Below are 65,876 nucleotides of genomic sequence, written 5' to 3' on the forward strand. Positions count from 1 at the left end.
TGGCTGCCTGATGGGGAATGAGTTGTCCCCCAGCAGTGCCAGCACAGAGCTGCTTGGCTTCCCCAGCAGCTGTAGCTCCGAGTGAGGAGAGCCCAAGCCCCAGTGCAGTCTGAGCATGCCAGGCTCTGGGCAGCAGGAGGCAGAGGAGCTGTGTGCAGAGGTGCAGAGCTGTGTCCTCTCCCCTAGGCTTCCCTCACAGCCTGTCCTGTCGCCTCACCAACGCCTCCCCGCTGCCCCTGGCCTTCGCCCTCCGCCTGCCCGGGGATGGCACAGCAGAGCCCAGCGTGCCCAGCGCTGCCCAGCTGCTGGACAACTCTCTCCCCTCCTGGAGGAGGGCAGCCACGGGGCTCCTCAGGCCCTGTGAGTTCACCATCAGCCCTTGCAGAGGCACCATCTGTGCCAAGAGCTTCGTGGACATCCAGGTAGGGAGCGGTGGGGCCAGAGGGGCTTCGGCAGCTGGGGCTGAGGCTTCCCTGCTCTGGGAGAGGGCTTCAGTGCTGCTGGCTGGGAGGGTGAGGCCAGGCAGAGCCCTGCAGCAGGGCTGGCCTCTGGGACCTTCCTGAAGGAGCAGCCTTTGGATTCTGCAGGCAGAAGCTGCAGCTCCTGCCCCACACTTGGATTCCCTGCAGTCATCTCAGTGGCACTGCAAAAGCTCTGGCAGCTGAGCAGCTTCTGCTGGGCCAAGCTTCTGCAGCAGCTTCCCACTGCACAGCTGGAGTGCTTCTGCTGGAGCCAGCAGCTCTGCCCTGCACTTCTGCTGCTCAGTGAAGAGCAGAGCCTGGGCCCTTAGCTGCCAGGCAGTGCTGAGCACAAGATGGCTCTGCTGGTGCCTGCATTCCTCTCACACAGGGCCTGGCAGCTGCCAAGGACATTTCTCCAAGCAGCTCTTGCCAGCAGCCTTGTGGTGCTGCCAGAGCCTGTGCTCTGCACATGGAGCAGCAGACCTAGGGCAAAGCCCTCCCTTTGCTTCCCAGGGCATGGCAATGGCAGGAGAGCAGCTGTGGGAAGTGTTTGGTGCTTTGCTCTCCCCCCAGGTCACCCTGTGCTCCAACACCCTGGGCACCTACAAGCTGGCACTGGTGGTGGATGTGGATGGTGTGGGCCAGGAGCTGCTCTCACTGCCCCTCACAGCCAGGTACCAGCACTTTCCTTGCAGCCCTTTGGCTCTCCTGGTGCACCCAGCCCCTGCCATGGGGTCTGCTGGCTCCAGCTGCACAGGAGAAGGCTGGCTCCAGGAGCTGCTTCTGGCCAGCCAGAGATGGGAAGAGCAGGCTTTGACAGCAGCCACCTTGAGGAGCATCTGCCCAGAATGGACAGGCCTGGCCCTGAGCCCTTGCCTAAAGGGCACAGCAGTCCTGTGAATGATTGGCACTGCCCCTCCCCTGGCACAGCCTGGAGCCATTTCTCTTGTCCTCTCCCTTCTTCCTTGGGAGCAGAGCCCAAGCCCCAGCTGGCTCCAGCCTCCTTTCAGGGACTTGTGGAGAGCCAGGAGGGCTCTGCTCTGCCTCCTCCTCTCTGGGCCAAACCCCCCCAGCTCCCTCAGCTGCTCCTCCCCAGCCCTGTCCTCCAGCCCCTTCCCCAGCTCTGTTGCCCTTCTCTGGCCCCACTGCAGCCCCTCAGTGCCCTTCTTGGGCTGAGGAGCCCAGAGCTGCTGCCAGGATGTGAGGTGTGGCCTCAGCAGTGCTGAGCCCAGGGGGCCAATCCCTGCCCCGCTCCTGCTGGCCACAGCACCGCAGGTCCAGGCCAGGCTGCTGGGGGCACTTTGCAGCCTCTCTGCCCCAGGCAGCTGTGTTCTGCTCCCTGCCAGGCCGTCTCAGGAGTCAGGAAGCCTCTCCTCTGCCAGTGTCTCCATTGCCTCTGGCCCTCTCTCTGCCCAGGTGTGTGGCTCCTGCTCTGCGAGTGCCCAAGCCCGTGGTGACCTTCGGCCGCTGCTACCTGCAGCTCCCTGCCCAGCAGCTGCTGACCCTGGTGAACGACAGCGACCTGCCAGGCTGCTATGCACTGCTGCCTCAGGTTGGCATCACCCCCACCTCCTGCCCCCAGGGCTCAGCCAGGCTGTGCTGGGGAGAAAAGGCCTTTGGGAGAGAGAGACCTTGATGCTTTCCAGTGCGCTGAGAACAGGACCCAACCCGAATGGGACCTTAGGGAGCAGGGCAATGGGAACCCTCCTGAAGGGCAACCTTGGGCAGCCCTTTGGGAAGCACTTTGTGCTCTGGGCTCTGGGGTGCTGTCATGCAGGAGAGCTCAGAGGGTGGGAAAAAGCTGCTCTGCCAGCCCAAACGTGGCTGCTGGGGAGTACAGCAGCTTTGGGAGCCCCTGAGGATGCTGAGACTGTCCAAGGCTCCCTGCTTGTTTTGTGCCTTCCTGCCAGGCCGGGCTGTGGGGGGCTCTGAGCTGCCTGGGGCCCTGCCAGGCCGGGCTGTGGGGGGCTCTGAGCTGCCTGGGGCCCTGCCAGGCCGGGCTGTGGGGGGCTCTGAGCTGCCTGGGGCCCTGCCAGGCCGGGCTGTGGGGGGCTCTGAGCTGCCTGCTCTAGGTGCAGATGTCCCTGCTCAGTGCAGGGGCTTGGAGTGGAGGAGCTTGAAAGGTCCCTTCCAGCCCATGCCATGCTGTGCTCCTCCCCCTTCCAGGAGCAGCAGGAGGAGGCTGCTGTGCTGTACTCCAGCCCTGTGCCCTGTGGCATCATTCAGCCTCACAGCTCCGTGGAGATGCCCCTGACCCTGGTGGCCCAGGCGCTAGGGAGCCAGGACACTCCTGCCTCTGTGGCTGTCTTTGGCTGTGCAGGACACCCCCTGGTGAGTCTGCTCTGTGCCCCAGGGCTTGCTGGGGCCTGAAGGGTAGAGGGCTGCTGGCAGGGCCGAGGGAACTTGTGCCAGAGGGATCCCTGGCAGCGGGTGGCGGCGAGAGGAGAGGCAGGGTGGTGCCCTCTGGGCTGGTGACCAGCGTGTGCCACAGCAGGGCACTGGGGACAGGGCAGATGGGCTCATGAGCCAGCAGCCTCCCTGGCTCTCCTCCTCTGCTGTGAGGAGAGCAGCAGCAGCTGCTGCTCCCGTGGGGCTCCTGGGGAGGAGCACCCAGGGACAGCCCAGAGTGCTGCTGAGGCAAAGGCTGCCTTGGGAATGAGCTGAGAAGGCTCTGCAGCAAAGGGATGGCTTGGGGCAAGCCTGAGCAGCAGCAGGGCTGGAAGCAGGCACAGGGCACAGGCAGGAGAGCTGCTGCTGGCACAGCAGGCTGGGCAGGCTGGTTTCTTTCCCCCTGACAACAGCAGCTTGTGGCTTTCAGCTGGGCTCCCTCCAGAGCCCACCCTTGCTGCAGGCCTCCTGGGTCAGGCTTCCAACACTGCCAACTGCCAGCAGGCAGAGCTCTCTCCTGTCCAGGAGCAGCCTCAGAGCTGTCTAACCCTTGCCAGCTTTCCCTAGAGTGTGGTTTTTTTTCTCTCTCTCCCCCCTCCCTGCTTGCTGGAGCAGGAAATCCACCTGGTGAGCATTGGGCAGGGCCCAGTTGTCTCTGTGCAGCCCCAAGAGATCAACTTTGGCAGCATCCCAGTTCTGCAGGACGTCTCCCGCAGTCTGCAGCTCTGCAATCAGAGCCCCATCCCTGCAGCCTTCCAGGCAGAGGTGGTGAGTATCTGGAGAGGCTTCCAAGGGAAATGGCTGCTCTGTGGCCACCTGGGGCTTGGTTTGCATCTGCAGCTTTCCCAGCTGGCTGCCTGAGAGAGCAAGCAAGATGTGCCATCCCCAGGTGGCCAGAGGAGCCTGGCTCTGGGGGCAGGTTCAGCTGGGGCAGCCCTCAGGAGAACAGAGCTTGAGGAGATCTTGGAGCAGCAGTGAGCCTGGAGCCTGCTTCCAAGCTCTCCCTTTCCTTTGTGGAAGCTCCCTGGCTGTGGGAGTCATGGTTTTGGAGCTCTGGGATCACAGAATGCCTTGGGTTGGAAAAGACCTTTCAGATCCTCCAGGCCAAGCCTGAACCCAGCACTGCCAGCTCAGCACTGAACCGTGGCCCTCAGCACCACAGCTCCAAGGCTTTGAAATGCCTCCAGGGATGGGGACTCCACCCCTGCCTTGGGCAGCCTGGGCCAGGCCCTGAGAGCCCTCCAGAGGAAGAAATTGTTCCTCAAGCCCAACCTAAAGCTCCTCTGATGCAACTTGAGGCCATTTCCTCTTGTCCTATTGCCTGGGAGGAGATGCTGAACCCCCCCTGGCTCCAGCCTCCTCTCAGGGAGGTGCAGGGAGCCAGAAGGTCTCCCCTCAGCCTCCTTCTCTCCAGGCTGAACAAGCCTGGGTCTCAGCTTTGAACTGAGGATGGGGTTTTGAGCAACCTGCTCGACTTGGAGATGTCCCTGCCCAGGGCAGGGGCTTGGAACTAGAAGATCCTGCAGGTGCCTTCCACCCCAAACCATTCTGTGATTCTCTGATCTTCTCCCTGGGACTGGCTGGAGAAAAGTCAACTTCTTGCAGCCCCTCAGTACTTCAAGAGGCCTCTGAGCAAAAGGCCTCCAAGGAGACTGGAGGAGGAACCAACCTTCTCTTGAGGCCGGGTGTCCTTTGGGCTGGGGAAGTTTAGACTCGAGGGGAGGAGAAAGCTTCACTGAGAGAGTCATTGCTCATGGGAATGTGCTGCCCAGGGAGGTGGTGGAGTCCCCATGCCTGGAGGTGTTCAGGAGGGGATTGGAGGTGGCACTTGGTGCCATGCTCTAGTCATGAGGTCTGTGGTGACAGGTTGGACTGGATGATCCCTGAGGTCTCTTCCAGCCTTGGTGATACTGTGCCAGGGGGGGCACTGAGGAGAGTCTGTGAGAGGAGCGTGGCACAGGGGGGTGTAAGCTCCTGCAGAGGTGCTGTTTGCAGCCCCCCTGGCTCAGCTGCAGGCAGGTGAAGCCTTTCTGCTCTGTTCCCCTCAGCTCCTCGCCCCGAGGGCCCCGGTTTCCAGCCTCAGCTGGGCTCTGCCTTGTCTTGCAGGCTGGCAGAGGCTGCTGCTGGAGGGTCGAGCCCAGCCGAGGAGTGATCCCCGCCGAGGGCCAGGTGTCTGTGTCTGTCACAGCCCAGCTGGACGACACAGGGCAGTTCCAGGCCGAGGTGCAGCTGCTGGTGGAGCACAGCCGTGGCTACGGCATCCCCGTGCGGGCCCTCGGCGTCGGCAGCACCATCGTCCTGGACAGGCCCTTGGCTCCGCAGCTCAGCCTGGGCACTCGCTTCAGGTAGGTGTCCCTCAGCTCCTGCTGCTGCCAGGGGCTCAGCCAGGGCAGCTCTCTGCAGTGCCCAAGGGATGCTGCCCTGCCCGCAGCAGCTGAGAGGATGTGCTGGGGAGGGCTGGGAGCCTTCCTCAGGGGCAGGACCGTGAAGAATGCTATTGATGACTTGGCTCAGCCAAAAGGCCCCCAGGGAAGGCCAGCACAACTTTGGTACAGCTTGTCCAGGCTCCTGGGCCCGGCTGGGAAGGATCCCCATCCCAGGCACCTTCAGGAGCAGCTGAACGATTTGGGCAGAGGAAGGGAAAAGACAACTCTAAACCTGAGCTCCCCTCCAGAGCCAGAGCCCAGGAGCTGCAGTTTCTGCTTCGGGCACAAGATGGACTGCCTTGAGCTGCTGCCTGCAGCAAAGGCAGAGCAAAGGGGGGGCGGGGGGGAGCCCCAAACTCCGGAGGCTTTGCCTGAGCTCCAGAGGCAGGTTCCTCACACAGCAATGTTCAGGTGGGGAACTTCTGCTCAGGGCAAGAGGCTGTGCCGGGAGCTGCAGGCAGGCAATGTCCTGAGCCCAAGCCGCGCTCTGGGTGCAATGGCAGAGGCAAAGCGAAAGCAGGAGCTAAGCTTCCCCCTTGTCCGCAGCGAGAGGGAAAGTGGAGCCGCTGGGCAGCGGCGGAGGGGAGGCTCCAGCAGCACTCCCCCAGCCGGCCGGCACCGGGCAGAAGCAAGGGGGGAAAGGGAAGGGTTTCCCACCCCCCCTCTCTGGAACTGCCGCTGGAAACAAAGCGGAGCAGCGGCAGAGCAGCGAGCTGAGACGGAGCCCAGGAGCTCCTGAGCAGCAGCAGCAGCAGCAGCAGCAGCACAGCGGGGAGCGGCCAGGGCCCTGCCCAGCAGCTCTGCTGCTGCCTTGGTGCCGCCGGCGAGGCCGGAGCCAGCTCCGTGCGGAGCCTCTGTCCTCTCCCTGCCGCTGCCGCTCCGGGCCTGCGGCAAGGAGGAAGGGCTCTGGGGCAGCCGGGGCTGGGCTCGGCTGTGCCCCGTCGGGACAGCTCTGCAGGAAGCTCTTCCTGGCTGGCTGCAAACAGGGCAGCTGCTGGGAGGGGAGAAGCTCGGGGCCAGGCAAGGGCTGGCTCCTGCTGAAGCTTTGAGCCGGCTCAGCCTTTCCGAGGGGGTTGCACTGCCAGCTGTGTGGTCAGACGGCAGCGGCACCAGCCGGGGGAGCGCTGGGCAGCAGCAGCTCTGCTCACCTTGTCCATCTCTGCTCCTCTTGCAGCCTGGCTCCCTGCTGCTACAGCTTCCAGGTCACCAACCGAGGCCGCCGCTCCCAGCGCCTCTACTGGAGCCTAGGAGGCTGCTCCCTGCCTGCCCAGCGCGGACAGCTCCCTGCCCTCAGCAGCACCAAGGCCAGAGCTCCCCCCCAGAGCCTCGCAGCTGCCTGCCCTGTGTTTCAGCTTCGGCCCAAGGTTATGGAGCTGAGGCCAGGCCAGACGATGGAGGTGATGCTGGAAGCCTTCTCCAGCACTCCCCAGGTGAGGTTCCTCCCGAGGGCTGAGCCTTCCCCATCAGATCACCTTCCCTGGGACTTGTCCTGCAGTCACAGCATCAACCAGCCTGGCAGAGACCCCCAGGATCACCCAGTCCAACCTATCACCCAGCCCTGTCCAATCCACCAGAGCCTGGCACTGAGTGCCTCCTCCAGGCTTTTCCTGGAGACCTCCAGGGGCGGTGACTCCACCACCTCCCCGGGCAGCACATTCCAGAGGCCAATTCTCTCTCTGGGAAGAACTTCTTCCTACCAGCCAGCCTGACCCTCCCCTGGCACAGCTTGAGACTAGCTCCAGTTCCATCCCAGCAGCTCCTCCAGCTTTCTGCAGCGCTGTGCACAGCCAGGGCAGAGTCCTTTGGGGCAGGGCTTGTCCCAGGCAGCACAGACCTGCCCAGAGCTTTGTGTGGCTGTTGGCTGCAGCAGGATGGCCTCTGGAGCTCAGCAGAACTGGGCTGCAGCAGAGGCTGTGGAGGGCAGGGGCAAAGAGGGAGCAGGGAGTGTCACTTGAGGGCAGTGGCAGGGCCGTGGCTGGCAGCTGCAGGCTGTCTCCTGGCCCCCTGCTGGCAGCCCCCCTGTGCCCTGTGGCTTCTCCCTGCAGGCGGTGAGGGAGCAGCTGCTGTGCCAGGCCGCGGTGGGCGGCGAGGCCAGGAGGAGACAGATCCTGCAGGTGGAGCTCAGCTGCCAGTTCGTTGCTCCTGCCCTGCAGATGTCCTCCACAGCAATCTCTTTCCACGTGGAGAAGGTGAGCCTCTGGCTGGCATCCTGGCACTGAAGCCCTGGCTGCTGGCTGGAAGCTGTGGGCTGCCTGTGCTGGGCTTGCAAGCAGGAGGGGAAAGAGCTGCTCCCAGTCCCCAGGGCTTTGGCTGAAGACTGCAGCAGGACCAAGCTTTGGCCATTAGCACTGAGGTCCTTCCTGGCTCCCCTGGGGCTGGGAACAGCCTCAGCAGCTCGACTCTGCCCTCCTTGGTGTAGCACCACTGAGAAGAGTCTGGCCCCACCCCCTGGTCCCGTTGGCTCCTGCTGAGCATTGCTCAGATGCCCTCTGGGGCTGCTCTTCTCCAGGCTCAGCAGCCCCAGGCCTCTCAGCCTTTGCTCCTCAGGCAGATGCCCCTCAGCATCTTGTAGCAGGGGCAGCAGGTGCCTGGAGGGTGCTGGCTGGCTGTGCCTGGTCAAAGCCAACCTTAGGCTGCTGCAGGCTCTCCCCTGCCTCCTGCCCAGCAGCCCTGCTTTGAGGAGGCTCCTGGAGCTGGAAAGGTTGCAAGGGGTGCAAGCTAGGTGACTGGAACTCCTCTTGTGCTGCTGTCCCCAAGAGAGGACACACCACTGGAGTCAGATGCTCTGGGCTCACACTCTGGGCTTGATCTTTTGGCAGCAGCTGCCTCCTCTCGGGGTCCCCTTCCCTGCCTGGCCCATGAGGCTGTGCCCCTGGCCCCTGGGCAGTGCTGTGGTTTGCAGCCAGCAGCAGCTGTGCTGTGCTTAGAGAAAGCCCTTCCAGAAGGGCAGAAACAAACCCAAAGAGTCCAGAGGAGCTGTGCTGAGCTGTGGGGGCTGAAGGGTTGGAAAGGCATCAGAAGGGGAAGGAGGTGCCTGGGCACTTGAGGTTGGTTGATGCTTCTCTCCTGTGGCTGCAGCAAGCAGGGGATGTCCTAACTCCCCTGGCCCAGCCTCTTGCTCTGAAGAACATCTGCCCCCTGCCACTCAGCATGGTCCTGGCCTTAGGGCAGCCCTTCTCCATCTGCGACGTGGAGCAGCAGCCCCTGCCTGCAGATGCTCAGGTGAGCAGCCCTGGGCCTTGCTGCTGCTGGAGTGGGAAGAGGGAGGGCTGTGCTGCTGTGCTGCTCTTGGGAGGGCCTCCAGGAGAGACTTGGCTGCTGTGGAGTCAGCAGAGGGCTGGCCTGAGCTAAATCAGGTTGGAAATGAGCTGCTGGAGGGAAGAAGATACCCTCTGAATGGGGAAGAGAGCCATGGGATGCTTTGGGTGGGAAGAGACCTTTCAGCTCAAGAACTCCTCACTGCCAGCTCACCACTAAAGCATGGCCCTCAGCACCAGATCCCCAGGACTCTGCCATGGGATGGGGACTCCACCACTGCCCTGGGCAGCCTGGGCCGGGCCTTTAGAATTAGAATAGAATAAACCAAACCAGGTTGGAAGAGACCTTCAAGATCATCGTGTCCAACCCATCAACCAATCCAACCCACCCAAACAGCTAACCCATGGCACCAAGCACCCTGTCAAGTCTCCTTCTGAACACCTTCAATGACGGCGACTCCACCACCTCCCTGAGCAGCCCATTCCAATGGGCAATCACTCTTTCTGTATAGAACTTCTTCCTAACATCCAACCTGAACCTCCCCTGGCGCAGCCTGTGACTGTGTCCTCTTGTTCTGGTACTGGGTGCCTGGGAGAAGAGACCATCATCAGCCTGTCTACAACCTCCCTTCAGGTAGTTGCAGAGAGCAATAAGGTCACCCCTGAGTCTCCTCTTCTCCAGGCTAAGCAGCCCCAGCTCCCTCAGCCTCTCCTCATAGGGCTGTGTTCCAAACCCCTCACCAACTTTGTTGCTCTTCTCTGGACTCGTTCCAGCAAGTCAACCTCCTTCCTAAACTGAGGGGCCCAGAACTGGACACAGTACTCGAGGTGTGGCCTAACCAGTGCAGTGTACAGGGGCAGAATGACCTCCCTGCTCCTGCTGGCCACAGTGTTCTTGATGCAGGCCAGGATGCCATTGGCCCTCTTGGCTGCCTGGGCACACTGCAGGCTCATGTTAAGCCTACCATCAACCAGCACCCCCAGGTCTTTCTCTGCCTGGCTGCTCTCTAGCCACTCTGACCCCAGCCTGTAGTACTGCATGGGGTTGTTGTGGCCAATGTGCAGAACCCGGCACTTGGATGTGTTCAATCTCATGCCGTTGGATTCTGCCCATCTGTCCAGCCTGTCGAGGTCCCTCTGCAGAGCCTCTCTACCCTCCAGCAGATCAACTCTTGCCCCCAGCTTGGTGTTGTCAGCAAATTTACTGATCATGGACTCAATGCCCTCATCCAGATCATCAATAAAGATGTTAAAGAGCACAGGGCCCAGCACTGATCCTTGGGGCACACCACTGGCTGCCAGGTGGATGTGGCACCATTCACCACCACTCTCTGGGCTTGGCCCTCCAGCCAGTTCCTAACCCATTGCAGTGTGCTCCCGTCCAAGCCATGGGCTGACAGCTTGGCCAGCAGTTTGCTATGGGGGACGGTGTCAAAGGCCTTGCTGAGGTCCAGGTAGACTACATCAACAGGCCTCCCCACATCCACCAGGCGGGTCACCTGATCATAGAAGGAGATCAGGTTGGTCAGGCAGGACCTGCCCTTCCTAAATCCATGCTGGCTAGGCCTGATCCCTTGGCCATCCTGTAAGTGTTGTGTTATTGAACTCAGGATGACCTGTTCCATGATCTTGCCTGGCACTGAGGTCAGGCTGACAGGCCTGTAATTCCCTGGCTCATCCAACCGGCCCTTCTTATGGATGGGCACCACGTTGGCAGCTTCCAGTCCTCTGGGACCTCGCCAGTGAGCCAGGACTGCTGGAAAATTATGGAGAGTGGCTTGGCCAGCTCATCTGCCAGCTCTCTCAGCACCCTAGGATGAATCCCATCTGGTCCCATGGACTTGTGGGGATCCAGGCTGCTAAGGAGAGTTCCAACTACCGCCTCATGGAACATAGGGAAACTGTGCAGCTCCCTGGCTCCTTCTGCCAGCTCTGCAGGCCAGCTGTCAGGAAGACGTTCTGCCCTTCTAGTAAAAATTGAGGCAAAGAAGGTGTTAAGTATCTCTGCCTTTTCCTTATCCTTGGTTACAATGTTCCCCTCCGTATCCACCAAGGAGTGGAGGTTGTCCTTCCCCTTCCTCTTACTATTAATGTATTTATAGAAGGACTTTTTGTTGTCCTTCACAGTAGAGGCCAGTTTAAGTTCCAAGTGTGCTTTTGCCTCCCTAATTCTCTTCCTACAAGACCTAGCAACATCCTTAAACATTCTGTGGGTTGCCTCCCCTCTCTTCCAAAGGTGATACACCCTCTTTTTTTCCCTCAGTTCCATTAAAAGTTCATGAACCATCCAGGCTGGCCGTCTGCCCCGGCGGCTCATCTTCTGGCACATTGGCACAGCCTGTCCCTGAGCCTTCAACAATTCTTCATTGAAGTAGGTCCAGCTCTCCTGGACCCCTTTGTTTTTAAGGGCTTCATCCCAAGGAACCCTCTGAATTAGTTCCTTGAGTAACCCAAAGTCTGCCCTCCGGAAGTCCAGAGTGGAGGTCTTCTTGCCGCCCCTCTTGGCTTGACCAAAAACCGAGAATTCAATTATCTCGTGGTCACTGGACCCCAAACACCCTCCAACCAGCACATCACCCACCAGTCCTTCCCTGTTGGTGAAGAGGAGGTCAAGCATAGCCTTACCCCTGCTAGGCTCTCGCAGCACCTGGGATAAGAAGCTGTCCTCCATGCATTCTAAAAACCTTCTAGACTGTCTCCTCTCTGCCGTGTTGAGATCCCAGCAGATATCAGGCAAGTTGAAGTCGCCCATGAGAACAAGGTCAGGCGATCTTGAGACAGCCCTAAGCTGCCTATAGAATGCTTCGTCAACATCTTCCTCCTGGTTGGGTGGTCTATAACAGACTCCAACCAGGGTGTCTGCCCTGCTGGTCTTCCCTCTAATTCTTACCCACAAGCATTCAACCCGATCATCCCTAGTCTCCATCTCAATGGCATCTAGTGCCTTCCTGATGTACAGGGCCTTGACAGCCTTTGAGGAAGAACTTGTTCCTCATGGCCGAACTGAAGCCCCCCTGGTGCGACTTGTGGCCCTTTCCTCTTGCCCTGTGGCTTGCTTGGCTCCTTGCTGCAGCTTCCTTTCAGAGTCCTGGCTCTAAGAGATGCAGGGAAGGGCTCCAGCCCCTTCTGGGCAAGCCAGCGAGTCAAGCTGCCTCCTGGCAGCCATCCCAGCAGCCAGCCTCAGCTGTCTGCCTGCTCCTCAGGAGCAGCTTGCTCCCTTCAAGGGCAGCCCTGCCTCTGAGAGGGCTGAGGATGCTCCTCCAGCCCCTGCCTGCCCCCTGTGTCAGTGGCAGGGGTTGGGCACAGGCCCTGCCAGACAGGTGGTGATGTGGGCATGGGCACCACTCCTGTGCCCTGCCGGTGCCAGCCCTGCCAGGGCCAGGCTGCAGTGCTGGGAGGAGCAGGGCAAACAGCCTTGGTGCCAGGGTGCTGCTCTGGGGGGGGCTTTGGTGCCTCTGCTGAAGCCTGAGGGGGGCTGGGCCAGCAGTGGGGTGGGGCTGGCACAGGCAGGCCCTGCTGGAGCCACACTTGGGCACTGCCATGGTTCATGCCCTGAGCCCTGGGGACGGCATCCCACGGCTGCTGGATGCTCTTCCTCTCCTTGCAGCCCATGAAGCTGGAGGCAGGGCAGGAGCTGCAGCTCTGCATCAGCTTTAACCCTGCTCATGCAGAGGGTTTGCACTCCTGGCAAGTGGAGCAGGCTCTGAGGATCCAGTTCCTGGAGCACCCTCACCAGGAGCAGGTCCTGCTGCGGGGAGAAGTCTGCTGCCCCAACCTGCACTTCCAGAGCATGGCTGTGGACTTTGGCTGCATCCTCAATGGCACTGGAGCTGTGCAGAGCCTGGAGATGAGCAACTGCAGCCAGCTGCCTGTCTCCTACTGCTGGCAGCTGCTGCCAGACAGCCAGGGCAGCCAGCTGAGGTATGGCCACCTCTGCCCTCTCCTTGCAGCTCTTCTCCTTCCTGCTGTCCTGCTTGTGCTTTGCAGAGACCAAGGTGCTTTCCCTGGGCTCTGACCAATTGCTTTCCCCTTGCCCTGGTGGGAACAGGAACAAGCCCTCCAGCTGAGCTCAGGCTGGCTGCTCAGGGCACAGGAGTCCTGCAGCACTGTGATGCTGGGCAGGAGACACTGTTCTGCAAGGCAGCCTCTGAGACACTGGCAGCACTTCTCCTGGAGCCCATGCCCCCCAGTCCTGCTTTGTCTCTGGAGCTCCAAAGCCCTGCTTGGGCCCTGGGACAAGCAGATACAAACTGGGAGCTCTCTGCCTGCCCTGCCAGCCCCACCTCTTCTCATTCCAGTCCTAAGAACCGACACAGGAACTGCCCCCGGGACGCTGTCCAGTGCTGGCTCCCCAGCTCGGGAGAGCCAGGGACCTCCTGGAGAGAGTCCCAGGGAGGCTGCAAAGCTGCTGAGGGGCCTGGAGCAGCTCTGGGAGGAGCACAGGCTGAGAGCCCTGGGGCTGTTGAGCCTGGAGAAGAGCAGCCCCAGAGGGCAGCTGAGCAATGCTCAGCAGGAGCTGAAGGCTGGGGGCAGGAGGCTGGGGCCAGTGCCTGGTGCCCAGTGCCAGGGCACGGAGCCTGCTGCCCCCTGGGGCTTCCATCTGAGCAGGAGGAGAAACTTTGGCTGTGTGGGGGCTGGATTGGCTGCTCAGAGGTGAAGCCTGCCTGGCACCCAGCCCCTGCTCCAAGAGCCTCCACCTTCAGGCAAGCAGAGGCCACTCCTCTGTCCCCCCAAGCACAGCTGCTCTGCTGCTGCCAAACCACAGGCATCCTCTTGCCCCCTGCCCTTGAGCTCTTGCCCAGCACTCAGAAGATCCCTTCTGGGCTTGCTCTTCTGCAGGCTGCACAGCCCCAGGGCCCTCAGCCCCTGCTCTCACCTTGTCTCTTTAGAGACAAAGCCTCAGCTCCTGGGGCTGCTGCAGGGACAGGACAGAGGCTGAGGGCTCCATTGCTTCCTGGCTGCAACCTGGCTGGTAGCTTCTTTTCCTTCCACCTTCACCTGCCCTGGAGTGGTGCCAGGGATGGGGCATCTCCCCCCTCCTCAGGCACCCTGGGCCAGTGTCTCCCTCTCCTCAGCATCCCAAATGTCTGCCTTGTGTCTGCTCTGAATCTCTGAGCTCAAGCCTCCCCCCACCCTGGGCCTGGCACACCAAGCCCTGCTCCAAAGGCTGTCCCCAGCTTCCTTGTAGGGCACTGGGAGTGCTGCAAGGCCACCAGAAGGTCTCTGCTGGGCTCTGCCCCTTTGCTTCTCAGTCTCCCTTTTTGCACAGTGTGTGTCTGGTTGCCCTTCCTGGTGCCCTTCCTGGCCCCCAGCCCTGGCCTCTGCCCTGTCTGCCAGCAGCCAGGTGCCTGCACTGCCCCTGTGCCAAGCTGGGCAGCCCAGAGCCTGGCCCTGCTCCATCCTGGGCTGGAGCTGCTGGGCCAGAGCCAGTGCTGAGCTCAGAGCAGCAGTGGCCAGCGAGGAGCTGCTGGGGCAGTCTCCCCTGCCTGCCCCTGCAGTCCCTGCTCACAGGGAGCTTCTGTTCCAGGTGCAGCCTCCCGGCCCCAGCAGCGCAGGAGGAGAGAGCCTGCGGGCAGCGCTCGGCCTCTGCAGGGAGCAGCTCCGGCCATGGGGGTGTGGAGGAGCCAGCCCAAGCCCTGGGGGCAGTGGGGGACCCTGCCCAGGAGCCAGCAGATGCCCAGGACTGCCTGGAAGCAGAGGTAGCTTTCCTGGGACACCTCCCAGTTTGCCCCCAGAGCCCTACTGCTGCCAACCTCCCTTCTCATGGCCCCGCGGCCACCTGAGAGCAGGAAGGGCAGCAGGGCCAGCAGCTGGACACAGGGCTGCTGGGGAGGGACAATCAGGACAGTCTGGCTGGGGGAGGCCTCCCTCAGCTCCTCCTGGCCTCTGGAGAGTTTGGGCTGGGTTGTTTCCCAGTGTCAAATGAGGCTTTTACCTGCATGCTGCTGGGAAGGCTTTGAGCTTCCTTCTGTGCCAAGCCCAGCACCGATCCCCAGGGGCCACCTGCTCAGCCCCAGCCATTGGCACATCCTGGCCTTAGCCAAGGGCTGGGATGGCAGAGACAGCCCCAGAGCTGTCAGGGCTCAGGAAGGGACCTGACCCAAGGGGAGACTCAGCCCTGCCCAGTGCTTTGTCTGCCAGGGAGATGTAGCTCTGCTTAGGCCCAAGGATGCCCCAGCAGCGTTCCTGCAGAGCCTGCTGGTGGCCAGGCCCCAGCACAGAGCACTTCTCAGCTTCCTGAAGCAGCAGAGCCTCTGGAGCTGGAGGAGCAAGCCCAGAAGCCTCTCTCAGAAACAGGGCTCAGAAGGCCAGAGCCAAGGCTCCCTTTGCAAGCTGGCACCTCTGAGGTTAAAGACAAGCTGCCAGCTGCTGCAGGGCAGGAAAACATCTCAGCTGCCTTCTTCAGGAGGGTGTCTGGAGAATAATGACCTGGTGGAGCTCCTCAGCTCTCCAGCAGCCATCAGGGCATGGAATGAAACCAAAGCACATCTGAAACTGGAGAGCTGGGCCAAGCCCTCCCTCAGTCCTCCTTTGCCTGTGCTGGGGAGTCTCAGGGGCAGCTGTGTCCCTGCTTTGGTCCTGGAGAACCTAAGCTGTCCAGGCAGGAGCTTCTCAACATGTTCTTTGGGCAGGAGGGAGCAGAGCTGGACTGGCACCAGGGTGCCAGCTGCCCCCTTGGGCTCTCTGCCAGGCTCCTGCAAGCTTGTGTGTAGGAGGTGAGGATGGAGCCCAGGCCTGACCTGGGGCTGGCCTTGGAGCCACACTCAGCAGATGCCATGGCCATAGCCAGACTTGATTTGCTCCCAGCTCCCATCTCAGCTGCCCCTGGCTTGATGAGGTGCTGGAGCCTGCAGCAGAGTGCTCTCACCCAGAGCAGCCACTTGCTCACTGCAGCCCTTGGTGCTTGCTTTGCAGCTGCTGTCCGGTGCCACGGAGCAGGAGGGGGCCCTGGAAGGTGCCCTGGAAGGTGCTGTGCAGCAGGAGGGGGCCCTGGAAGGTGCTGTGCAGCAGGAGGGGGCCCTGGAAGGTGCTGTGCAGCAGGAGGGGGCCCTGGAAGGTGCTGTGGAAGCTCCCAGCCCAGCTGGGATGAGGCAGCTGATGAAGCTGAAGGAGACAGAGCCCCACAGGCTGGGATTGGAGGAGGCAAGTGGGAAGCTGCCTGGCTTCCAGCTTTGCAGTGGGAGAAGCAGTTCCACAGCTGGGACTGCCACTGCTGGCCCTCAGCACTGCTCACAGAGTGGCCTCACATCCCTCCAGGCAGCTGGGCATGGAGAGGCCATGCAGGACATGGTGTAGGGCTGAGCCAAAACACTCCTTGTGCAGCAGCTCTGGGGGCATTCACAGCACCCCAGCATGGAGGGGTTGGAAGGGACCTCTGGGCATCATCAGTCCAAGCCCCTGCTCCAGCAGGGCACCCACAGCAGCTTGCCCAGCAGCACAGTGCCCAGGGGGGGTTGGAAGCTCTCCACACCAGCAGACTCCACAACCTCTCTGGGCAGCCTGCTCCAGGCCTCCAGCACCCTCACACCAAACAACTTTCTCCTCCTCTTCACATGGAACCTCCTGGGCTCCACTTTGTGCCCACTGCCCCTTGGCCTGTCCCTGGGCACCACTGAGCAGAGCCTGGCCCCAGCCTCTTGCCCCCCACAGCTCCTTTGTCTCTTGCTGAGCATTGCTCAGCTCCCCTCTGGGGCTGCTCTTCTCCAGGCTCTCAGCCCCAGGGCTCCTCCCAGAGCTGCTCCAGGCCCCTCAGCAGCTCTGCAGCCTCCACTGGACCCTCTCCAGCAGTTCCCTGTCTCTCTGGAAGTGGGGAGCCCAGCACTGGAGCCAGGACTCCAGAGGTAGCCTCCCCAGGACAGAGGAGAGGGGCAGGAGAATGTCCCCTGGCCTGCTGGCCACAAGCTGCACATCTTCTTCACCCTGTCACTAAGCAAGTGCTGGAGAGGACATTTGCCAGTGGCTTCTGCTGTAGCATCTGGAGAGACAGCAGAGTGCAGATCAGAGAGTGAGGAGCAGCAGGAGTCAGGGGAGCTGGGCTGGAGGCCCCCCTGGCTGCAAGGCCTCTCAGCTTAGCACCTGGTGTGATCCTCCAGCCAGTGAGGAAGGTTGGAAAGCCAAGTCGTGCAGCAGAGAGAATTTCTTGCTGCCAGGATCCCTCCCAGATGACTTTGGTGTGGTGCATTAAGTTCTTTCCAATCCAAGTGCTCAGCCTCTCCCCCCACTCAGCCCCTCCCCTGCTCAGCCTCTGCCCCCACTCAGCCCCTCCCCTGCTCAGCCTCTGCCCCCACTCAGCCCCTCCCCTGCTCAGCCTCTCCCCCTCTCCTCCCCAGGTGTTCGATGTGCTGCCACTCTACGGGCTGCTGCAGCCAGGCCAGAGCCAGCAGGTCACCTTCAGCTTCTTTGGCCACCCCAACGTTGTGGCCTGTGCCAGGGCCCTCTGCAGGGTGCAGGGAGGCCCCAGCTACGAGCTCAGGCTGCGTGGGGAGGCCTCGCTCCTCAGCTACCACCTGGACACCACGGAGCTGGACTTTGGGCTGCAGGTAGCGCAGGCTTCTCCTTGTCTGGAGCCCTCTCTGCTGGGGGCTGCCCACTGAGCCCTAGGGCTAGCTGCTGTGCTGGCTCCAGGCCTTGGAAGCACCACCTTGGAGTGATGCATTCTGCTTCCAAGCTGCTCTGGAATGGCCATCCCCACCCCACCCGAGCTGGGAAGTCTGAGCGGGGAGGTCCCTGCTGCCTGGGGGCAGGATGGACTGGCTGAGCTCTGGAGCTCCCTGCTGCCTGGGGGCAGGATGGACTGGCTGAGCTCTGCAGCTCCCTGCTGCCTGGGGGCAGGATGGACTGGCTGAGCTCTGCAGCTCCCTGCTGCCTGGGGGCAGGATGGACTGGCTGAGCTCTGCAGGTCCCTGCCAGCCTGGACCCTTCTATGCTAAGTCCTCCTCAAGGCACTTGGCTGCTCTCTGCTCTTATGCTTGGTGCTGTCCCTCTGCAGGGTGCCCCAAAGCTCAGCTCCTGTGCAGGGCCCAGAGCTCCCTTGTGGCTGGGGGTCCCCAGGTGAAGCTGGCAGAGCCAAGTGCCCTCCTCTCCTGCTGCTCTGCTGTGCTGCCTGCCTTGGCTCTTGTGCCAGTGCCAGCTGCAGGAGATGCCCAGTGCCAGGCCTGTCTCTAACTGCCCGCTCCTCTCTCCTCTCTGCAGCTGTGGGACTCGCTCCTGGAGGCAGAGGTGACCCTGCAGAACAGTGGGAAGCTGCCCTTCACCTTCGTGGTGCTGAGCCCTGGCACGGCCACTGCCCGCAGCCCCCTGCCCGGCGTGCCCCTGGTGGTGCCCAGCACGGTGAGGATGGGGGCAGCACAAGGGACTGTGCCTGTGCCTGTGCCAGCCTGCACTGCCCTGGCTGGGCTTGGAGGGAACAAATGGGGAGCAGGAGAAGAGCAGAGGAAGATCCCCCAGCAGCAGCCAGGGCTGGGAGCTGCCTCTGCTGAGGGGGATGGAATCACAGGATCCTTGGGCTTGGAAGAGGCCTTTCAGACCCTCCAGGCCAGCTGTGCCTCAACTCCAGCCAAGCCTTTCTGCTGCATTCCCTCCCTCCTCTCCCTGCAGGGCTGCCTTGAAGCCGGCCAGCAGCAGGTGCTGAAAGTCTCTTACCTGCCAGAAGTGCCTGGGCTCTTCTGCAAGGCTTTCCAGCTCCAAGTGGGTCACCTGCAACCAGAGGAGATCTGCCTGAGAGGAGAGGGAAGCTTTCCCAGGATCTGCCTGCACCTGCCCAGGAACATCCAAGGCAAGCACTGCCTGGCTGCTCCTCAGGATGCTCCCCTGCCTCTTCCCCCATCTCCCACAGCCAAGCCTGGAGGCTGCAGGGCTCTCAGAGCAGCACTGGTTGCTTCCTGAGTCTCTGGCAGTCCCTGGGGGCTGTGTCCCGGCAGACTCCCTGCTGCAGCCCTGCCGAGCTGCTGGGCGAGACGCAGGCAGGGCTTTGGGCAGGCTTGGATGGGCATCAGCTGGCAGGGGCTGAGCTGCTGCTCTGGGGGAGGAAGCTGGGCAGGGCTGAAGCTCAGGCTGCAGGCAGGAGGAGCAGCTCCCACTGCCCAGAGCTGCTGGAGGAGCGTTGCTGGGAGAGGCGGTGTGGGGAGGGGGCTGTCCAGCCGAGATGCCCACGCTGCCACCTGAGGGGGGGTTTCTGCCCTCAGGAAACAAGAGATGGGAGCAGATTCTCAGGGAGCTGAGAGGGGAGCTGGCCCAGGACAAGGAGAGAGAGAGAGCAGATGTCCTGGGGGAGGCTGCAGCCACAGAACCCCCCCCAGCTGACTCGGACGCCACGGTGAGAACAGCTGCTGCCCCGTGTGGCACCTGCCAGCCTCTCCCCCTTGTGCCATGGATCCCCTTGGAGCCCACAGCAGGCTTCTGGGTGCCCTGCTAACAGGTGGGCCCTCCCTGCCACACTTAGCTGGGGCATCATCAGCTCAGCTCTCCAGCTCTGCTAGTTGTCCCTGCTGGAGCTGGAGGAGCTTCCTGGCAGCCTGGGGGGAATCCTGCAGGCCCTGCTCCTGGGGATGAATTGCTGGGGCCCCATCTCTAGGCTGCTTCTTGCCCCCCAGCCAAGCTCTGCCAGGTGTGCCAGGTGCCTGAGCCAGCCCTGGGACTGTGATCTCGCTGCTCATCTCCAAGAGGCAGCAGCAGCAGCTTCCTCCTGGCCTCCTTGGCAAGAGGGCTTTGCTCCAGGCTGCTTTGGCACTGCTTGGGGACAGGCCAATTCCTGGAGCTCTGGCAGGTCCCTGGCTTGTCCCTCTGTGTCTGGCCAGATCAGCTTGGATTGCAGTGCCTGGGCAGCTGAAGGGGCTGGAGTTGGTAGCTCTGGAGACAAGGTCCTGCCAAAGAGAGCTGGAGGTGTCCCAGGCAGTGGGGCAGGAGGACTCCCTCAGCCCTCCCAACAAGAGCAGGCTGGGAGCCTCCTGGGGAGCTGAGCCCATGCCCTGGGAAGGCCCTTGGCTAAGCAGTCCCTGTCTTTCCTTGCCTCAGCTGGACACTGGGCTGCAGGTGCAGCTGGAGGACATCCTGCTCAAGGAGCACATCCTGGAGCAGCAGGCAGCTGTGGCCTGCAGCGCCCCAGAGGAAGCTGCCTTGAGGCTGCCTGCTCGCCGCAGGCTTCTCGAGTGAGTAAGGACATCCCTGGCCGTCTGCAGGTGCTCTGGGGGTGACAGCCAGCAGTGCAGCCCTGCTGCTGAGAGCTGCTGGGCTCTGCAGAGCCTGGAGCAGCTGTGGCCAGCAGCAAGGCTTTGCTCCTGAGAGCTGTGCCCTGCTGCCTGGGAGCAGCTGAGTGTCCTCGCTTCCCTGAGCTGCGGAGCTGCTCTCAGCTCCCCACAGATGCTGGGCTCTGTGCCTAGAGCTGAGGGGACCCAGTGCAGACCATGAGGCCCCTCCAGCCAGCCCAGACACCATCCCTGCTGGGCAGCCCTGAAAGAGGCAGCTCAGAGCTGGCTTCCTGGTGCCACCAGACCACATCTGACCCGAAGAGCAGGTTGGCAAAGTCTCCCTCAGGGACCTTGGCTGCTGGTGGGACTGCAGGGCTCCCCTAGGTCGCTTGGTCCTTCCCTCTGCTCCTTGATGCTGAGCAGTGGGAGCAGCAGGCTCCAGCTCAGGCAGAAGATGCTGTGCAGAACAGATCCTGGCTGTGTTTTCCCAGTGGGATGGCTCTGGACAGGACCTTCCTGTGGCTCTCACAGGGGTTGCTGGCTGCGGCCCCTGGGGCTCTGGGGACAGAGCTGGGTGCAGAGTGGTGAAGATTTCCTGGGGGGGAGGGGGAGGGAGAACTCTTCTGACAAGGTCCTGAAGCAGTTTCAGGGGTGGGCTGTGGGCCAGGCTCAGCAGCTGCACTGAGAGCAGTGGAGGTGCAGTGGACTTGTGTGCAGTGGCCCAGGAGCTGTGGGCAGTGCCCACTGGCAGCCAGCTGTGCTTGAAGGTGCCCCTGGGAGCTGCTAGAAGCTGGGCCCTGCCTTCCCTGGCACCGGCCAGAGTCTTGGCACCAGCTGCTCAGGTGTTGGGCTCCAGGGGCTTGAGCTGAGTCGTTGCCCTGGAGTTGCACCTCCCATGCCATGGCAACGTGGCCAGGCTGTGGGCTCAGGAGTGCCCTCCCTCCTCCTTGCAGAGCTGAGCTGCCTGAGTACATCCTGGACTTTGGCTGCGTGGGGCTGGGTGGCATCCACAGGCGCAGCGTGAAGGTCACCAGCCTGGGGCACTTCCCTGTGTCCTTCCAAGTGCCTGGGCAGCTCCTGTGTGGCACAGGTAGGCAGTGCTGGGGACCCTTCCTGTGGCCTTGCAAGAGCTGCCTGTGGCAGCTCAGCCTGAGCCACTGCCACGGAGAGCTCTTGGGGAGCTTTGTCCTGCTGGGGACCTGCTGCTTTGGAGCCTGAGTTCTGCTGGCCAGCAGTGCCCAGGGGCCTGGCCTGCCTGTGGCTGCCCTAACTCTGCCCTGCAGGGGCTGGGTGGGCTGCTCACCTTGCTCCCCTCTCAGCACCTTCTGCTCTTGGCTGCCAGCAGCAGCAGCTGAGCTTCTCTGGGTGCTCTCTGGCCTTGTGTTGCAAGGAGCTGGAGCCTGGGTGCTGCTGAGCTGCTTGGTGTGAAGTTCCTGAGGTCGTGGCACTTGTGCTCAGCCCTGGCTGAGGAGACAGCCTGGCAGGGGCTGTGCTGTATCCAGACAGGCCTCTGGAGCGGCCCTTGAGGCAAGGCTGCAGCAGCACCAAGCGCTGCCCTGCTGTCTCTGCAGGGTGCCCAGAGGCCTCCCTCAGTTGTTTCTAGGCAGCAGCAGGGCATGGGCAAATCTTAGCTGGGAATTCTCCTTTGAAGAGGTCTGAGTGTCCTTCCCTGGCCTTGCTGCAGCTCCTCAGCTGAAACCTTTTCCTTTCCCCCCTTGGGGCCTGGGCTCTGGCTGTGCCAAGCTTTGGGCCTGCAGCGGTGCCGGGGGAGAAGGAGCAGCAGCAGCTGCTCTGGAGAGGCAGAGTCCTTGCCAGGGCTGCCAGCCAGGACACTCAGGTGGCCCTAGGCTGCTGGTGCCCCAGCTGCTGTCCCCTGTGCCTCAGCTGCTTCCTGTCCATCTCTTGAAGGCTTCAGCGTGGAGCTGGAGCGCGTGGAGCAGCTGCCCTGCTCCCAGAGCAGGAGCTTCACCGTGTGCCTGGAGCCCCAGAGTGCCAGGCTGCCGCTGGGCCAGGCGGCCCTGCTGCTGCCCATCCAGGTGCCCTGTGCCTCCTCCCCTCCCTCTGCCCTCACCCCCTGCGGGGGCAGGCTGGGGCCAGCAGCAGAGGCCAGCTGGAGCTCACCTGGCTGCTCTGTGCCTCACCAGGTGACAGGAGGCCCCACGGTTCGTCTGCTCCTGCGTGCCAGGGGGGTTGTGCCCTCCCTCTGCCTCTCCAGGGCCAGGCTGGAGTTCTCCCCTCTCCAGTGTGGGCAGTGCCAGGAGGAGACCACTCGGCTCTACAACCAGCTGCCAGTGCCCTGTCAGTGGTTCCTCAGCAGGGAGGAGCCTGCTCAGAAGGTAAAGCACAGACACTCTGCCACTTGCATCTTCTGGGCTGCCTTTCCTGCTTCTCTCTTGCCTCCTCTGCTCCTCTGGCTGCTTCAGCACTTGGGCTCCAGCTGGGCTGAGGAGGCTTTGGAGGGTGCCCTGGGCCTGTTGAGCAGCTGCTGCTTCCCTTCTCTGCCACCTTCAGCCCTTGCTCCTCTCGTCAGGAGCAGCCTCCCCTGCTGCCTGTCCTGCCTCTGCCTTTGGCCCCCAGTTCTAGGCCAGGGCTGGCCCCACCTGATTGGGATGGGTGCTCTGAGGCCAGGAGTGCTAGCACTGCAGGAAGCCAGCTGTGTCCTGCCAGAGCAAGGAGACCTCAGCCCCTGGTTTCTGTGCTCAGGTGGACAAGCCTTTGGCAGCCAGCAGGCGTGGGAAGCTGCTGCAGGAGCCGAAGGCCAAGGCCGGCGTCTTTGAGGTGCTTCCCTCAGCTGGAGTCCTGGCCCCTGGGCAGTGGTGCAACCTGCGAGTCAGGTTTTGCCCCGTGGAAGAGGTGAGCTGGGCTGGGGTCCCCCCCAGGAGGTCTGGCAGGGCAGTGTGGGCAGGAGAGCCCAGGCTGGGAGCAGGAGCTGAGCCCTGCCCCCACGGGCAGCTTGCTGCAAGCTCAGCTTCCCCTGCTGCAGCCTCTGCAGAGGGGGCTTGGGGAGCCAAGCCCTGAGCAGAGGACTCCCCTCCTGTCTGGCCAGGGAGAGCTCCTCTGCCCCTCTTGTTCAGCTGCTCCTTGCCCGCCACAGCGCTGCCAGGGCTGTGTCTGGGCACCACAAGCCTGCAGACCTTTCTGCTGAGCACTGCACTGCCCCAGGAGTGGTGCCAGGGATGGGGCATCTCCCACCTCTGGGCACTCCTGCTGCCCACAAGAGGCAGATTGCCAGCAGCCTGCAGAGGGCAAATGTTACAGCTCCGTGCTCCAGCACTGCCCCTGCCCTTGCTCCACAGAGCCAGCAGCCTTTTGTGGAGCTGCTGGGAGAGGGAGTGCTGAAAGACCTCCTCTGATGGGGCAGGCTCCAAGGAGCTCTGCTCCAGGGCAGCTGAGGAGAGCTGGAGGTGCACAGAGAGCAGGGAGAGGTTCAGCTGCTGGCAGCAGGACTCCTGAGCCAGCAGCCTGCTCTGCTCTCCTGGCAGGGCCAGTCCTTTGGGGAGTCCCTCTGCCCAGCCCAGCCTGGGCTAGCAGCAGCTCTCCCACCTGGCTCCTGGGGGATCAGAGGGCCCTGGGCTATGCTGAGCAGGCTCAGGCTGAGCAGCTCTTTGCTCCAGGTTCCCTCTCCAAAATGCAAGGCAAAGCCCTGTGCTGCTGGGGGGCATCTCCCCCGTGGGGCAACCTGGGCCAGGGGCTCAGCACTCTCAGCATGCCAAGTGTCTCCCTTCCCTGAGCCTGACTCTGCCTTTTCCAGTTTCCAAGCAGCCCTCCTTGTCCTGCTTTCTGTTCTCCATTCAGCTCAGAGGTGCTACTGCCAGCCCTGGCCTCGGGGCACAGGGTGAGTTTGAGGCCCTGGCACTTCATGGAGGAGCTTTCTGCCCTTCTCTCTTTTCAGAAGCTCTACAGGAGCACTCTGAAGATCCACATCTGCCACAGCAGCCAGCACCTCCAGCTGCTGGTCTCAGGCAGTGGGCTGGAGCCACGGCTGGAGTTCCAGCCTGAAGTGCTGGAGCTGGGGCCAGTGCTGCCATCCAGCCCTGGGGCACAGGGCACAGTGGTGGTGAAGAACCCTTGCAGCTTCCCCATCGAGTTCTACTCCTTGGAGTATGACCTGCAGTACCTTGCTGAGGAGCAGGTAAAGAGAGGAGCTCTGCTCCCCACATCCACCTTGTGCAGCTTCAGGGCACTGCAGTGTTCCCAGCCTTGTGCCAGGGAGATGGAGACAGGAGGCAGGGCACAGCCTGGGGGGGTGGTGGTTCAGAGTTAGCCTCTTCTGCTGGCAGGCTGTGGAGGGGCTTGGCTGGTCCTGCAGTTGTGAGGAAGGCAAGAGGGGGAAGCTGGCCGGGGCCGGGGGGGTGGCCGGGGCTGGGGCTGGGGCTGGGGCCAGGGCCGGTCTGGGGGGGTGGCTGTGGCTGGGGCCGGGCTGGGGCCGGGCTGGGTGGCTGTGGCCGTGGCTGTGGCCGGGGCCGGGGGCGGGCTGGGGGGGGCTGGGGCTGGGGCTGGGGCTGGGGCTGTGGGCGGGGCTGGGGCCGGGGCTGGGGGCGGGCTGGGGGGGGCTGTGGGCGGGGCTGTGGGCGGGGCTGGGGCTGTGGGCGGGGCTGTGGGCGGGGCTGGGGCTGGGGCCGGGGGCGGGCTGGGGGTGGCTGTGGCTGTGGCTGTGGCTGTGGCTGTGGCTGTGGCTGTGGCTGTGGCTGTGGCTGTGGGCGGGGCCGGGCCGGGCTGGAGCTCCAGCAGTGCCTCCCAGGGGTGGTTTCTCCTCCCCGTGCACAGATCCTGAGGGCGCTGGAAGGCTTCGACTGCCGCAGCACCTTGCTGCTGCCTCCTCGTGCCCCGGGGGAGCAGCTGCCTCCAGAGCTGCTGCAGCTGTCTCGGGGCCAGAAAAGGCTGCAGGATCAGCAGGCCAAGGCCAAGCCTGAGCAGCCCACAGCCCAGGACGAGGGTGAGGCTTTGCTCTCGGCTGTCCTGAGTGGGGGCTCAGCAGGGAGCCCAGCCCCCAGCTCTCCAGGGCCTCATTCTCTGGGGCTCCAGCAGTCCTCATGCCCCAGCTGGGTGGAGCAAGGCCCTGGTGAAACTGTGGCTTGGGACAGCCAGGAGTGCAACCAAAGCCAGCTCCTATCTGCCCTGCCTGGGGAAGCAATGAGGATGGCTCCTGGCAGGGGGGAGCAGGGCCAAGGGAAAGGCCTGGGCAATTTGCCTCAGCTTTGCCAAATGAGCCTCAGCTTTGCCCCAGCAGCTGCTGGGATCAGGGTGATGGTGAAGCTGTGCTAGGCAGGGCAGCACCGCTGCTCTCCTCTCTGGCACTGCAAGCTGAGGAGGCTCTGGGTGACCTCCTGAGGGCTCTTCTGGGGAACTCAGAGCCCAGCCACATCTGCTGCAGTGCCATTCCTCAAGCACCCAGCTCCTGGATGAGCCCCAGATGGAGCCTCTGCCTTGGGACTGTCTCAGATGCTCCTTTCTGGCTTTGCCCTTCTTGCTCAGCAAGCTTGGCACCACGCTCCCATGAGGGCCATGTGGGCAGCTCATGGCAGGAGACCGGGCTTCAGTCCTGTTGGGTGTTGCTGCATGCTCTGCTCTCCTCTTTCTGCCACCCCATCCACTTGTGGGCACCTGGAGCAGCATCCAGGGCAGAGCCTGATCTGCACAGGCTTGAGAGGAAGGGCAGGGCGAGCCCATGGGTGTGCCATTGGCTTGAGCAGAGTCTCCTCTGCCGGGAGCCGAGGGGCTGGTGAGGATGAGGAGGATGAGAGGAGGGCAGGAGGCTGACTCTTGTACCTGTGTGTGCACAGCAGAGCATCAGCAAAGCACCACTGGCACCAGGGAGGCCTCAGAAGAGCCGCAGGCCAGCCCAGTCCATAGGGTCCTGGCCCTGGGCAGCACTGCGTCTGCCGAAGGAGCTGCAGCCCCACAGGGCAGGGGCATCGTGGTCATCGTCCATGGGGCACCCCTGGCAGGTAGCTGAGCTGCAGCCTGGGCTGTGAGGAGGGGGGAAGCAGGGGAGATGTGTCCTGGCGGCCCATGGCGCTGGCTTGAGCGGCTGAGGTGCCGGGAGGTGAGGCACGGCTCTGCCGGGCTGGCCCCAGGCCCTCAGCAGCTGCTGCCAGGGCTGTGGCTCCTCCTGTGCCCAGGCAGCTGGGCTCTCGTTCCCCCCAGGAGGGTGAGCCTGTCCCCGTGGCCGCATGGCACCACGGTGGCTGCCGTGCTCCACGTTGCCTTGCGGAGCGCTCCCCAGCCCCGAGCTGTGCCCAGCTGCTGCCCGAGGCAAGGGCAAGCAGCCCAGGGCAGGGCAGGGTCCGAGCGGTGCTGGCACAGGGCTGGAAGCGGCAGCCTGGGCGCAGGCTTGAGGTGGGCTGCAGCCCTCAGCTGCGTGGGGGCCTGGCAGAGCCTGTCCCCGGCAAGCCCTGCGGCCGCAGGGGTCCCCAAGCAGCCTCCCTCTCTCTGCAGGCAAGACGTCGGCAGCGGCCGCCCTGGCCAAGCACTACGGCGCCGCCTGCCTGTCCCTGGACGCTGTGGTGAGCGAGGCCGTGGCGGCCGGGAGCAGCGCGGCAGGGCGGCGAGCCCGGGAGCTGTGCAGCGCCGGCAGCCAGCAGAGCCCGCAGCAGCCACAGGATGGCCGTAAGGAGCCAGGCTGGGCCCGGAGCGGCGCTGCGGGAGCCCCCGGGGCTGCGCCTCTGCCGGCTCCAGAGCAGTGGCACGGCCCCGGGGGGCTTGGGGAGCAGGGCTGCGGCGCGGAGCAGGGCAGAGCCCTTCCGAGAGCCTCTCTGGGCACTCAGGCTGCAGCCCGAGGGCTCGGGCAGGGGCACTCTGCCTCCTCTGCCCAGCTTCCTTTGCTGGGGCTGGGGCAGCCCCCAGCATCTTCCTCGGAGCTGTTCTCTTGCCTGCTAGCTCCAGCCTGGCCCTTGTGGCCACCAGCTGGGCTCTGCTTGGGCTGCTTTTGCAGTGCTCAGCTGGGAAGCTGCCTGGCCTGCAAGCTGCTGGCAGGAAGAAGGCTCTGGCTCCCTGCTGGGGTTGTCTCCCGTGGAGCTCTTAGCTCCATGGAGATGGGCAGCAGAGGTTGGGCAGTGCATCCAGAGCTCTCTGGCTTGCAAATGCACTGTCCCTGCCAGGGTGCCCACTGCTCTGGAAGGTGCCTGGCTGCTCCCCACAGCAGCCCCCTGAGTCCTCTGTGCCCTCTGCAGGCTCCCCGGGGTGGCGACGCTACTCCAAGGCCAGGCTCAGCCGCAGCCTGAGCCAGCCCAGCTCTGGGGACAGAGGCAGGCAGCACTCCCTCAGCTCACCAGGCCAGGCCAGAGCTGGGGCAGGCCAGAGGAAGATGTCTGTGGTGAGACAGCTTGCAGCAGAGTCCTCAGGCTCCCAGGTGAGGCCTGGCCTGCGCTGGCTGATGCCAGGGCCCTTTCCCTTCCCTTTGGGAGCTGTGTTGCCTGGGGCAGGGCTGAAGGAGGATCAAATGCAGCTGCTGAGCCAGCACTGCCAGCTCAGCACTGCACCCTGTCCCGCAGCACCCCATCTCTGTGGCTTTGCAGTGCCTCAGGGGTGGGGACTGCAGCACTGCCCTGGGCAGCTGAAGGTCAGGCTGGCCCAGCAGGACCCTTCCTGGCCCCACGCTGCCTGGGCCTGAGCTCCTGCTTGTCCTTCCTGTGCTGTGGGGTGCTGCCAGCGCTGGGGGCTGCTGCTCAAGGGCTGTGCTCTGCAGGCTTGTCCCCTGCAGCCTCTGGCCCACGCTCGCCTTTGAGTTTCTTGCTAGTGAGAGCTCCAAGGCCAGCAGCTGGGATTGCTCAGGGGGTTCCCAGGGGGCTTTCTGCTCTGGGGATGTTCAGTGTGCTGCTGTTCAACCCCCAGGGCTCCTCTGGCTCTCCTCTGGTCTCGGCGCCTCCGGCACAGCTGCGGCTCAGCCCCAGGGGCAGCGGCGTGGCAGAGCTGGGCCTGGGGAGCTGTGTGCTGCCCCAGGAGCTGCTGGTGGCCATCCTCTCCGAGAGGCTGCAGGTGCGTGGCCAGGGGGGGAAGGAGAGCTTCCTGCTGGAGAGGGCCAGGCAGCGCAGGAGGGCTGGGAGAGGAGGAGGAGTCCTGCTGTTGGAGGGCTCCTGGGCTCAGTGCATTTGGGGATGACACCCAGCTGGGGGCAGGAGTTGATCTGCTGGAGGGCAGAGAGGCTCTGCAGAGGGACCTCGACAGGCTGGACAGCTGGGCAGAGTCCAAGGGCAGGAGATTGAACACATCCAAGTGCCAGGTGCTGCACAGTGGCCACAGCAACCCCAGGCAGTGCTACAGGCTGGGGTCAGAGTGGCTGAGAGCAGCCAGGCAGAGAGGGACCTGGGGGTGCTGGTTGATGGTAGGCTGAACATGAGCCTGCAGTGTGCCCAGGGGGCCAAGAGGGCCAAGGGCATCCTGGCCTGCATCAGGAAGAGTGTGGCCAGCAGGAGCAGGGAGGTCATTCTGCCCCTGTACACTGCACTGGTTAGGCCACACCTTGAGTCCTGTGTCCAGTTCTGGGCTCCTCAGGTTAGGAAGGAGGTTGAGTTGCTGGAAGGTGTCCAGAGAAGGGCAAGAAAGCTGGGGAGGGGTCTGGAGCACAGCCCTGTGAGGAGAGGCTGAGGGAGCTGGGGTTGCTTAGCCTGGAGAAGAGGAGGCTCAGGGGAGACCTTCTTGCTCTCTGCAACTCCCTGAAGGGAGGTTGTAGCCAGGTGGGGGTTGGTCTCTTCTCCCTGGCACCCAGCACCAGAACAAGAGGACACAGTCTCAGGCTGTGCCAGGGGAGGTTCAGGCTGGAGGTTCTCCACAGAGAGAGTGATTGCCCATTGGGATGTGCTGCCCAGGGAGGTGGTGGAGTCCCCATCCCTGGAGCTGTTCAGGAGGAGACTTGATAGGGTGCTGGGTGCCATGGGTTGGTTGATTAGGTGGTGTTGGGTGAGGGGCTGGACGTGATGACCTTGAAGGTCTCTTCCAGCCTGGTCTGTTCTATTCTGCTCTCTTCTCCTTGGGGGAAGCTGCAGATGCCAGCAGCTGGCAGGGCCCTGGGGACAGCTCAGAGCTGGGGACAGCTGCTTGCTGCCCTCTGCCAAGGGGCTTCACCGAGTGGCCCAGAGCTGCAGGCAGGGCACAGCTGATTTTGTCTTGGCCTTTCTCCACAGCTGAGGGACTGCTGCCAGGGAGTGGTGTTTGATGGCCTGCAGAGCCTCTGTGCAGGCAGCACGCTCTCTGCTCTCCTCTGCCTGCTCCAGGCTGTGGGAAACCGACCCCACATCTACTTTGTCAACCTGCTGCAGGACTATGGCTCTTGGCAAGCCAGGCAGGCAGCTGCAGAGGAGCGGGCAGGTGAGGCTCCTCATCTCCCTGCCTCCCAAGGCTTCTCCCCTCAGCCCTCAGCCCTGCCCAGGTGGAGCTGGCTCACAGCACAGCTGGGGAGAGGTGTTTGTAGGAAGCCTTCAGCCTCCTTCCTGCTGCCAGCACAGCAGGGCTGAGGCTGGGAGACTTCTCTCAGGCTGCACCACTGCAGCTGGGGCCCAAGTGCAGGCTGCTGGGGCTCAGTGTCTGAGCAGCAGCCAGATGTGCCCCACGCTGGGGCCTGAGCCCAGCAAGGCAGAGGAACTGCCAGCCTGGCGCTAGCTTGAGGCTCTGGAGCTGGGAGCAGGGCTGGGAGCTCCCTGCTAGCTGCCGGCAGGGGGCTGGGCTGGGGCTCCTCTCGGCTCCCCCAGCACAGCTCTGCTGATGCTCTCTCCTCTGACCCCTGCTGCAGGCCGGGAGCAGGAAGCCGCAGCCAGGAGGGAGGAAGCCCTGCTCTGGGAGCTGGGGGAGGAGGAGTTTGCTGCCCTCCCGCAGCAGCAGCAAGCTCAGCTGGAGAGCAGGATCCGGCAGCTCCAGCGGCAGAGGAAGCAGAGGTCTGTAAGCCTTCTGTGGGGAGCTGCCCAGCACAGGCTCCCGGAGAGGTGTCCCTGCTCTGGGGAGCTGGGCTGAGCTCGGGGGGGGGTCCGGAGGAGAGCCCCAAAGTGGCGATGCCGAGCGGCACAGGGGTGGTGCCTTCCCCCTGCCTGGCTGCCGGCAGAGGAGAGAGCTTCCTGCTGGGGGCTGAGAACATCTCCTGCTCCTGCTGGTGCCGAGGCCTCGGGCTCAGAGCCTGCTGCAGGCAGCTGGGCTCTGTGCTTGCCTTGCCCTCGCCCTTCGGAGGCTCTCTGAGTTCGTGGCCTCGGTTCCATCCCCTTCAGCCCTCCCTCCCCCAAGCAGGGGGGGTGTGCTGTGGGGCTGTGTGAGGCACAGCTGTGTGAGGCCAGAGAGCAGAGGTTTGCCTGGCTCACAGCTGGGCTCCAGCAGGACTCCTGTTTTGCAGGAGGGGAGCTCCTGCAGCCTCTGGGTGCTGTGACTGTGCTCTGGGAGGAGCAGGCTGTACCCAGGGAGAAGGGCTGAGGAAGCCCAGGGCTGTGGTGGTGACTCTCAAGAGCTCTTTTCCCTTTGCCTCGCTGCAGGCTGCAGCTGGCTAGAGAGCAGCAGGAGCAGCAGCAGCGCTGCAAGGAGGCAGAGGAGCTGGAGCAGCAGGGCAAAGGCAGAGGGAAGAGAAGCCTGGTCAGGCAGGTGGGTGGCTGTGTGAGCAAGAGCCCTGGGCACCTTGCTGCTGAGCTGCAGCACTGCTGAGAGCCCAGCAGCCCCAGGCCCTGCTGGGCAGCCTGCTCCTGCTTGGGGCTGTGCTGGGAGACAGCAGCTGCTGCCTGCTGCTGCTGCTGCTGCTTCCCTGGGGGCTTTGCCACGGCCCTGTGGCTGAGCTGCTCTTCTGGGATCAGGCTGCCTCTGAGTCCTGGCTCCACACAACTCCAGGCATGCCCTGGGAAGGCCTGGATGGCTTTGCTCCAGCGTTTCTCCCTGCCCTGCCTGTGCCCTGCAGCCCTGAGCCAGGTCCCCTCTGGGAAGTGAGGTCTGCTCCTGCCTGTCTGGCAGGAGAGAGCAGCAGGGCCAGCAGCAGGGCCCAGGTGTCTCTTGCCAAAGAGTCAGGGGTGCTGAGCAGCCCAGAAAGGAGCCCCAGGGCCTGCCCAGGAGGAAGGAGGCCTCTGGAGTTCCCTGCTGGGCTTGGAGCAGCTCCTCAGTTGCTGCCTCCTCGTGGGTCTGGCACCGAGGCCTTGGGTTTCAGTGGAGCTCCAGTGGGTGCCAGCTGCCTTCTGGCCTGGGATTTGTAGAGCACCTAGCACAGGTCTGGGGTGAGGCTTGGGCTGCTCTTGCCAAGATCTTCAGTGTCCTGCAGCTTGGAAATGCTGATGGCTTTCTCCTGCTCCTCCTGCCCAGAGCACAAAGACATCGAGCGGCAGCAGCAAGGCAGCCCCCGGCAGGCAGCAGAGCATCCCCAAGAGGAGGAACGAGAAGGGCTCTGCCCAGGAGTGCTCAGCCTCTGCTGCCCCTGGCAGGGAAGAAGAAGAGCAGCAGAGCAAGCTGGGCCTGGCAGACAGCTGCTCAGGGGAGCAGAGCGAGCAGAGCTTGGCCCTGCGGTTCCAGAGCTACGAGGCGTCACGGCAGCATGTGGCTCATCTCTTGTCCTGCTGGGACAGGGTGCAGGGTGTCCCTGCAGAGCCGGGGGTGCTGCAGCCAGCAGGCCAGCAGCAGCCTTCCCCCCGCCTCAGGAGGCAGAAGTCTAGAAAGGAGCTCCAGAAGAGGCTGGGGGAGCGCAAGCTGGCCCAGCTGGAAGGGGAAGGTGCAGCAGGGGCAGGCGGCGGCCAGGCAGTCGGGGTGCCCTGCCTAGACATCGAGGTGCTGAGCTGTGCAGATGTGCTGAGCACCATCCTGGAGAGCAGGAGGCTGCCAAGGCCGGAGCAGGTAGAGCCCCGCGAGGCTCAGCGCCGGAGCCTGCCCCGGGGGGGCCCTGGGGCCTTGTGTCCCAGCGGGTGCCAAGGGCACAGAGCCTTGCCCAGGCTGCTGCTGCTGCCCCACAGCAGCCTTGTGGCTTGGCTGGGGGCAGCCAGGGAGTGCTCTCTGTGCAGGCCTCCTGCCTGCCAGCTGCTCTCCCGCTCTGGAGAGAAAGGTGGTGCCAGGCCAGCTCCAGGGCACTGCTTCCTTCAGCTGAGCCACTCGGAGCAGAGATTCCTCTGCAGGTGCCCCCTGTGGGCCCTGGCCCTGCTCTGGAGCCTGCCCAGCAGCCTGGGCTGGGGGTGGGGCTGTGCTCCACCTCCCTCCATCAGAGCTGGCCAACAGCTGAGTGTCTTTCAGGAGGGGTGAGGATGGAGGTGCCGGGAGCATGACCGAGGTTTGCTCTTCTGCCTTAGGTCCTGGATGAGCTGGGCCTGGGTCCCTCAGGGCCCCCCCTGCCCCCCACTGCTTTCTACTCTGTGGCTCACTACCCAGCCAAGAGAGAGCTGCCTGTGGCAGAGGCCGACCAGCACTTTGTCCTCCTGCCACAAGGTGCCCCAGGGCCAGAAGAGGAGGCTGCTTCTGTGCGCACAGTGAAGGTGCCAGGGCTGGATGGGGGCGGGGGGGGTGGCAAAGGCTCAGAGTGGAAGGGCAGTGAAGAGGTGCCAGGGCCCCAGGCCTGCAGCCATCCCTTCTGGCTGTCCAGAAGAGACAGAGCTCTGCTCTCTGCCCTGAGCACAGGGCAAGTCTGGGAGGGAGAGAGCCTCCCCTGAGGGGGTGCTGCCCCTGTGCTCTGCTGAGCCCCCCCTGCAGGGCTGGCTCTCAGGGCACATTTCCCTTTGCTCTCTCCCTTTGGGGTGAAGTTCTCAGAGGAGCAGGGAGCCCCAGGCAGAGGCCACTGGAGGGGGGCAAGAGCCTCCAGCAGCCAGGAAGCTGTGAGGAGGAAGCGGAGCTCTGGGGATGGCAGGAGAGCTCTGCGCAGGTCAGCCACGGTAGCCTCCATCCATCCCTCTGAGGAGGGCCGAAGGCCCACGGGCACTGTGCCAGCCCCAGAGAGCTGTGCCAGGTGAGCCGTGGGGGAGGAGGGATCCCTCTGCTTCAGGGCCAGCTTGCCAAGGAGGCTGCTGAGCCCAGCTCCCCCCCAGCAAGTGCCCAGCTCCTCCTGCTCTCCTTTGCTCCTCAGCAGTGCCTGAAGGTTCCTCTTTCCCTGCCAGGAGCAGCAGCTACCGCTGGGTAGTGCCTGCCCAGGGCCAGGTGGTGCTGCAGGTCCACTTCAGCTCGGCGCTGCTGGGCAGCTTTGAGCAGAGGCTGCACTTTGAGCTGCTGGGCACCAAGCGCCCCTACCAGCTGCACTGCAGGGGCAGCTGCCTGTACCCCACCATCAGCCAGGAGCCACGGTAAGGCTGGCCCCTGGGGCCATCCCGCTCTGCTGCCCCTGAGCTCAGAGCTGAGGCTCTGCCCCTCAGCCCCCCAGCATCTCTTGCTGTGCTTGGAGCTGGGCAGCGCTGCTGCTGCCTCGGCCAGCGCTCAGAGTGGGGGCTCTGGGAGCAGGTGTTGTGCTCAGAGCATCTCACAGCTCCTCACTCCCTGTGCCCAGGGAGGTGTTTCCTCGCTGCAGGCAGAGCAAGGCAGCTGAGGCCATCCTCTCCAAGGAGTATGTGCTGGGCACCAGGGTGTTCCACTTCGGGCCGCTGCTGTGTGGCAAGGCCAGGGAGCGGTAGGTGCTGCCCAGCCCAGCCGTGCTGCTTGCATGCAGGGGGGGTTGAGAAGGGATCTGCAGCACCTTGTGCTCTCAGGAACCTGCTCCCAGGGGCACGATTCAGGGCAGGCCCAGGCAGAGAGCTGGGGCTTTGGTGGCTTTGGAGGAGCACAGCTCTGGCAGCTTGAGCACCTAGCAGGCACAGGAGGCTTGGAGGAGCTGGGGAGGGATGGAGCTGCTCTTCCTGCCTGGGGGCTGCCTTGGTGGCCAGAGCCACGTGCTGCCTGCAGCCTGAAGGCAGCTGGGGGTCACTTGTCAGCCCCCATCTCAGCTTCAGCAGCTTTGTGGTGGTATTTCAAGTGCTGGGAGCTCTGTGGGCAGCCTGAAGGGAAGGCTTTCTCTGCTGATGGTTTGTGGAGCCTCCATGACTCTGCAGTGTCAGCAAGCCAGGATGGTTGGAGCTGTCAGCAGGGGACACAGACACCTGCAGAGCAGGAGAAACGGGCTTTCCACTTCCCTGATCCTCACTGCTGGATCAAGTCTGGCCTCAGAGTCTTGTCCCTGGAGCTGCTGCCATCTTCCTGCTCTTCACTTCCCTCTTTCCCTGCTTTCAGGGTTGGGAATGAAGTTTTGTCTGCAGGGGGGCTCTGGAGAGCTGGTGGCATTTGGACCCCCCAGGGAAGTGCAGTTCCAAGTGTTTAAAAGCCAGGAGAGGATTTGGCCAGGCTGAGGAATTGCCCTTTTTGCCCTTTTCTCTCCACACTCTGTCCCAGCCCCGAGCCAAGAGGCATTTGTTAACGCTGGGACTCCTCTTGGGAATCCCCCCCTCAGCCTCAGGCTCAGCCAGGAGCTGGGCCAAGGCAGTCTCCTGGCTGCTGTGGAAGAGAGGAGCTGAGCTCTTTCAAACCTCCTGTCCCAGCCTTTCTGGGAAGCCTGCAGGGAAGGCAAGCCAGCAGAGGAGGGGAGGAAGCCAGGTGCCTGCTGTGCTGCTCTTTGTGCAGGCACCTTTGGGGTCCTGGTGTGCAGAAGGCCTCTGGAGGTGGCCTGTGCACAGCTCTGGGATGGAGGCAGCAAGTGTGGGCTGGGCACTGAGGGAAGCTGGGAATGAAGGCAGGCAGCATGCAAAGTGCCCCTGGAGGTGAGGCTTTCTCTGAGGCTGCTTGTTGGAGCTGCCCTGCAGCCTTTGCCCCTTCTGTGGCCAGGTGCAAGGCTGTGCTGCAGGCTGGCAACCGCGAGCAGCTCTCCATCCGCAACGTCAGCCCCTGGGAGGCAGAGGTGCACTTCTCCTGGGAGCGGGGGTGGCAGCAGGGGCACCTTCCTCTTGGAGCCTGCCAGCATGAAGCTGCAGCCTCATGAGAAGCAGGTAGGGGCCAGGCAGGTGGGAGCAGCAGCAGCAGCAGCAGCAGAGGCCAGGAGCCGTTCCTCCTGCTCACTGGAGGCTCTTCTGTGTTTCTCTTTGCGGGGCTGGGGCCAGGAGCTGAGCGTCTGGGCCTACCCCACTGCAGTTGGCCTGGTGGAGGACAGCCTCATCTGCCGCATCAAGGACAACCCAGAGCCAGTGGTCTTCCAGCTGTGCTGCCAGGGGGTGCAGGTGAAGCTGGAGGTCAGCCCCAGGCAGCTGCATTTCGCCAGGGTGCTTCTGCACAGGTCAGTCAGGCCAGGGGCACTGTGCCGGGGGTGGCTCTGCTGCAACTTGCCTTCCCCTCCCCTTGCCGTGTGGCTGCTGAGATGGGAGCCTGGCCAGCAGCCCTCTGGCTGCCAGCACTTGCCAGCCTCTTGCTCAGCCTTCCTTGCTGCCTTGGAGGTGCCAGGGCAGCCCCCAGCGCTGCTGCCCCGCTGCATTTGCATCTCCCCTGCTGGTGCAGAGGGAGCGGAGGAGCTGCTCTGGCTCTGCCTCCCGTGGCATCCCCTTCTGCCAGCCGGCTCTGCCCCAGGGCCTGGCCTCTGGGGCTTGTGGCAAAGAGCCGAGCCCGAAGGCTGGTTTCAGCGCCGCGGGGAGGGCTGCTGCCGGCGGCAGGGCTGCCGCTGTGCCCCCCAGCAGCTGGCACGGAGCCTTGGTGTCTCTGCAGGGAGCAGAGCAGGATGCTGCTGCTGCGGAACAGCTGCCCCCTGCCGGTGGCCTGGAGGCTCAGCGGGCTGGAGAGCCTCGGCCAGAGCTTCTGGGTGTCGCAGAGCCAGGGCACGGTCGGGCCCCGCTCGGAGCTGGCCGTGCAGCTGTGCTTCAGGGCCAGCAAGCCTCTGAGCGTGGAGAAGAAGATCCGCTTGGAGGTGAGGGCGCAGGGCCCTGCCTGGCAGCGCTGGGCAGAGTGCTCTGGGCCCTGCAGCCTGTGCCTGAAGGCCCAAGGAGGAGCCCTCAGCAGATGCCTTTGTCCCCACCTTGCCTGGGCCCTTAGCAGCAAGAGCCCCTGGCTGGAGGATGCTGCTTGGCAATCTCTCAGTGCTGAGCAAGGGCTGAAGGGTGGGGGGCAAGAGGCTGGGGCCAGGCTTTGGCAGCAGTGCCCAGCAACAGGCCGAGGGGCAATGGGCAGAAAGCAGAAGCCAGGAGGTTCCAGCATCTGTCTGGTGAGGCTGCTGGAGCCCTGCAGCTGGCTGCCCAGAGAGCTTGTGGAGTCTCCTGCTCAGGCTCTTAAGGCAGAGCAAAGAAATCTCTGCCTGGGTTTTGCTGCCTGTGGTTGAGAGGCTGCCTTGCAGGGAGGCTGCTGTGTGCTGAGAGAGAGAGTTGGGTGTCATTGCCACCTGCTCTGGGACACCTTGTGGGTGCCTCCCAGGGGCTTTACACACAGCTGCTGGAGACAAGAGCTCCTCAGGTGGTGCCTGCCAGAAACACTGAGGAGAAGGACTCCAGCAGGGTTTGTTTCTTGGTGCCTCAGGTTTCAGATGCAGAAAATGTCCAGGGTGTGGTGCAGGTGGAGAACATCCAGGTCCTGGCCGAGGCCTACGAAGTTGCTCTGAACATCACCCTGCCTGAAGGTCAGTGGCTGGCCCCAGAGCAGAGGAGTTCAGATGGATTGCATGGCCTTGGCAAGGGGGGAGGGGAGGGGAGTGGGGATGGGAGGGGATGGGAGTGAGGAGGGGAGGGGATGGGAGTGGGGATGGGAGGGAATGGGAGTGAGGAGGGGAGGGGATGGGAGTGAGGAGGGGAGGGGAGGGGATGGGAGTGAGGAGGGGAGGGGATGGGATTGGGGATGGGAGGGGATGGGATGGGATGGGAGGGGAGTGGGGATGGGATGGGAGGGGATGGGATGGGAGGGGAGGGGAGGGGAGTGGAGATGGGAGGGGATGGGAGTGGGGATGGGAGGGGATGGGATGGGAGGGGAGGGGATGGGAGGGGAGGGGAGGGGAGTGGAGATGGGAGGGGAGGGGAGTGGGGATGGGAGGGATGGGAGTGGGGAGGGGAGGGGATGGGAGGGGATGGGATGGGAGTGGGGATGGGAGTGGAGAGGGGAGGGGAGGGGATGGGAGGGGACAGCAGTGCAAGCCTGGCACGGATCCATGACACAGGCCTCTTGCCAGCTGTGTGGAGTAAAGCCCTGTCAGGCCACACAGAGCTTTGCCTCTCTCATCTCTGGCCCTTGAAGTGTGCCCCTTCCTGTTGGTTTGATGTGGGGGCTTTGGAGCAGCAGGGGTGTGCAGAAGCAGCTGGCAGCTGCTGAGGGCTCAGCACAGCACATCAAGTGGTTGGATCTGTGCTTGGAAGCAGGGAGGTGGAGGCTGAGCTCCTTGGCTGCCAAGCCCTGCAGCTCCTCTCTCAAGAAGAAGAGAAAGGGCAGCAAAGGAGCCAGGGCAAAGTTGCAAGGCTGGCAAGTTGCTGAGCAGGGCTTGGTCCCAGCTGAGATCTCCAAATGTTTGTCTCCTCCCCATTCCCTCCCTCGCTCTGGGGGTGTCCTGCAGGTGCAGAGGGCTGCCTGGACTTTGGAGTCCTGAACGTCCTGGGGAGTGCCAAGCAAGTGCTGACCCTGAGGAACCAAGGGCAGTGCAAGCTTGCATACAGGTTGGTCCAGCTGCCTGCTCTGGGAGTGCCTGGGGCCACCACCTGCCCAGGCCTGCAGTCTGCTGCTCTGCATGGCTGGAGGCTGTTGCCCTGCTGGGGGTGGGCACTGGCACTGTCCTGAGCTCCAGGCTCCAGCCACAGCCCAGTTGCTCACAGCTCAGCAGGCAGCAGAAGGAGAGACCCAGCCCCTGGGCTCTGTGGTGCAGGAAGAAGAGTGTGGCCAGCAGGTCAGGGGACATTCTCCTCTGCCTTTCCTCTGCCCTAGGGAGAGCACATCTGGAGTCCTGGCTCCAGCTCTGGGCTCCCCAGTTCAGGAGAGACTGGGAACTGCTGGGGAGAGTCCAGCAGAGACTAGAGAGATGCTGAGGGGCCTGGAGCAGCTCTGTGAGGAGCAAAGGCTGAGAGCCCTGGGGCTGAGAGCCTGGAGAAGAGCAGCCCCAGAGGGGAGCTGAGCAATGCTCAGCAAGAGACAAAGGAGCTGTGGGGGGCAAGAGGCTGGGGCCAGGCTCTGCTCAGTGGTGCCCCCAGGGACAGGAGAAGGGGCAGTGGGCACAAAGTGGAGCCCAGGAGGTTGCATGTGAAGAGGAGGAGAAAGTTGTTTGGTGTGAGGGTGCTGGAGGCCTGGAGCAGGCTGCCCAGAGAGGTTGTGGAGTCTGCTGGTGTGGAGAGCTTCCAACCCCCCCTGGGCACTGTGCTGCTGGGCAAGCTGCTGTGGGTGCCCTGCTGGAGCAGGGGCTTGGACTGATGATGCCCAGAGGTCCCTTCCAACCCCTCCATGCTGGGTTCCAGGGTTCTGTGCCCCTGAAGTCGAGGCCAGTCCCTGCTGAGCTCTGTTGCCCTCCTTCCAGGGCCAAGTCCTTTCTCTTCAGGAGACTCTTTAGAGCAGGATGAAAAGCCTGGGGGTGGAGGGCAGCTGGCAGCACTCAGCACTGCCTGGCTCTGCCAGGAGCTGGGGCTGGCCTCTTGCCTTTTGTTGCTTGTCACTGGTGCCATGCCCAGTGCTGGCTGTGCTGCTGGCCCCTGGGCTGCTCACTGCAGAGATCTTCTCCTCCCTTCCTCCTTCCTTCCCTGCCCAGGTTCAGGCTGCGTCCCGCAGGCCCCAGCACCCAGGACCTGGCCTCCCACTTCACTGTGCAGCCCCAGCAGGGCCTGCTGCCTCTCTCTGAGCGCCCTGTCGCTGTCCAGCTGCTCTTCCACCCTCAGAGGGAGCTCAGCATTGAGGACAAAGCCGTGCTGCTGTGCCAGGTGAGCTGCCTGGGGCGGGCAGGGTGAGCACAGCCGGGCTGAGGGGGGCAGGAGGACATGGCTCTGCTGGAAGGAGAGCTTCAGCTGGGGACTCTTCTCTCCTCTGTGCACAGCAAAGGCTTTCAGAAAGCAGCTGTGCTCCTTCCTCCCTGCCAGGGCCTGGAGGGGCCAGGAAGAAAGCTGGGGCCAGACTTTTGCCCAGGGCTGATGCTTTGGAAGTAGAAGAGGGAGATTGAGGCTGGAGAGGAGGAGGAGGAGGAAATGTTTGACACTGAGCGGGGAGAGAGCCTGGCCCAGGCTGGGCAGAGAGGGGGTAGCTGCCCCATCCCTGGGAGCGTTGCAGGGCAGGCTGTCTGGGGCTCTGGAGCAGCTGCTGTGGTGCTGCTCAGCTGAGCAGCTGCTGAGGGCCTGCAGGGAGGTTGAGCAATGACTCTTCCAAGGCCTTCCAGGCTGGGCAGAGGCTGGAAATGCAGCTCTGGAGGAGGCCTCCAAAGCAGGGCAGGAGTTGCTGGGCGGCTGGGCTGTGCTGCCAGGACAGAGGCCGCTCTCTGCTTGCAGGTGCTGGAGCCCAGCCTGCGTGCAGGAGGGGAGCCCATGGCCAGCATCCCAGTGAGGCTCTCAGCCAGAGCTGTGCTCAGCCAGTACAGCATCAGCCCTGCGGCGCTGCTCGACTGCGGGGCCATGGCCAGCGGCACCAGGAGAGCCTGCAGCTTCCTGCTGCACAACACAGGCCTCCTGCCCTTCCAGTTCCTCATCTGCAGAGCAGAGCAGGGGGCAGCTGAGCCCACAGAGAAAGGGTGAGAGAAGGCCTGCAGCAGCCTTCCTGCTGGAGGGGGCCCCACAGCAGGGCTGGGCTGTGGCAGGCAGGACACACAACCAGGCTGCGCTGTGCCTCCTGGCCTCGGCTTTGGCTTCCTGGCTCCCAGGCCATTGAGGGGCTGGAGTGTGGCCAGAGCAGGGCAAGAGGGCTGCTGAGGGGCCTGGAGCACATGGGCTGTGAGGAGCAGCTGAGGGAGCTGGGGGAGGGCTTCAGCCTGGAGAAGAGGAGGCTCAGGGGAGCCCTTCTGGCTCTCTGCAACTCCCTGCAGGGAGCTTGGAGCCAGGTGGGGCTTGGTGATTTCTCCCAAGCGACAGGAGAAGAGGAAAAGGCCTCAGGTTGTGCCAGGGGAGGGTTAGGGTGGCCATGAGGAAGAACTTCTTCCCCTGGAAGGTTGTCAAGGCCTGGCCCAGGCTGCCCAGGCCAGTGGTGGAGTCCCTGTCCCTGTCCCTGGAGGGCTTTCAAAGCTGCTGCTGAGGGCCATGGAACAGTGGTGCCCTGGTAGTGCTGGGCTCAGGGCTGGACTGGATGATCTGCAAGGTCCCTTCCAGCCAAGCAAGTCCATCTCCTGTGAGCCCTGGCTTATTGCCTGCCTGTGCAACTGGCTTGTGAGCAGGGTGTAGAAAGAGGCCCCAGGATCCTCCTGGGGATCCTCCTGGCCCTGGGGCTGGAGCCCATCTGTCCATCAGCTGCAGGCACAGGTGGTGCAGGGGGCATGAAGAGCAGGAGGACTTTCCTGCAGGGGGAGGAAGCTTTGGCTTTGCAGGGGGGCAGGAGGAGCTCAGCCTGAGGGATGTTCTCTGCTCTCCCCTCTGGTGCACCCCAAAGGAAGTCCTCCCAGGCCCAGCGGAGGCAGAGCTTGGAGGGAACCTCTGCTGCAGCCAGGCTGAGCTGCAGGCAGGTGAGTGGCTGCTGCTGCCCAGCACAGGCTCCTCCACACTGTGCCCAGGCTGGGGGCTTGTCCCCATGGCGTGGGACACGCTCTGCATGCTGGGCCTGCACCTCTGCTTGGCTTCTTTCTCCCCTCCTGGGCTGTGCTCTGGGCCACGGAGTCCTCCCTGCCTGCCCTGGGCCCAGCTGCAGGCCGAGGCCTGGAGTCCTCCTTGCTGGGAGGCTGAGGGGGAGGCTGTTGGCCATCAGCCTCTGCTGGCTCTCTCTCTGCAGGCTGGCCTCACCCTGGGCATGTTCACTGTGTCCCCTGCCTTTGGCTGCATCCTTGCTGGGGAGCAGCAGCTGGTGAGAGTGGATTGCGCCGCGGGGCCGCCAGGGCCGTGCCAGGAGCAGCTGCTCATCGACATCAGCCACAGGGACCCCAGGGACAACCCTCTTGGCATCCCCTACACCCTGCTGGCCGAGTCCTGCCTTCCAGGTAGGTGCTGCCCACAGCTGCCTGGGGCCAGGCTGCTGCTGCTCAGCACCCAACCTCAGTCCTGGCAGAGAGCAGCCAGCCTGAGCCCGAGCTCCCCTCTCAGCCTCCTCGCAGGTTCTTGTCAGCTCCAGCAGTGGGAGAGGCTGGGAGGGCTGCATGGAAGGAGCAGAAGAAAGCCTTTGGTGCTCAGGGTGCCTGAGCTCCCTCCTGACAGGCAGCTCCCCTAGCCAGGGCTGGCTTTGGCAGCTGCCTGGGCAGAAAGGGCTTCTCCAAGGGCGGGAGAGGCCCCCAGGGGGCCCCAGGGGCAGCTCAGCAGGAAGCTTCTCCTTGCTCAGCCCTCCCTCTGCTCTGCTCCGCTCGCAGCCTTCGTGGTCGATGACATCGAGGCCATCTTTGAGGGGCACCAGATCTGCAGCAGCAGCAACCTCTGCCCAGGCCTGCAGAGAGGGCAGGAGCAGCAGGGAGTGTTCCTCACCGACCAGAGGAAGTTCCTCTTCCCTGACGTGCTGGTGGGGCAGCGGGCCACGGCGCGCTTCAGCATCTGCAACAGGAACAGAGTCCCCTGTGATGTGCTGCTCTCCATCAAAGCCAGCCCCAGGAAGGTAGGGACAGGAGGCCTTGGGCACTCTGCAGCCTGCCTGACAGCTGCCCTCTTCCCCAGCCTCATGGCTTCCTCTTGCCCAGGCTAGGCCAGCTCAGCTGACAGCTGGGCTGCATTCAGCGTGTCCCAGGCAAGGCTTTAGCTCAAGGCCCCTGGGTGCTTGGGGGGAGAGCTGGGGCCTTGTGAGCCTCTCCTGGAAGCACAGAGAGAGGAGGAGCTTGCCCTCAACTTTGAGCCAGGGCTCCCAGCAGAGCCTTTTGGGGGGGGCTCAGCCTCTTCTCCCAGGGAGCAAGTGCTGGGACAAGAGGCCATGGCCTCAGGTTGTGCCAGGGGAGGGTTAGGTTGGACACGAGGAGCAATTTCCTCCCCTGGAGGCTTCTCAAGGCCTGGCCCAGGCTGCCCAAGGCATCTGCAGGGGGGTTTCAAAGCTGTGGAGCTGTGGTGCTGAGGGCCATGGTTTGGTGGGGAGCTGGCAGTGCTGGCTTCTGGCTTGGCTTGAGGATCCTAAAGGCCTCTTCCAAGCCAAGCCATTCTCTGATTGCCTGAGGCTCCCTGCTCTTTGCCCCTTCTCTTTAGAGGCCAGGGGCAGGGTCTTTGCAGGGTTCTCCATGCAGTCCCCACCTCCCATCTGTGCTGGGGCTCTGCCCAGTGCTCAAAGCAAGCTTTGCACTCCTGGGCTTGCTGGCAGCCCCCTGGCTCAGCACTGCTTTGGATTCAGCCCTGAGACAGATGGAGCCTGTCTAGGGAAGCCAGAAGGGGGCCACACTGTCTGGGGCTGTTCCTCATGATCTTTGTATGGGTGAGACAGCAGCACATGGAGAAAAGTTTCCTCCTAACACCCTTCTCTGGGCTCCCCCAAGCTGAAGAGCCGCCCTGGCCAGGTGTTCCAGGTGGATCCTGCCCAGCTGTGTGTGCCCAGCTGCTCCCAGGCCTTTGCCACTGTCACCTTCAGCCCACAGAAGGTGCAGAGGTACCAGTGCACCTTTGAGGCCTGCCTTGATGCTCAGAGAAGGTAAGTCACCTCAGGAGAGCTTGGGAGGGAGCTTCCTGATGGCTTCTGGCTCCTGGAGTGGCCTTGGGCAGAGTGCTTAGCACCCCAGCAGGGAGGGGTTTGGAAGGGACCTGTGGGGCTCAGCCAGCCCAACCCCCCTGCCTGAGCAGGGCCCCCACAGCAGCTTGCCCAGGACCCCAGGGTGCAGGGGGGGTTGGACTCTCTGCAGAGGAGACTCCCCAAGCTCTCTGGGCAGCCTGCTGCAGGGCTCCAGCAGCCTCCCACTCAAGATCCCCTCTGGGGCTGCTCTTCTCCAGGCTCAGCAGCCCCAGGGCTCTCAGCCTCTGCTGCCCACAGGGATGCTGCAGGGAAATCAGCAGCTGTGGCTCTGAGCTCCAGCAGAGCAGGGAAGGCAATGTCCTGCTGCAGCCTGCAGCAGGGACTGTGAGGGCAGTGGGACATTGACCCAGGCTGCCCAGAGAGGTGGGAGCTGCCCCCTGCTCAGCACCACTGCAGCTCAGGTTGGTTGTGGCTCTCAGCAAGCTGCTGGAGCTGCAGCTGTCCCTGCTGCCTGCAGGGGCTTGGGCTGGATGAGCTTCCAAAGTCCCTTCCAAGGCAAAGCATTGCAGGCTTCTGTGAGCCCGAGGAGCCAGCAGGGGGTGGGGGACTCGGGCAGCAGTGGAGCTGTGCAGCTCCAGCTGAGCTGGAGGTTGCCAAGGACAAAGGATTGGCTGCAGTGGCTCTGTGCCCCGAGGCAGCTGCCCTTGCTGCCTCCTTGCTGCTGTGCTGAGGAGGTGATCTGCTGGATCTCCTGGGGGGCACGAAGAGCTCTGGTGCTGAAGGAGCCATTGGCTCCCCTCTGACAGAGCTCAGCTCCTCTGCCCTGGGCCCCCTGTGTGGCCTGGGCCTGCCCTGCCCTGGCCCAGCCCTTGAGTGGCTGAGCTGGGGCCAGGTCCAGCAGCTTGCTGCCCTGAGGAGCAGCTCCTTGGAGATCAGCTCCCTGCTGGGGTCACTGAGTTGTGCCTCTGGCTTGGCCACTTCCTGCCGCTCCGCTCCTGCTGCGGGAGGAGAGGAGCCAGGGGGAGCTGTGTCCTGGGGGCCAGGAGCCCCAGGCAGGGCAAGGGCAGCAGCTGGCCCTGGCCTCCCTGCTTGCCAAGTGAGCAATGGCTCTGCTGCCCCTCTCCTGCAGCCCTGCAGCAGGCAGAGCACAGAGCCTGAGCTTCGAGGTCAGCGGCGAGGGGAAGGTGCCGGAGGTGAGGGTCCTGCGCCCGGCGCGGAGGGACAGGAGAGGGAACCCCCTGCTGCTCTTCAGGAAGCTGCCCCTGGGGGCCTGGGAGAAGCTGCCCCTGGTCCTGCAGAACTCTGGCCCTGTCCCTGCCCAGGTGAGCAGCTGCTGAGGGAACTCTGCTCGGGGAACAAGGCTGCTGCTGGGGAGGAGAGGGCCCAGCGCAGCCGGGGGGGTGGGCAGGTGCCCCACGGCTCTGCAGGTGCCCTTGGAGCCCAAAGGAAAGCCTTGGCTTGTGCTCAGAGCCCCTCTGTGGCAGGAGGACGACCTCCTGAGCCTCTGCTGTGGCAAAGCAGTGGGCAGAGGCCTGTTGCCAGCAGCTGCCTCCAGGAAGGTGCCCTCAGCCCTTCCCTTGTGTCCTCCTCTCCTTGGCCTCGGCTGCTGCTGGCCTTGCCGCTCCTGAGCCAGCCCTGGTGCTTGTGCTGCTTCCTTGCTCCCTGCCTCAGGGAACAGCCTGGGAAGGGGCCTCAGAAAGTCTGCTGGAAGCCCCTGGCTGCCTTCTGCTTGCCAGGAAGGGAGTTCCTCTGAGAGAGGCTTTGGAGGGGCAGGGCTTCCCCAGGCTCCCTTCTCCCCTTTTGGCTGGGCTGGAGGTCATCCTCCTGTCCTGCTGGCGCTGGCTTGGCTCTGCTCCTGCTTTACCAGGCTCTGCTGAGCCTCACTTGTGGCTTAGTCCCCTTGTGCTCCTCACTTTGGCCCCTCCTGTCCTGCCTGCTGCTGTTTCCATCAGCTCCCAGGGGCTGTGGAGCCTTGGCTTTGGTCTGGTTTCACTCCAGCCTTGTGCTCAGAGCTGTGTTGGAAGGGGGGCAGCACCCTGGGCTCCCTGTGGTGGGACAGCAGCAGCGTGGGCTCAGGCCCTGGGCCATGCTGTGCCCACCCCAGTGTGCTCCTGCTCTTTTCCCAGGTGCTGCTGGACCTGCTGGATGAGGAGGGAGCTTTCTTCTTGAAAGCCAGGCCCAGCACCAAGTGCCTCTACCAGGCTGTGGGCATGGAGGACTCTGCTGGAGAAGGTGAAGTCCTGGAGCATGAGATGTGCTCACCCCCCCAGGGAGAATTCCTCTCCTGCTGCTGGCTTGGCCAAGCAGCAACCAGCTGCTGGCCCTGGGCTGTGTCCTGGGGCTCTCTGGGCTCTTGCAGAGGGACTCTCTGCAGGGTTGCAGCTTTCCTTCTGGCAAGCTCTGGGAAGTGTTTCTCTTCCTCTGGACATGGGGGCTTGAGTCCTGGGGGGCTGTCAGCACCTCAGTGGAGCATCTGAGCTCTCTGCTGCTGCAGGTGGGGAGTCCCCAGCCTGGCAGGAGGCAGCCCCTGAGCCCACAGCCAGCCAGCCAAAGCCCAAGGCACTCTCTGGGTCAGCTCTGCTGAAGGCAGGAGCTGGCTGGCTGCAGCTTGAGCCAGAGCTGAGTGCTGAGCTGAGCTGAGGGCAAGCAGCAGGAAGATTGCTGCTGGGGTCCCAGCCTTGTGAGCCTGGGAGGAAGGTCTGGGAGCATTGGTGAGGCAGGCTGTGCCTAGAGGCAGCTGGGCTTGAAGCTGGGCTCCCTCTTGTGCAGCATGGCAATGTTTGCAGTGCCTCACCTGTCCCTGCTGTCCATCTCTGTGCAGAGAGGAAGCTCCACACTGCTTCCCTGCTCCTGCAGTGTGGGCAGGCAGCAGAACTGGAGGTGCTCTTCAGAGCCAGCCTGCCCCAACGCCTGGAAGGGAAGCTGCAGCTGGCAGTGCTGGACAACCCTGCTGGGGCCAGCACCATCAGGCTGCTGGGGGCAGGCTGCCAGGAGGACTTCAGCCTGGACAACATCCAGGGGCTGGTGGCAGACAGGGAGGAGGAGAACCTCCCTGAGAGCAGCCTGGAGGAGGACAGCCTGGAGGGTAAGAGGAGAGGCTGCCAGGCCGGAGCAGGGCACAGGAATCTCCAGGGCTGGGCTCAGGCTGTGCCGGCGCAGGGCTGGCCCAGATTTAGCAGCCAGCTGCTGTCCCCTGCTGGAGCCTGCAGAGCAGCCTTGTTTGGCAGCCCCAGGGAAGCTGGCCTGCCCAGGCAGGAGCTTGCAGGCCAGCAGGGAGGGCTCCCAGAGAGCAGCTTTGGGCTGAGGACCTCTGCAAGGAGGCCTGCCAGCCCCCGGGGTGCTGTGCAGAGCACAGCTGATCCTCTGTGTCCTCTGGGGGTGGACTGCTGCTGGCTAAGGAATTGCTCACAGCCAGAGGGCAGTGATCAGCAATGTCCAGATGGAGACTGGGGACGAGGGGTGTCCCTCAGGGCTCCATGCTGGGCCCAGAGCAGCCCTGCAGAGAAGGCCTTGGGGGTGCAGAGGGTGAAAGTCTGCCCAGGAGCTGCCCCCTGAGCTCACAGCCCAGGCCCAGCCACGTCCTGGGCTGCAGGTGCCAGAGGAAGGAAGGCTTGGAGAAGGCAGAGCCCTGAGTGTCTGTGGTGTAAGGGGGCAGCTGGGTCTGCCTGCACACTGAGACCTTTCTCTCTCCTTGCCAACAGCTGCCCCAGGGCACCACAACCAGTTTGGGGCCTGTGCCCTGGGCACCCCCTGCTCCGTGACCTTCAGCCTCACCAACCGCAGCAGGGAGCAGGCCCTGCGCTTCCAGTGGCTGCCTGAGGCCCCCTTCCACTTCTGCCCCCAGGTGAGCCTGGCTGTCTCTGCCCCCCTGCTGCCCACCCCCTGCCTGGCTGTCTCTGCCCCCCTGCTGCCCAGCCCCTGCCTGGCTGTCTCTGCCCCCCTGCTGCCCAGCCCCTGCCTGGCTGTCTCTGCCCCCCTGCTGCCCACCCCCTGCCTGGCTGTCTCTGTCCCCCTGCTGCTCACCCCCTGCCTGGCTGTCTCTGTCCCCCTGCTGCCCAGCCCCTGCCTGGCTGTCTCTGCCCCCCTGCTGCCCAGCCCCTGCCTGGCAGCTTCCCAGGAGCTACTGGGGAGCCACCAGGGAGCAGTGAGAGCTCCTTTCAGTGCCACCCAGGAGATGCCCTCCCTGGTTTGCTGGGGCCAGAAGAGGCTCCATGCTGTGGGAGGTGGCATCCTGTGGTGCTGTTCCTCCCTAGCAAAGCCCAGATGAATACTCAGTCAGATGCAGTTTCACACAGTCCCAGCATGGAGGGGTTGGAAGGGACCTCTGGGCATCATCAGTCCAAGCCCCTGCTCCAGCAGGGCACCCACAGCAGCTTGCCCAGCAGCACAGTGCCCAGGGGGGTTGGAAGCTCTCCACACCAGCAGACTCCACAACCTCTCTGGGCAGCCTGCTCCAGGCCTCCAGCACCCTCACACCAAACAACTTTCTCCTCCTCTTCACATGGAACCTCCTGGGGTCCAGTCTGTGCCCACTGCTCCTTGTCCTGTCCCTGGGCACCACTGAGCAGAGCCTGGCCCCAGCCTCTTGTGCCCTCCCCTTTAGCTCTTGCTAAGCTTTGAGAGAACCTCTCTGGGGCTGCTCTTCTCCAGGCTCAACAGCCCCAGGGCTTTCAGCCTCTCCTCACAGAGCTGCTCCTGGCACTGCTGCTCCCCACACCCACAGCCTGCCTGGCCTTGGCAGTGATCCCAGGTTGGTCTTGGCTCTCTGCTTCTCCCTAGGTGGGGCACCTGCATGCTGGCTGTGCCAAAGATGTTACAGTCACCTTGCAGTCAGCAGTGGAGGTCACCTTCCAGAGGCACCCTGTGAGGTGTCTCCTGTCCAAGATCTGCTTCCAGCTGCCCCCAGAGGAGGTCCCTGACTGGGATGACCGCCTGGGCACCCTCAAGTGGGTGGATACCACCAGGGCCCCAGGTGCCAGCTGGCCTCTCAAGAAGAAGGTGAGAAGCACAGCAGCCAAAGCTCCCTGAGCTGCCCCAAGAGGAGCTGCTGCTGGCAGCAGATCTCCCTCTCTGCTGGCCAAGAGCTGCTCTTCCTCCTGGCAGTGACTCCATCCCTGAGGGGAAGCAGCAGAGTGTGTGAGAGGGGAGGAGGCTGCTGGGGGCTCTGAGGGCTCAGCCAAGGTGGGGAAGTCTCTGACAAGAGAGGCTTTGGCCACAGGCAAAGCCTAAGCCAAGAGCTGAAGTGTTGCAGCCTGTGTTGGATGGGAGCTCACAGTTTTGAACACATTTGCCCAGCCTGCTGCAGCTTGGAAGGGCCCTCTGGAGCTCAGCCAGTCCAAGCCCCTGCTCAAGCAGGGCACCCCCAGCAGCTTGCCCAGCAGCACAGGGGCCAGGGGGGTGGGGAGCTGTGCAGAGAAGGAGATTGCACAACCCCTCTGGGCAGCCTGCTCCAGGCCTCCAGCACCCTCACCCCAAAGCCTCTTCTCCTCCTGGGTGCCAGTTTGTGCCCATTGCCCCTTGTCTGTCCCTGGGCACCACTGAGCAGAGTCTGGCCCCAGCCCCTTGCCTCCCACCCCCTGCCCTCCACTTGAGCTGTTGGTCAGCACTGAGCAGATCTCCATTCCCTGGAGGGCAGATCTCTCTCTCTGGTTCAGTGCCTTTGCACTCCCAAGGAGTTCAAGCCCCTGCTGCTTGCTTTGGGGTGCAGAGCAGCAGCAGCAGCACTCTGCTGTGTGTGCTGAGCAGCTCCCTGGCCCCTTGGGGCTGAGCTCTGAGCCTTGTCTGCACCAAGCAGGGCAGCAGAGCTGGCCAGGCCTCTGGAGAAGAGGGCTGATGCTTGGCCTCCACAGGCATCCAGGTCTTTCCCAACCCAACCCTCCTCTGCTGTTGGCTGTGGGCTCTCTGCTGGGGGGATCTCAGCAGCAGCTCCTGCTCTGCCTTTCCTGCTTGTCCAACACACTGCTCTTGGCTGCTGCCTCTGCCCCAGCTGCTGAGCCATTGTCAGACCTGGGCCCCAAAGCTTCTTGCCCAGCAGAGGGACAGCACTCAGAGACTTCCCAAAGGAGTTGGTTCCCAGCCCCCAGTGCCCTTTCCCAGCCCCCAGCAGCGTGGCTGATGCCCCACAGGAGACTTCTCTCTGGGAAATCCTTGCTGCTAGGACAGGAAGGAAAAGGAGCTGCTGGAGCTGCTCCTTCTTGGGCTGCTCCAGCCCCAGAGCTGCAGGAGGGAAACTGACTCCTGCAGGAGAGGCTGCTGGCTTTCTAGGGGCCAGGAAAAGCAAGGTCAGGCCCTGGGAGCCAGGGGCAGTCCCCAGGGCTGTGTTTGCAGCGCTGGTGGCTTTGGCCAGCAGGTGACCCCCAGCCTCCAGCAGTAGGCTCTCCTGCTGCCCTCTCTGGGGGCTGAGGCCTGGGGATGGCCTTGGTGGCCCCTGGGTGTGGCTGCTGCTGGAGGCTGCCTGCTCAGCCTGGCTCTCTGGGCTCTGCTCAGTGACTCTTCCCTCTTCTCTGGGCAGGTGCTGGAGCCAGAGGCAGAGCCAGCTCACACTGTGCTGGAGGGCAGCAGCCGCGAGGTGCAGCTTCTCCTCAGCGCTGTTGTCACCGGCGCTGAGCTCCAGCTGCCCCCAGAGGAGCTGGGGAAGCCTTCCTCTGCATCCAATTCAGAAGATAAGGCTCCTCAGGGTTGAGAGGCAGGATGATAGAAGGAATTAATTCATTTTATTCATCATAATTTCCCTGCCCCAAAGGTTAATAAACTTCGTTCTCATTTGTTTGGGCTCGGGGATCCGGTGGGGAATCCCTTCCCCAGCACCTTGGTAACGCTAACGATGTGAACACTGTAGAGAGAGGAAGGATTCCCTCTAGAGTGACTGCCCTCCTGGTAGCAAACTCAAAGCTGAAGGGAGAGAGGGTGGTGGTGAATGGTGCCACAGCCAGCTGGCAGCCAGGCACCAGTGGCGTCCCCCAGGGGTCAGTGCTGGGCCCCATCCTCTTTAACATCTTCATTGATGATCTGGATGAGGGCATTGAGTCAGGCATCAGCACATTTGCAGCTGACACCAAGCTGGGGGCAGATGTTGGTCAGTTAGAGGACAGAAGGGCTCTGCAGAGGGGCCTTGCCAGGCTGGACAGATGGGCAGAGGCCAACAGGATGGCATTCAACAAGTCCAAGTGCCAGGGGCTGCACTTTGGCCACAGCAACCCCATGCAGAGCTACAGGCTGGGGTCAGAGTGGCTGAGAGCTGCCAAACAGAGAGGGACCTGGGGGTGCTGATTGACAGCTGCCTGAACATGAGCCAGCAGTGTGCCCAGGTGGCCAAGAAGGCCAAGGGCATCCTGGCCTGCATCAGGAACAGTGGGGCCAGCAGGAGCAGGGAAGTCCTTGTGCCCTGTGCTCAGCACTGCTGAGGCCACACCTTGAGTCCTGTGTCCAGTTCTGGGCTCCTCAGGTTAAGAAGGACATTGAGAGACTTGAAGGTGTCCAGAGAAGGGCAACAAGGCTGGGGAGAGGCCTTGAGCACAGCCCTGTGAGGAGAGGCTGAGGGAGCTGGGGTTGCTTAGCCTGGAGAAGAGGAGGCTCAGGGGAGACCTTCTTGCTCTCTCCAACTCCCTGAAGGGAGGTTGTAGCCAGGTGGGGGTTGGTCTCTTCTCCCAGGCACCCAGCACCAGAACAAGAGGACACAGTCTCAAGCTGTGCCAGGGGAGGTTTAGGCTGGAGGTGAGGAGAAAGTTCTTCCCAGAGAGAGAGATTGCCCATTGGGATGTGCTGCCCAGGGAGGTGGTGGAGTCCCCATCCCTGGAGGTGTTCAAGCAGGGATTGGATGTGGCACTTGGAGCCTTGGGTTAGTTGTCAGGAGGTGTTGGGTGACAGGTTGGACTTGATCTCAAAGGTATTTTCCAACCTCACTGATTGTATGATTCTATGATTTCCTCAGCAGGGCTGGCAGGTGGCAGGGCTTGGCACTGCCTTTGGGTGCAGCCCAGGCTCTGTCACCTTGCACAGAGAAATCCTTCCCACCGCAGCACCTTTGGCTCTTTCTCCCCTTTCAAGGCCTGCAGTGAGAGATGGAAAGGAAGGAAGTTACTCTGCTCCTGCCCTAGTCAGGAGCTCTAATGTCTGCACTCTTTTATAATTCAAAGTGATGCTGGGGATTATCTTATATTCCCTTTCTCTGGGAGATACATTCCCTGCCTCTGCTGCTGGGTGAGGGGCCGAGGATCACAAGCTCACAGGATGCTAGGGGTTGGAAGTGACCTCTGGAGATCTGCCAGTCCAAGCCCTCTGCCAGAGCAGGAGCAGAGAACCCAGCACAGGTCACACAGGAACACATCCAGACAGGGCTGGGAAGGCTCCACAGAAGGAGACTCCACAGCCTCTCTGGGCAGCCTGCTCCAGGCCTCTGGGACCCTCACAGTGAGGAAGTTCCTCCTCATGTTGAGGTGGAACCTCCTGTGCTGCAGTTTCCATCCATTGCCTCTTGTCCTATCCCAGGGCACAACTGAGCAGAGCCTGTCCCTGTCCCTTCCTTCCTGACCCTCAGCTATGGATAGACATTGATCAGATCCCTCTCAGCCTTCTCCTCTCCAGACTAACCACCCCCAGGGCTCTCAGCCTCTCCTCCCCAGGCAGTGCTGCAGTCCCTTCAGCAGCCTTGCAGCCCTCCCTCAGACTCTCTCCAGCAGATCCCTGTCCCTCCTGAGCTGGGCAGCCCAGAGCTGGATGCAATATTGCAGGTGAGGTCTCAGCAGGGCAGAGCAGAGGGGGAGGAGAACCTCCCTGGCTGTGCTGGCCACACTCCTCTGGATGCAGCCCAGGACCCCCTTGGCCTTCTTGGCCCCCAGGGCACATTGCTGTGCCATGCAGAGCTTGCTGCCCACCAGCACTCCCAGCTCCTTCTCCTTGGGGCTGCTCTCCAGCAGATCCCCCTCCCAGCCTGTGCTGCTGCAGTTGATTCTTCCTGCCCAGCTGCAGGACTCTGCTCTCATCCTTCTTGACCCTCCTTAGGTTCCTCTGTGCCCAGCTCTCAGCCTGCCCAGGTCTCTGCACACCACTGTGATCCCTGCTGGAACCTGCCAAGCACATATTTGCCAGAGCAAAGAGGAAGTTGGGTGAAAGGGAAGTTGAGTTTTCCACTGCCTGATGCGCAGAGGGTGCTGCAGCACTCCCTGATGTAAGATGACCTGCAAAGACTCCGTGTCACTGTGTGTCTGCAGGAAAGGAGGCTGGAGCCGGGGGGAGGTTGGTTTCTTCTCTCTGCTATCAGGTGATAAGACAAGAGGAAATGGCCTGGAAGTGTGCCAGGGGAGGCTTAGGTTGGGGATGAGGAACAATGTCTGTGCTGCAAGAGTGGTCAGGGACTGGCACAGGCTGCCCAGGGTGGTGGTGGAGTCCCCAGCCCTGGAGGTGTTCAAGGAAGCTGTGTGGCCACGGCACTTGGGGACAGGGTTTGGTGGCCATGGTGGGGTTGGGTTGCTGACTGGACTGGGTGATCTTAGAGGCCTTTTCCAACCCAAACAGCTCTGTGGTTGTGTGACATTGTGGCCCAGGGGAGCAGGACAAAACTGCTGCAGGAAATTTGCTGCTGTGGGGCTCTCTCAGCCTTTTATCTCAGGAGATGCTTCTTGACTTGGGTAGTTTCAGCTGAGTGGATTGCACAGGATGGAAACAGAGCCTGCCTGCAGCGTTCAGGATGGGTTAATAAGCTTTAGACAAAAGCTTTCCCTCATGCAAAGCTCTTTGCCTTGCAGAGGCTGTGTCTGACAGTGAGACATTGCCATCTCTTGGGCAGGTGCAGCTTCAGCACAGCCTCTGCTGAATTCCTACACTAATCCAGATCTCTGAAGTGGAGCTGAGGAGTAGGGAAGGGTTGAGTCTGTCACTGTGTCCTGCTGCTGCTGCTGTGGCCTGGGGGGCTTCTGCAGCTCCCTAAGCAGCGTTCCACTGGGAGGGAGCCACCCTGTAGGGCAGCAGGGCCACAAGGTTGCTGCATCCCCTGACCCTAGGCAGGGTCAGCATGTCCTGAGCCTACCTCTGAGGACTTCTGTAGGGCCCAGAGGTGGTCATGGGCAGGCACAAAGGTTCCCAAGGTGGCCTTGCATGTGTCTGTGCAGACACACAGCAGACCTGCTGCAGAAGTCAGGCTGGAAGTTGTCAGGCTGGAGGCTGGAGGTTGTCAGGCTGGAGGCTGGAGGCTGTCAGGCTGGAGGCTGGAGGTTGGCAGGCTGGAGGATGTCAGGTTGGAGGTTGGCAGGCTGGAGGATGTCAGGCTGGGGGCTGTCAGATTGGAGGTTGGCAGACTGGAGGTTGATCTTCCACCTCAACATGAAGAGAAACTTCTTTGGTGTGAGGGTGCTGGAGCAGGCTGCCCAGAGAGGTTGAGAAGTTTCCTCTGGAGACTTTCAAGCCTCACCTGGATGTATTTGTGAGTGACCTGCCCTGGGTGCCCCTGCTCTGGCAAGGAGCTTGGAGTGGATGATCTCTGGTGGTCCCTTCCAACCACTACCACTCTGTGATGCCAGGATCCTCCTGGTTTCATTGATGCAGTTGGTACACACAGCATTAATCCTTGCGAGGGCAAAGTCTGACCCAGGCAGCCAGCACCAGAACAAGAGGACACAGTCTCAAGCTGTGCCAGGGGAGGTTTAGGCTGGAGGTGAGGAGAAAGTTCTTCCCAGAGAGAGAGATTGGCCACTGGGATGTGCTGCCCAGGGAGGTGGTGGAGTCCCCATCCCTGGAGGTGTTCAGAAAAGGCTTGGATGTGGCACTTGGAGCCATGGTTCAGTTGTCAGGAGGTGTTAGGTATTAGCTCATAGGTTGGACTTGATGATCTCTGAGGTCTTTTCCAACCTGGTTGATTCTGTGATTCAGTGATCCAATAGGTGTGGTCACCAGGCTGATGCCCCTCCACCATCCCAAGCTGTGAGTCACTTCTCCAGTGCTAAGGGCTGGGGAAGTTGAACCTCAAGTCCTGTGTCCAGTTCTGGGCCCCTCAATTTCAGAAGGACTTTGAGACACTTGAACATGTCCAGAGGAGGGCAACAAAGCTGGGGAGGGGTCTGGAGCACAGCCCTGTGAGGAGAGGCTGAGGGAGCTGGGGTTGCTTAGCCTGGAGAAGAGGAGGCTCAGGGGAGACCTTCTTGCTCTCTCCAACTCCCTGAAGGGAGGTTGGAGCCAGGTGGTGGTTGGTCTCTTCTCCCAGGCAGCCAGCACCAGAACAAGAGGACACAGTCTCAGGCTGTGCCAGGGGAGGTTTAGGCTGGAGGTGAGGAGAAAGTTCTTCCCAGGCAGAGAGATTGGCCACTGGGATGTGCTGCCCAGGGAGGTGGTGGAGTCCCCATCCCTGGAGGTGTTCAAGAGGGGATTGGATGTGGCACTTGGAGCCATGGTTTAGTTGTCAGGAGGTGTTGGGTGATAGGTTGGACTTGGTGATCTCTGAGGTCTTTTCCAACCTTATTGATTCTGTGATTTAATTACATTTGGGACTATTGTCCTTTACCTCCTAGAACTGAGGCTTTTGAACACAAGGCTCAGAACTGACTTCCTTTTTTTATGACATCTTTTAAATGATATCTGCAACTTTCTGCAATCAGAAGGGTTCAGGGGATGAAGCTTAAGGAGTTCTAAATCCACTGAGTCTCATGCAAAACTGCAAGGGTTGGCAGTTCTGGTGTCTGAAGTGCTTCTTGCTGCTACAGCTGCCTCTGACAAAGGAGGTGCCCAGCCACAAGGTCCTGGTTTGAATTAAGTTTTGTCTTTCAGAAGGGAAGGTGCCAGGAGGATGAAGCCACAGAGGTCCTCTGTGAAGTTGTTAGATGGAAACTGATAACATTTGGCTTAATCCACAGCATTGGCTCAGAGGGTCCTAGAAAGTGTCACCTGCCCTTTGGTGATTAGGCTGCTGTGGGGTTAGTGATCCCATACTGAGGGGCAGGGCAGGGCTGGGCACCAGAGGAGTGCCAGAGGCTCTCCATGAACCCCTCTGCCTTTCTTAAGGGAAGAGAAAGGGAAGAAGGGAGAGAGGCTGATGGGCTGGGGAAGAAACTAACCCAGCTGGGATGGGAAGAAGAACAATGCCATGGGATAGAGACACAGAGACACAAACCAAGATGGAAGCCAAGCCCTGAGGGCAAGGATGGCACCACTGGCACCACTGATGCTTCCCAGCACACTCAGTATGATTATCCTCAGGCTCCTTTTTCTTCCCACAGTCTGCATATGATTCACATGAAGTATGCAGAATAAATGGGATCTCTTTATATGCACCTAAAGACCCTCTAATGATTTACTGCAGCATTGGTTGTGGAAGGTCGCTGCAGTCTGTAGCTGCAGTCTAAGACAAGCAGTGTCACTTATCAAAAGGAACTAAGAAGTGCTCCTCTTTAACCCAGCAGTGTGCACCAGGAATGAAGAAGGAAGGGAAAAACAGAAAGAGAAACAATAATGAAAATAAAGAACTAAACCCAAACAAGCCCACAACAAACCAAACACCCAACCAGCACTTTCAAACATGGCTACTCAGCTTTTGGCTCCCACTCTGCAGTTCCAAAGCTGCAGCAGTGGGCTGCGTGTTACAGCTGCTGAGCCCACACAAGTCTCAGCGCAGCCAATGGAAATCAGGAGCTTCGAAACTCAGGGCCCTGAATCATGGGATCTAGTTTTAAACGTTCATTTCTATCATCCACGAGTCTCTCACTTGTCAGGTGCCTGCAGTAACAGACATGCCATTTCATAAGTGTCCTTTGTTTCAACTAAGCCAATGGAAAACAGGAAACAAGTAGGAGAAAAGGTCCCAAGGATCCCAGTGCTGCTCTGTCACCAGCAGCAATGCTCTGTAGAGGCATCAAACACACTGCTGCTGGAAAAAATAAACCAGCCTAAAAGGACCCTTAGGTCTGCAGGAAGTACGAAAAAGTTGGTTTGGGCACTGATGGTTTCAGACCTCAATTATCTCTGTGAATTTACCAGCACTGCCTGAGCCCACTAAGGCTATGGAGAAATGGAAATATTGCCACTGTGGATGCCTGTGCTGGAAAGAAATATTTCCTACAACAATTCATGCTGGGGAGGGGAAAAAATCATCCTCTTCATTTCACATTTACAGAACACCTAATCACATTCCCTTTGATATTGATAACTGCCATAAGATATGTTTCCATTGCATGCTGGTGGCTTTTTAATATCAGAGTTGTTAGAGCCGAAATCAACTGGCCTTCCAGCAAGCAAAACCAGCGTCAAACTCAAATGGGATTCCTTACAAAGGTCAGCACATTTACAGGAGAAAAGAGCTTGCCCAGATTGTGTCCCCTGAAGCAGCAGGAACGCAGCCCTTTGATCAAGCTCTTCCTTCTTGTATTGAAACAATTATGTTAATGTCATTGCTGTAGAGCCATATGGATCCTTAAAACGAGCCCAGGTAACATCCTTTCTCCTGATTCCAAGGTAACTTTCTGCCTTTAATTATAAGTCAATTAATATTAAGTAACTTGACTGATTAATTGTAATTAAACCTGTTGAAAACTGATTTTCCTTCAGCAAGTGAAGATGAGGCTCGAGTGCGATCGTCAGGAAGAGAGGAACGGGGAGGGGAGAGACAAACCCGGACTTTACACCCAGGCGAGAAGATGTCTGAAGAAGGGAAAGGGGAAAGGCATGGCAGCCTCAGAGAGCCTCGGCACTGCGCGGAGGAGGCGGCATCGACCGCGCAGCTCCGTGCCCGGGCCGAAGGCGAGAGCTGGTCCCGGCCTGCCCGGGGGCACCGGGGCAGGAAAAGTTCGCTCGGGCGGCGGCGGCGGGGGCAGGAGCCAGCGGGCGGACCGCGCTTGTGGGGATGTGGGGTGTGCGTGTGCGGGGCTGTGTGTGTGTGTGTGCGCGAATCTCCTCCCAACACCCTGCTCCCCCCACCCACCCCCCACCCCTCCCCGCAGCGATTCCTGCCTCCCGCAGGTCCCCCGAGGCACAGCTCGGGCTCGCCGCCGCAGCCGCGCAGCCCCCGCGCCGCCCCGCACCCCGGGCCGGTTGCAGCAGCTTCAGTGGCATCTCCCTGCCCGCGGACACGCACGCACATTCACACACGGATCCCAAACCGGAACCGCAAAGCGTCCCCGGGCTCAGCCCCGAGCCCCGGCCCCGCAGCCGCCCTGCCCTGTTCGGGGCTGCAGGGGGGTAGGGGGTGGCTCAGCACCCCGGGCTGCCCCCTTCCATCCCGACCGCCTCCCTCCATCCCGGCTCGGGCTCGCCCCGCACGCCGAGAGCATCAAAGGAGTTACCAGTTCACGGCCGCTGTTCTGCAGCCGCAGCTGAAACTGGAATTCCCTGGATTCGCCTTCTCCGGCTCGCTCCCAGCCGCTGCGAGCTGGAGGTTTCCCAATCGTGCCCCGGACACTTCCCAATTATATCGATTTTTCCCTATTTTTCTCCCCTTTCCTCGGATCGGGGCGAGGGGAGCGGGGAGCTGGAAATCCCCTTCCGGAATTCAGCCTCATCCGTGCCGAGCCACCTCCATTTAAATCCGACCATCAGGCAAGCAATAGAAATGATCAAACGCTCCTTCTCTCCGTCCGCAAGCAGATGATCCTACTAATCCAATAGATCTCCCCCGAGCCGAAATTGCCCTCCAGACGAATCCCTTTCGCTTGATGTCCGGCGGGTGATCTCGGCGCCGCGACGGTGCCCCGAGGGGTGCGTGTGTGTGTGCGTGTGAGTGTGTGTGGGGAGGGGGGGATGGAGGGTGGTCATCTGTTTTGGCTCCTGGATGCACGGCTCGCTCAAACCGCCGAGAACCCTGCTGCTGGATGGAAAATGGGACAAAGATAGCCCCAGTGGCAGCGCGGCGAACAGCGCGGCCAGCCCCGGCCCAGCTCCGCACCGCCCCAGCTCCGCACCGCCCCGGCCCAGCTCCGCACCGCCCCGGCCCAGCTCCGCACCGCCCCGGTCCCCACCAGACCCTGCCTCCGGGGAGAAAGCCACGGCAGAAAAGTAGGTTTGGGGGTGCCCCTGGGGTGGTTCCTTACAGCCGCAGGAAGCCCATGCACCCTTGTGTAGAGAGTGGGGGTGTAAAGTGTTGCCAATGGGGGATCAAAAGGCTGCAGACACACCTGCATGCTTATTAAATGATACCTGTGTGCAACACTCGATTCTTTCACACAGGTACAATTAAGAAAGAAACCATGATCTTACTTACTAGACTGTCACTGCACACAAGATATGTGACTCTTACTTTTTTTCCCCCATGCAGCTTCTTGAAATCTTCAGATTATTTTCACTTGCCTGCTTTCTGGTTTTAATTGAGGAAAAAACCCTATTCTCAGACCCTGGCCTTCATGTTTTCCAGGAGCACAGCAGAGAATGAAAGTTGATGGCTCAGGGTATGTGGGGAGAAAGAAGGCCACATCAGAAAGGAAAGGAAAATAGTCCTTTGAATTCTGAAAGGTCTATGCATTTAAGAAGAGCCACAACCAGACACTAAAAGATGATAAGCATCCTAAGTTAGAGCCCTTGCAGAGGGCTCAGTAATATCTCCTGTCACTTTAGGAGACACTTCCCTTCACACTGTGTTCAAATCTGTATTTTGTTGTGTTAATATTTTAAAGGGAGGTGGATATTGACACTAACCAAGCAGAGAACACCCACTCCTGTTTCCAGGCCCAGAGCCTCAGGCAAGGTCTGAAGGTTCCCAGTAATTTGCTAAGCTTTTACACCCCTCACCTGACAGCACATCCCAGTGGAGCCAAGGCTAGTCCCAGCCACAGCGGGCAGGATATTTACACGTCCCGCAGTCCCACTGAGGATCTCTATCTACATGTCCATGGCAGGAGTGACAGGGCACAGCAGCAGTTTATCCTGTGACATTTATGTCTGCTGCAATAACAGTGGCCTGGGCAGATTTTTCACCTGCTAAATATCAATAATTATGATAGCCTATGGTCAATTTTCCAAGTCCAGCATCCTTCAGTACTGTGAAATTTAACTCTCTCACTGCTACTGAAAGCATATGGCTCTCAGGGAGATGGGAAGCAAAGTCAGAACACACTCTGCTGACAGAGCAATCCTGTGCATATGGCTCTCAGGGAGATGGGAAGCAAAGTCAGAACACACTCTGCTGACAGAGCAATCCTGTGCATATGGCTCTCAGGTAGATGGGAAGCAAAGTCAGAACACACTCTGCTGACAGAGCAATCCTGTGCATGTTGTTATGTTATTCTCAGGGGAGCACTAGAGGGGAAAAAGGGTTTCAGAAGTAGAAAGAAATATCAATCACTTGTGACCAGCCACAGATCAACCAACAGCCTCAAAACTATCACCAAAGAGGGTGGTACCAGCTGAGCTGTTCTGCCATTCTTCATCCACATAACACCCTGGAGCAGTTTCACCTTTGGGCTGGTTTTTACTCTGAACAAAGACATAACCACAGGATCACAGGATGTTAGGGGTTGGAATGGACCTCCGAAGATCATCAAGTTCAACACCCCCCTGCCAGAGCAGGACACAGAATCTAACACAGGTTGCACAGGAACACATCCAGAGGGGTTTTGAAAGTCTCCAGAGCAGGAGACTCCACAACCTCTCCAGTGCTCTGTGCCCCAGTGGTGACAGCTAATAACTTACTATCACTAGGTGAGCCATGGAAATCCTGGTGTGTACAGTTTTCTTCTCACTCCTTCAAGGATACATGCACCTCACCCAGGTTCCCAAGGCACCATGCCAAAACCCCTTTGGAGTGCTCCAAGAATCATTTCAACAGATTGCTTCCTGCTAACTAGGTGAAAAAAAAATCTACCCATTTAGTCCTTCACCTTTTGGGTTTTTTTTGGGGGGTGGGGATTTGGAGGGGGCAGGGCTGGGTGGGAGCTGATAATTTCCATCCAATTTGCTCCAATCCCACCTTTGGCATCAAGCCTCCACCTGATGGTAACCCATCTTCACTTGTGCAGAAATGGCACAAAGCTGTGGTTGGAGCACATTAAGTTTTTCCTTACCTCTCTCTCACAGCAGTGATCTGTGAAATCAGTTCATACACAACATCATTTTTGTTCTGGCCTGTCCCCAAGGCTGAGATCCCTTTCCCTAACTTTCCTATTGTCTTTCACTCTCCTGCCTTCCCTTATGCTTCAACATTTCTCCTCACTTATTCCATCCAGGGACCTCAGAGGAACATCTATTCATCCAAACTGTTGCTGGGGAAAGAACAGTACTGGCTTGTGGGTTGGGCAACAAGATTTGCCTTCAGCACCAGAAAGGATTGTGCAGGTTTAGAAAGGCAGGTAGAGTTGGGAGAACAAAGTACAAGACTTCTCTCTCTCTACTGAGATGTGATAGTAACAGCTGTGCCTGAACATAAATGTGGTAGCAATGCTGCCCAAGGCCTGCTGCTACTGTATCACTAGTATAGTTTCTGACACTGATGCAGCCTGCATCCAGTATGGCCTAGCTTTGAAGACCTCAGTGGCCTATACACACATTTATTTGTGCATAAGCACACACACATATATAGCTATAAAGTGTTTGGACTCATCTGAATGAAGAGGAAAACAGTTTCAGATTATTAGGATGTCACTCAATATGTTTTGGCATGCTGCAGATCAAGAAGTTACACTTGTATTGAAATCTAAGACATGCAAAACTGGTTTAAAGGATGCCATTAGTTACTGTTTAGTTTGGCTGAGTCTTGAGAGGGATGTGCTATCTGCATTTATTGAAACAATGCAAAGAAAGATCAATTTCCATGGACAGAAAAGCCATGGAAATGTCAAAGGCCAGCAGTTGGCAATACCATGACATTGAACTCTGCTTGGAATTGGGCACTGGGATGTGCTGCCCAGGGAGGTGGTGGAGTCCCCATCCCTGGAGGTGTTCAAGAGGGGATTGGATGTGGCACTTGGAGCCATGGTTGAGTTGTCAGGAGGTGTTGGGTGATAGGTTGGACTTGGTGATCTCTGAGGTCTTTTCCAACCTTATTGATTCTGTGATTTAATTACATTTGGGACTATTGTCCTTTACCTCCTAGAACTGAGGCTTTTGAACACAAGGCTCAGAACTGACTTCCTTTCTTTATGACATCTTTTAAATGATATCTGCAACTTTCTGCAATCAGAAGGGTTCAGGGGATGAAGCTTAAGGAGTTCTAAATCCACTGAGTCTCACGCAAAGCTGCAAGGGTTGGCAGTTCTGGTGTCTGAAGTGCTTCTTGCTGCTACAGCTGCCTCTGACAAAGGAGGTGCCCAGCCACAAGGTCCTGGTTTGAATTAAGTTTTGTCTTTCAGAAGGGAAGGTGCCAGGAGGATGGAGCCACAGAGGTCCTCTGTGAACTTATTTGATGGAAACTGATAACATTTGGCTTAATCCACAGCATTGGCTCAGAGGGTCCTAGAAAATGTCACCTGCCCTTTGGTGATTAGGCTGCTGTGGGGTTAGTGATCCCAAACTGAGGGGCAGGGCAGGGCTGGGCACCAGAGGAGTGCCAGAGGCTCTCCATGAACCCCTCTGCCTTTCCTAAGGGAAGAGAAAGGGAAGAAGGGAGAGAGGCTGATGGGCTGGGGAAGAAACTAACCCAGCTGGGATGGGAAGAAGAACAATGCCATGGGATAGAGACACAAACCAAGATGGAAGCCAAGCCCTGAGGGCAAGGATGGCACCACTGGCACCACTGATGCTGGGGGCAGGCCCTGGGCAAGTCCCAGCCTGGGCTCAGCAGCAGATGGGAAGCGGATTCAGGAGCTGGATTCTGGAGCTGGAGTGAGGAAGACAGGGATGGGGATGGAAGGCAGAAGGGAGAGAGTCCTGCTGGGACAGCAGCCAGGGAAGAAGAGGCTTGAGCCTGGGCAGCCCTCAGCTTGCTGCTGAAGATGCCATCCATGGGCTGCAATCCCTTGGGGGGCACTTGAGGCTCCCCTCTGCTGCCTGCTCCTCCCCACAGCTGCCCCCTCTGCCTTCCTGCCCCCCAAGGTGGGGCAGAGCTGTGGCAGTGCCCTTGGTGTGCAGAGCAGCAAGCCTGAGGCAGAGGCTCTGTGCCCCCCAGGCCTTGGCAGGAGCTCTGCCCCTCAGCTTCTCCCTGCTAGCAGCAGCCCCTGGCTGTGCCAAGCTGCCCTGAGCTTCAGCAAGTGCCTGAGTGAGCAGAGGCTGAGCTGGGCACTCCCAGCCTGAGCAGAGCTGCTGCTGGGCCAGCTCAGAGCAGATCAGTGGTGCAAAGATGCAACCTATCATTTGACCAGAACAAGCAAATCCTACTCACCCAGGGGCTTAAGAGACCCGAAGAAATGAAGAAATACAGAGAAGATTTCCATTGGATGCAGAGCACTACAACAATCTCCCTGCACATTTGGTGTCCCTGCAGTTAGTCCTGTTAAGATTCAGCTGTCCATGGGGAAGTAAAATCAGAAGGGAACTGCTTCCCTCTGTGCCCCTGCAGCCCACAGACCCTCACCAGCTGTTGCTCTCAGTTCCCCAGCCCTGCAGGATAGCAGCACAGCTGCACCCACACAGAGATTTACTGCACTTCGTACTGGCTGGGAGGATCCCAGATCTACCATTTCATATCAGTAAGCATCCAGGTTGTTATTTAAGGGCTAAAGCAACTTCCTGACACCTTGTAATGGGTTGGGGCAAACCCCCTCCCCACCACAGGGCAGAAACAACGACTCAGACAAAGGGATTGCAAAAGTGATGGAAGGTTTAAATAGCAAAACAATTCAAAAACAAACACCAATGAAAGCTTTACAGAGAACCACAAGCACCGTGACAAAGAGAGAGATCCCAGAACATGCCCAAGAACATCCCATCCCCACCTGGGGGTACACCCAAACCCCCCCCCCCCCCAGGGCTCTTTCCTCCCCCCCAACCCAGCCTCGGGCCTGGGCAGGCCCAAGGGAGGCAGCTCATGCCATTTTACCTAGGCTGCAGCTGGGGACGAAAGAGGAAGTGGAGACCCCGCATGGGCATTTTATAGGGGAGCAGGGCATTATGGGATAGAATACCTGCCTGTGACCACCCTCTGGGCTGGGCCCACCCGTAGGGACCTCCCAGGTGTGTTCTGTGCAGTGGCATCCGGGCCAGCACCCAGCCTAAACCACCACACGCCACCCCTTATTCAGTACCATATTCCCTGCACCCAGAACATATCATCAAACTAGAACTCTTCTGATGACATGTCTAGCAACAGTCCAGGTCTTCATCTGGGCGTCCTTCCACACAGCCTCTCATTCATGCTCAAGTACCAGTCCATTCCAGTTCTTCTTCCTCATATGATGCAACCTCCCAGTGACACAGAGTCATTCTCCTGCAGTGTGAATTCCTTGTGGACTCGTTGGGACATCCTGGTCACCTGGCAATACCTCACAACTTCTCAGCCGAGCCTTTGTTTGCTTTTACAGTTAATCAGCTGCTTTTTTCCACCCCTGGGGCAAGCCGGTCAGAGCAACGACCGCTTTTCTCCATCCCTCCAGGGAGCCTCAGCCGACTGCTTCCAGCTGCGGTCCGAAACTACACAAAGGCACATCGCAGGCACATCGCCGGCACATCGCCGGCACATCGCAGGCTTATCACAGGCACATCGCAGGCACATCGCCCCCCCGGGGGGTTCGCGTACCGAGGCATCACCGCATCCGGTTCACAGCCTTCCCCCAGCAGAGGGGCGGCTGCAGCACAACTCGCTGAGAAGAGAAAAGGCGGAGCCAGGTGCTTGGCGCCATTCTCGGAGCATGTCCGAAAACACCAGGGACAGTTTTACAGCTGCCGCTGCCGCTTGAACGCAGCCCGGCTCGGCGGTGCCGCTGCCGCTTGAACGCAGCCCGGCTCGGCGGTGCCGCTGCCGCTTGAACGCAGCCCGGCTCGGCGGTGCCGCTGCCGCTTGAACGCAGCCCGGCTCGGCGGTGCCGCTGCCGCTTGAACGCAGCCCGGCTCGGCGGTGCCGCTGCCGCTTGAACGCAGCCCGGCTCGGCGGTGCCGCTGCCGCTTGAACGCAGCCCGGCTCGGCGGTGCCGCTGCCGCTTGAACGCAGCCCGGCTCGGCGGTGCCGCTGCCGCTTGAACGCAGCCCGGCTCGGCGGTGCCGCTGCCGCTTGAACGCAGCCGGCCCGGCCCCCGCCGTCTCTGTCGCCGCGATGCAGAGTCCAAGTCACCTCCACCCCCTCGGGTTTCAGAAGCCGTCGCTTGCCCGCTCGCCGCGGGAGGCCATCCCCCGCAGCGGCCGTGGGCCGACCCTGCTCTGCTTGCCGCTGCCCCTCCTCCGTTCCGCTCCCTGCCACTCGTCGCTCCGCAGAGAACGAGAAGGAGAAGGCAGGTCTCGCCTTCTTAGGCTAGTTGAGCATTCTTAAGCCGCCCTGGGCAGAAAAGTCACAGAAAGAGCCACCCCTCGCTGTTCCCAAGCAGCACGAGGGACTTCCGTGCTATCAGCAGGCACCAGGAGTCCTTCTGCAGTCCACAGGAGAGTCCACACAGTCGCCCCAGCAACAAAACTTGAGCCCCAACTTGCAAACCCAAACCGACGCCCAGAACTAAATTTAAACTCTCCATCTTTTGCAATCGATCTGCAGAGTGGGCACAGCAGCCAGCCCCACGTTGGTGCGCCAAAATGTAATGGGTTGGGGCAAACCCCCTCCCCACCGCAGGGCAGAAACAACGACTCAGTCAAAGGGATTGCAAAAGGGATGGAAAGTTTAAATAGCAAAACAATTCAAAAACAAACACCAATGAAAGCTTTACAGAGAACCACAAGCACCGTGACAAAGAGAGAGATCCCAGAACATGCCCAAGAGCATCCCATCCCCACCTGGGGGTACACCCAAACCCCCCCCCCAGGGCTCTTTCCTCCCCCCCAACCCAGCCTCGGGCCTGGGCAGGCCCAAGGGAGGCGGCTCATGCCATTTTACCTAGGCTGCAGCTGGGGACGAAAATGCCCGCATGGGCATTTTATAGGGGAGCAGGGCATTATGGGATTGAATACCTGCCTGTGACCACCCTCTGGGCTGGGCCCACCCGTAGGGACCTCCCAGGTGTGTTCTGTGCAGTGGCATCCGGGCCAGCACCGAGCCTAAACCACCACAGCAGGTCATGTCACCTTCCCTGTTGTACTGGAACTGATGTTGAGAAGAGGTTTATGGACCTAATTCTGCACCTTGTTATGCCAGTCTGGATCTGCTACAGGTTCCCCAAACTGAAAACTAGGCTGTTCATTACTAGGGGAGGGGTGGCTTGCTTCTGAGTAGCAGCACTTCAGTATACTTTGCAGACAGTTTAGGAAGAAATGGCTTTGAACCCAAATTCCCAGCTGAAGCTGGGACTCCACTTGGAGCTCTTCCTACTCTGTAATAAAAATCTGCCTGTTTTTTTAATACACACACCCCTGCATCTGATGGCACTTCCTGGGCTTACCAGCTCTCAAAACTCAGGCCATAATGTTTTTTCTACACCCTGCAACAACACACAATGCAAGTCAAAGAGTCACAGAGGTGTGGTTGGGTTTTTCCTTTTTTATTGAAAGCCAGCTTTTCCCTCTCTTGTTGCAGGTGTAAGAGACTGGTACACTGGCACTGCTTAACACAAACAAACAGCCATTACCAAGAGCTACCAAAAATATTTAAGGGGCTTTAACATTTACACAGGAAAGAGTAATTACAGCAAGTCTGATAATTACTAACTATTGAAGAGCTTTCTCTCAGCATGGTGTCCACAATCTGCATGCTTATCCTGGGCATTGCACAGTAGGAGTATTCTTAATTTTCTCTGTTTTCTCCCAGGGCACTTTCTTTCTTCAAGTGATGGCAGCAATAAGGAAATATAAACTCAGAGTTGGTATAGTAGACATAGATGAAAAAACACTTGAGAATAGAGAAAACACAGCATCAGAGACGGGCAATGAGTCCATCCCAACACATCTGCCTCATACTTCCATACTGCACCCACAGATTGGAGCAGCAGAAAATAAGGAGAGCATGGAAGTGGCAGAGAAGAGGACAAATGAAAGAGGTGACAATGACAGAGGACAAATGAGGACAAAGCAGAGCGATGACACAGTCCAAGCGAGTCGTAAACGGAAATTAGACGACAATGAAACTCCAACTGAGCAAAAGGTACAAAAGTTAAACACTGGCAATGAGTCCATCCCAATACCTGGATCTCATGCTCCAATACTTCATCCTGGGGGTGAAGCACCACAAAACAAGGAGAGAATAAAAATGGCAGAGAAAAGGAGGACAAATCAGAGTGACAATGCAGTCAAAGGGAGTCCTAAACAGAAATTAGACAACAATGAAAAAACAGCTGAGAAAAAAGAAAACACTACATCAGAGACTGGCAATGAGTCCATCCCAACACTTCTGTCTCATACTCTCATACTTAACCCTAGAGGTGACACATCAGACAATGAGGCGATAATAAAAACGTCAGAGACTAAAAGGACAAATGAAAGAGATGACAATGATGTAAACACATTAGGTCATAGTTTAGAATTAGACAACAATGAAAAAACAGACGAGAAGAGTAGCAATGAGTCCATCCCAAACCCTCCATCTAACACTTTCATATTCATAAAAGAGGAACCTGAGTTAAGAGAAATGTCAGAGGAAAAGGCAACAAGCGAAAGCAG

At 60.8% G+C, this 65,876-nt stretch overlaps 4 protein-coding genes and 1 long non-coding RNA gene across 5 annotated transcripts in view; all 5 read left to right on the forward strand.

Annotated features, from left to right (window-relative positions):
• The window catches only part of LOC137458465 (hydrocephalus-inducing protein-like), a 20,424-nt gene extending 15,226 nt beyond the window's left edge, over positions 1-5,198 (forward strand). The window contains exons 10-15 of the mRNA XM_068169938.1: positions 187-422; positions 1,035-1,135; positions 1,878-2,013; positions 2,628-2,792; positions 3,465-3,617; positions 4,956-5,198. Of these exons, the coding sequence (XP_068026039.1) occupies positions 187-422; positions 1,035-1,135; positions 1,878-2,013; positions 2,628-2,792; positions 3,465-3,617; positions 4,956-5,198 (1,034 nt within the window). The remainder of the gene's footprint in view (positions 1-186; positions 423-1,034; positions 1,136-1,877; positions 2,014-2,627; positions 2,793-3,464; positions 3,618-4,955) is intronic.
• Positions 5,199-6,661: 1,463 nt separating this feature from the next.
• LOC137458461 (uncharacterized) lies at positions 6,662-8,461 on the forward strand. Its single transcript, XR_010991757.1, has 3 exons — positions 6,662-6,705; positions 7,321-7,464; positions 8,354-8,461. It is a non-coding gene; the product is annotated as an uncharacterized lncRNA (long non-coding RNA).
• A 3,001-nt stretch (positions 8,462-11,462) lies between these two features.
• On the forward strand, positions 11,463-49,225 carry LOC137458466 (hydrocephalus-inducing protein homolog). The gene is made up of 35 exons (XM_068169939.1): positions 11,463-11,549; positions 12,140-12,353; positions 14,080-14,231; positions 16,863-17,072; positions 17,725-17,862; positions 18,130-18,307; positions 18,717-18,847; positions 19,546-19,679; positions 20,672-20,808; positions 21,627-21,754; positions 21,863-22,054; positions 23,611-23,850; positions 24,486-24,654; positions 26,157-26,327; positions 26,891-27,069; positions 27,552-27,695; positions 28,841-29,024; positions 29,446-29,587; positions 30,170-30,275; positions 34,706-34,878; positions 35,301-35,499; positions 36,102-36,201; positions 37,123-37,222; positions 38,299-38,467; positions 39,026-39,264; positions 40,113-40,185; positions 40,449-40,653; positions 41,017-41,255; positions 42,115-42,266; positions 43,435-43,627; positions 44,432-44,537; positions 45,127-45,390; positions 46,007-46,149; positions 47,085-47,303; positions 48,817-49,225. The coding sequence occupies exons 1-35, from the start codon at positions 11,463-11,465 to the stop codon at positions 48,985-48,987; spliced, it is 5,781 nt and encodes a 1,926-aa protein (XP_068026040.1). The 3' UTR covers positions 48,988-49,225.
• Positions 30,518-33,678, forward strand: LOC137458462 (hydrocephalus-inducing protein homolog). The gene is made up of 6 exons (XM_068169935.1): positions 30,518-30,607; positions 30,978-31,502; positions 31,949-32,131; positions 32,396-32,598; positions 32,747-32,929; positions 33,130-33,678. The coding sequence occupies exons 1-6, from the start codon at positions 30,518-30,520 to the stop codon at positions 33,251-33,253; spliced, it is 1,308 nt and encodes a 435-aa protein (XP_068026036.1). The 3' UTR covers positions 33,254-33,678.
• A 15,824-nt stretch (positions 49,226-65,049) lies between the features above and the next one.
• LOC137458467 (serine-rich adhesin for platelets-like) overlaps positions 65,050-65,876 on the forward strand; it is a 3,179-nt gene continuing 2,352 nt past the window's right edge. Inside the window, exon 1 of the mRNA XM_068169940.1 lies at positions 65,050-65,876. This exon is cut by the window's right edge and continues 1,231 nt beyond it. Within this exon, the coding sequence (XP_068026041.1) occupies positions 65,050-65,876 (827 nt within the window).

Source organism: Melanerpes formicivorus, unplaced genomic scaffold (genome assembly GCF_026170545.1).
Source record: "Melanerpes formicivorus ecotype bairdi unplaced genomic scaffold, bMelFor1.0.p_v2 SCAF_246, whole genome shotgun sequence".
NCBI classification, from domain to species: Eukaryota; Metazoa; Chordata; class Aves; order Piciformes; family Picidae; genus Melanerpes; species Melanerpes formicivorus.

Bases quoted from the DNA above. Each gene is read 5' to 3' on its own strand.
- LOC137458466 (XM_068169939.1), top strand. From the start codon at position 11,463: ATGGCATCTAGTGCCTTCCTGATGTACAGGGCCTTGACAGCCTTTGAG. The intron at 12,354-14,079 runs GCACTGGAGCTG...TCCCGGCCCCAG, and splicing joins CTTTGGCTGCATCCTCAATG to CAGCGCAGGAGGAGAGAGCC. The intron at 42,267-43,434 runs GTAAGTCACCTC...CCTCTCCTGCAG, and splicing joins TGCCTTGATGCTCAGAGAAG to CCCTGCAGCAGGCAGAGCAC.
- LOC137458462 (XM_068169935.1), top strand. From the start codon at position 30,518: ATGCCCTGGGAAGGCCTGGATGGCTTTGCTCCAGCGTTTCTCCCTGCC. The intron at 30,608-30,977 runs GTGAGGTCTGCT...CCTCCTGCCCAG, and splicing joins AGCCAGGTCCCCTCTGGGAA to AGCACAAAGACATCGAGCGG. The intron at 32,599-32,746 runs GTGAGCCGTGGG...TTTCCCTGCCAG, and splicing joins GCCCCAGAGAGCTGTGCCAG to GAGCAGCAGCTACCGCTGGG.